Genomic DNA, 72,089 nt, shown 5'->3' with positions numbered 1-72,089 from the left:
AGAACTGGAACCAGCCAGGCTCACACGTGCCCCATCAGCACTTCTCCGCTAAGCTGCGTCGAGGTAGAACTTACAGCCGAACCTGAGTGACTACACACCCCATCAGAGACAGTGAGGGTGCTGCGGGGGCAGGACAGAGGCTCTAGCTGGGGCGCCAACGCCGGGAGCCAACGGGGTCCCGAGCTCCATTACCCTCTGTGGTCCTTGAAGTATCTGATCAGGTTTATAGAGTGCTCTGGGAAGCCTCGTATGCCCCCCACTTAGAGACGGGCGTATGATCAAGGTTCTCCAGAGAAAGAGACAGGACTCAAACTCAGGGGAGAGTGGATGCTGCAGTCCTGCATCTGCACTCCGCAGGGCAGCAGGCTGGACACTGAGACAGGGCTTCTAGGTTATAGCGCTTTTTTTTTTTTGGCTGCTGCACGTGGCTTGTGGGATCTTAGTTCCCCGACCAGGGATCGAACCCCAGCCCTCGGCAGTGAACACGCAGAGTCCTAACCACTGGACTGCCAGGGAATTCCCTCTATGTTGTAGTCTTGAGGCCAAATTCCTTCTTCTCAAGGAGGAAAAATTCCAGTCTTTGCTTTTGAGGCCTTGCATTGACTGGGTGAGGGCCACCCACACCATGGAGCTTGATCTGCTTTACTCAAAGTCCACTGCCGTAAACATTAGTCACACCTAAAATACCAGCAGTGCCGCGTCTAGTGTTTCACAGAACAACTGGGAACCACGGCCCAGGCAAGTTGAGTCAAGCACAGGCCGTTTCTAAAGCCTCAGGGTTTCCATCCATCGTCTCCTGCTTTCTGCTCTGTTTCTGTCTCTGCAGGCTGCTGGGACCACGCAGGTCTAACTGCTACCTGGACCTGGGTCCCAGCATCCCCTCTCTCACTCACCATCGCCTCCTGCATCAGCCCTGCCAGTGAGGCTTGGCTCCTACTTGGAAATACCCTCTACCGTCTGCTGATCAATCCTCTTTCTAATAATCCTGTCCTCTGTGAGCCCCACCCTGAGCCCCATGTTCTCTGTGAAAGAGACTGTAAATGGACTGGTTTGTGAGACCTCCCTAAGCCTGGACATCACCCCTCTTGTCTCCCATCCCCAGGCCTGCTACCCCTCCCCTCCCAGCGGCTCGTGATCCTGCCCCTTGGTGGTGGCTGAGACCTCAGGCCTACAGTGGAAATCCCCCCGACCTGGCACTCATTGCTCGGCTGCCCCCCATGATGCCCAGCCCTCCGCCTCCAGTGCCCTGGGTGACCACTGAGCATCTGCTGGCTGGCTCTGCCCCCCACCTGTCCGGCGGGACCCTGGTCTCTCTCCTCTTGCCACCCGCATGTGTCTCTATGTCGATCATTTGGGTTTTCCTCCTTCACCTGTAAGTGGAGTTGAGTCCTTCGGGTGTCCTGTAAAAAAGTATGGGAAGTGTGTCACTAAAAGCTTGTGTCCTATCCCCACATAACCAGACGCACGGACACCTCTGGGGACAGGAATCACCGGGTCCTGGATCAGCCTCTGGCCTCAGGGACCCCTAACTTCTCGGGATTCGGGGTCCAGCCTTATTTGTTTCTTTTTTTTTTTAATTATTATTTATTTATTTATTTAATTTATTTTTTTGGCTGTGTTGGGTCTTCGTTTCTGTGCGAGGGCTTCCTCTAGTTGCGGCAAGCGGGGGCCACTCTTCATCGCGGTGCGCGGGCCTCTCACTATCGCGGCCTCTCTTGTTGCGGAGCACAGGCTCCAGACGCGCAGGCTCAGTAGTTGTGGCTCACGGGCCTAGTTGCTCTGCGGCATGTGGGATCTTCCCAGACCAGGGCTCGAACCCGTGTCCCCTGCATTAGCAGGCAGATTCTCAACCATTGTGCCACCAGGGAAGCCCTTATTTGTTTCTTCTAAGAACTTTCCTTACTTTCTCATCTGTTCACTATGAATTTAAACATGAACAAAATTTTAAAAATATATATAAAACCCAGGCTTTAAAGGTCCATTGGAAAGGCAGGATTTTCAGATTTCTCACTTCTCCCACATTTTGTCAAGCAGAGAAGTGTGGGGTCTGGAATTAAAATCATTTCGCTTCTTGTGGTCCCAGCGACGCCCACATGGCGGCCGTCCCCGGACGGCCATGGATCTAAATGAGGCCGCCTGCATTGGCGCTGGTGGCAGCAAGCGTGTCACCGTGTCGAATCCCGGATCCTCTTCTTCCGTGAATTAGAGAGAAAGCCTCTCCGCCTCTATCTGTGTAACCCGGATCCAGGATTCCACAGTGGTGTTTGTCCAATTTCACCTAGCTTGCTTTAGCGAGCACTTCAGCCTGCTGACTTCGCCTGTGGGCCTTCAGTCCATGAAGTGTGGAATCACTTTCCCTCCTGACTCCGGCCTTCTGCAAATCTCATAAGCATTCCAGCCATAGCTCACCCCGGCCACCGGCCAAGATGCTGGCCAGGGGAGATACTTGCAGAGGTGATTCTCAGGGCATGGCTCGGCCCACCCCTCTGGTGTCCAGGGCTCATCCTGGCGTTGGGATGGAGAAAGGTTCCGGGACACGGGCATCTCAGCTGTGGACAGCTTGCGTCGGGTGGACGTCTCACCAGTGATCAACACTCTCGGGGGATGGTCGTCCAGTGGTTTGACTCTACGGGACGATGCTACTGCCCGCTCTGGATTCTGTAATTGTGCCCACGGGACACGGTGAGAGGCTTGGGAACGATGCCCCAGAACCAGATGTGCTGCGCTGGCCTCTGTTCTGCCCCGGACGCATGTCCCCTCGAGGAGAGGAGGCCGTGTTGCCCTGACACGTTGCTGGTCGACCGCACGGACCTTTGGGAGATCAGGCTCGACGGTGGCAGGGCTGGTTTCAGAACTGTGCTCTGGACCTGCAGGCAGCCGTTTGCAGAACGTAACTGGGGGACCTGAGGCAGGGTGCCCTCAGCTTCTCCCTTTCCGGGACGGCCTCTCCCGCTGCTCCTGATTCTGGGATGTTCCCTGAGCAGCACGGAGGCTCTTTGGAGACCCTCAGTCCCAGGGTGCTCCGGCAGTGTGAGGGTCCTGCTGGGAGGCCTAGGGTGGCGGGAGACCACGCTGGGCTCGGGGTGTGGGGGCCGTGGGGGAAATCGCAGCCCCCCTGAGCAAGAAGAAACTCAGCCTCTCCGCTGCTCTGCTCCCCAGACGCTGCCGAGGGCTCGGTTTCCTGTCTCCTGCCGACTTCCAGGGCTGGGGGTCTCCGGCGCTCCACCGAGGGCAGGCACCGCGCTGAGGGAAAGCAGGGCTGGTGCTAACTTCTGCTCCCTCGCCGGCACTCCGCTCCAAGCGTGATGAGTCAGACACGCCCCTGAGTCATCCACAGCCTCGTCTGAGAAGCACTTTCATCAGCCGCATTTGCTGGAAGCAGAGGCAGGGGACTTGTCACGAGTCCAGTTTCTAGTGGCGCCTACCTCCCTCTCCTGTGACCGCTTCCAGAGCGATCGGCTTCTGCTGGCGGGCCTCACATCTCCTTCTCTGACGCTGGCCCTCCTGCCTCCCTTTTATAAGGACCTGTGATGACACTGAACCCACCCAGATAGTCCAGGATCATCTCCCGTCTCCAGGTCCTTCACTGGATCACATCGGCAAAGTTGTTTTTGCCACGGAAGGGAGGTCACGCGGTCACAGGTCGAGGGGGTTAGGACGCCCATTCGATGTCTTCGGGGGCCATAGGTCTGCCAGCCACACTAGTTCAGGCCTAGGTTTTCACCACCTGGTGCTGGCTCTCCATCTGCGGGCAGGTCACGCCTGACACGTGGTGCAGGTGTGTCCTCTGCCAAGCTCCACCCCCTCCTGAGTGAGCCCAGCCCCCGCTCGTAAGCCATCTTGTCTGATTTGTCCTCATGGCTGAGTTCTGCTCCTGGGTCACCTGAAGGCAGTGCTCCTGGGTCAACGGGGCACTGAGACCTGTGGGCCCTAGGCCGGCCTGAGCCTTCAGTGTGGGATCTGAGGAGACACCCCCGGGTTGACCGCACGCCCTGAGAAGGGCACACAGAGAGGCGGGTGTGGGCGCCCTGGCTGGAGGCCTCCTGTCCGTATGCCCTGGTCCCACCCCGTCCCCGGCCTCCAGGTAAACCCGGCGTCTGCCCCTCGATTGGCCTGTTGTAACCACAGCACCTCAAATATCTTCATTTCTGCCCCCCCTGCTTGCTCACAGCGACTCTCTCTGACCATGCATTTCCTTTTTCATTCCTGCTTTCTCCTCTTTTTTCTAAGTAAAGATTATAGGAAATATATGGCTTTCCCTCCCTACCAAGATGGAAAAACAAAATGATAAAAAAAGAACCCACACAAATAGAAGGAAGCTTAGGAAGCTCGAGTGGGCAGTTTGGACCAATCTGTGCGAATTCTATGCCTTCTGGGCCCAAGCAGGCCACCCCCCAGCCCCCAGCCCGCCGAGGCCTCTTTGTTCTGATGGCCCCGCTGGGCCCACTGAAACGTGGGTCCTGGCCAGGCACTGGGGCAGGACAGGAATCTTTTATTGGTGCATCTCCTAGTTCCGTCCAACATTCAGAATTATGGGGAAGGGAAGGAAGTTCTTGCAAGAAAAAAATATAGTTCTCCCCATGACAGAGAAAGTAAATTATAGGGTGAACTCCAGACGGATATTTCTGTGCAGGTCCTGCCTGGGTTGCTGGTTGGTGTCCTATTTGTGGTTGAGAAATGCCAGTCTTCTGTTTCAGGCTTGGGATTGGAAGGGACAAGTCCTCCTGCAGGCTCATCTCACCAGCCGACCCCCGAATCCTTTGCAGCAAACTCGCCCCTACCCGGGGGCTCTGAGGGGGCCTGGTCTCCAGGACCATGGGTTCCAGTGGAAACCGTCAGAATCAGGTCCAACTAATCCCCGTAGAGAATCTCGTCTGAGTGCAGATTGATTATTTTGCACACCGCTTGGTGTCTCACTGAGTCCCAGCCTGGATGAGCTCTGGAAGGAAGAGGAATTACATCGCGCGGAACCCCCCACCCGTTTGAACCTGCCGTGCAGAAGCTGCCAGCCTGGAAAAGGGGGTGACGCTGAGCCTCTAGTCTCTGTTCCCCATGTTCCTCTAATTAAAACACTCTCTCTTTCTAGTTAAGCCGCCAGCAGACCTTACAGCCTCTGCTCTGCACCAGTCAGACGCAGCAGAATTGGGGCTGAACTGTTGCGGCTCAGGCTACAGGAACAACCAACAGGGGGAAATGTAGTGCTGGTGGTAACTCCCATACAGACTCGTTCGGGAGAAGTTTGAACCTCCAGCCAATGGAGAGAGCGGAGTGGGTGCCCAAGGTGACCAGGAGAAGCTGAGGGAAGGGCGGGGTGCTTCCTCTGTCAGCTCCAGGCAGAGCTGCTTCCCAGAGGGTGGTGGTGTTTCTTCACGGTTGTTGGTGATGAATTTACAGGGCTGGGGGTTCCCCTTCCTGGAGAAGATTTGCCTTTTTATCCCAAGACCAATCTTCCCTCTCTCTTTCTCATGCTCTGTGGTCCCGGAAGACGTCCGTCTGTTCTCAGCCGGGAGGGCGGAGGGCGATGAGTCAAGACTGCGGGGAGGCGTCTGCAGGACCGAATGGCAGGATGGGTGTGTCAGCTGGTGACTCAGCGCACAGCTCCCCGCAGGTGTTCATTATTCAGCGCTGATTTGAGAGAGGAAAATCCAGTTCAAGGGGAAAGGTGCAGTTTGCAAGTTGTGATTGCCTCTCCCAGAGGAGTCAGCACGGGGTTTCCTAATGAGATGCGCTGACCCGGAGTTGTCCTCTGTGGAGACCAAGCGTAACCATGGCGGCCTTCCTCTTGCTTTCTCCCCAAAGTCTCACTTGGAGAGGCAGCGGACCCCCTGTCCCTCCTGCTGCAGGGCCTTGGGTGCTCTGGCCTGCCAGCTCTGCCCCCGTCCCCTCCCCCTCCCCAGGCCCAGGATGCTGAGAAGAGGGACCCGAGAGCTCCGGCTTCCAGTGCCGAGTGTGGGCTGACGGAGGAGCAGGCTAGACGGTGCTCTCGGGAGAGGGAGATCCGCAGGCTCAGAGGAGGGAGGCTGTGCCCCAGAGTCAAGGGCAGACAGAGCTGGGATACGGCGTGCGTGTGAATTTCAACATCATGGGCAGGGAAGCCTGGAGCGGGTTGACTGGCAGCTCCCCGAAAGATATGTCCATGTCCTAACCCCTGGTACCTTATTTGGAAAAAGTGTCTTTGCAGGTGTAATTAAATTAAGGTTCTTGAGGTGAGGAGATCATCCTGGATTATCTGGGTGTGCCCCAAATCCAATGACTAGTGCCCAGATAAGAAAAGGCAGAGTGGAATCTGGCACAGATAGGGGCAGAGATTGGCAAAATGCAGCCACAAGCCAGGGAACGCCAGGAGCCACCAGAAGCTGGAAGAGGCAAGAAGGAGCCTCCCCAGAGCCTTCCGAGGGAGCGTGGTCCTGCCAGCACCATGACCTTGGACTTCTGGCCTCTAGAGCTATTAGAGAATACACTTCTGCTGTTTTAATCCACCTACTTTGTGGTGGTCTGTTATGGCAGCCCCAGGAAACGACGGTGATGCCCAAGGGCCCCAAAGAAAGCATCACTTAACATCTGGGCAAGTGCAGGCCTGCTGTCCTCTACCAGAACCTTCCCTTCACCACAGAGTTCAACGTCTCTCAATCGGGGAAGAGGAGGACAAAAACGTGAGGTTCGCCTGGTATATTAACTTTTTATTGCTGTTTTTATTGTAGGTGTTCGCCGTTAAAATAACATACGTCTGTCGTCTCAACGTTGTGCGGTGGTGCGGGGTCCAGGCAGAGCTGGGCTTAATCCTGTGCCCGGCGTCTCGCCAGTTTGCAATCAGGGGTCAGCCAGGCCGTGTTCCTTTCTGGAGCTGGGGGTCTTCCCCCAAGCCCAGGCCTTGCAGCTGTAGGACTGGGCCTCTTGTTTCTTGTAGGTGTCAGCTGGGGGCCGCTTCCAGCTCCTAGAGGCCCCTGCAGTCTCCCACCACGAGGCACCCTCACAACTTGGCAGTGGACTTTTTCAAGGCCAGCAGGAGAATCTCTGCTTTCAGGTAAAGACTAGACTCCACTGCTTCATTCTTGCCAGGAAACGGAACGTAATCAGGGGCTGTACCCCGTCACCTCTGCCATGTTCTGTCGGTCTGCCCCACCTCCACCGTGGGGGGGGGATTGTGCAAGAGTGCGACTCACTGGGGGGTCGCCTTCAGGGGTGGCTGACGCACCTGGAGCGTCTTCCTTCCTGGGTCTGCTCTTCGCAAGCTTTCCGTTTCTTTCCCGCTTGCTTCCTTCCCTACCTGCCACCCCGACACCATCACACCACTGTGATCTTTGCCCCCGAGGGAAGAGAGTGCCGATGTCGTGAATGTCTTGGCACTTACATTTTCGGAGATTTAAAGAGAGAAGCTCAAAGGGACGGCTTTTAGTAGGACAGCATCTAATAACCTGCCAACCCATGAAGTCCAAACCTGGGTTTGGTTCCTTCCGGAGGCTGTGAGGAAGAATCCCTCCTCCGCCTCCCTCCTGGCCTCTGGTGTTGCCGGGCACGCTTGGCATTACTTGGGTGGTAGACTCATCATTTCAATCGCAGCCTCCGTCTTCACATCACCCCGCCCCCCTCCCCGCCCCGTGTCTCAGTTTCTCAAATCTCCCTCTGCCTTTCTCTTATAAGGACACCTGCCATTGACTTTAGGGTCCAGCCTAAATCCAAGGTGATCTCATCCTGAGATCCTCAACTTAATTACATCTGCAAAGACTTCAGATAAGGTTGCATTCATAGGTCCTGGGGGTTAAGGCTTGGGCATATCTTTTGGGGGACCACTATTCAACTCACCACTACATATATATTTATATATATATATATTTTATATGTCTATAAGCATATATATATTTTTTTATGTTCCAAGACAATGCCTAGTTCTTAGATGCATCACATATATGTGCGAGTGTAGATATATTTTGCACATCTAAGACAATATGACCGGAATAGTAAGGCCCTCATCTCTGGTCCCAGCTTTACGATGTGTTGGACGAGGACCTTCACGATGCTCTGAATTTAACTTCCGGTGCCTTAAAAACACCCTTCTGAAAAGTGAGGTCCCTAGCTTACACTTCTTTTGTTGTAAAGAGTCCTTTCACTAGTCGAAGTCATTGGGACAGGCTAGTTTTAAAACCCCCTATGTGATCGGAGGGAAGTGTTTGAACGGGCTCTGAGCTGAGGACTCAGCCTGGGGCCGACTGAACCAAATTAAATGCCGGAATCATTCCCAGTGACTGCTGAGGTCCTTTCCAGTTCATTTATTAAATAAATGATTGGCATGAAGATTAGAATTCAGAGCCTTTGCTTTTATTTCCAACACTAACTTTCTAGAGTAAATATGAGCAAGCTCCAAGCTATCATTTACTAAAAACAGTTTCTATTCCCACCATTTGAATGTGGGAAAGTTGGACCCTGGATGCCACGAAGTCCAGGGCTCCGAGGACAGCAGACAGAGGACACAAGCCCCTCAGCAGGTGAGAACGGAGACCCCCAGAAGCTCCAGATTGCGGAAGAGAGGAGGTGGCGTGGCATGGAATTGTGTACTGTTTCAGAAATTAGCATGTTTTATGGAAAAGCAACACCATAAAATGGAGAAACTAGAGTAAAGGAAGAAGAAAACCTGTGAAACAATGAGAATAAGATTACATAAATCAGGTGTATGTGTGTGTGTGTGTGTAGACACACAGAATTTGGTAAAAATAAGTACTCTCTAATGCAAAATGATCTGTATCATTTAAAAGCAGTAAACTTTGGAAAGTTGTAGCTAGAAATATCCTTTGAAATTAGAGATTTAAGAGTTACTTCAGGATTAACTTAATGTAATGTTTAAGTGACACAGGAAAGTAATTGACCACGTTTAAGTAAAATCAGACTAGAAAAATCAATTAAGCTTTTCACCCCTGCTTCCTATCTGTAAGCCTGGCATAGTACTGCCTATAAATTTACCTCAAAGTGTTGCCTAAGGTGATGATATGAGAAGATAGTTCTAAAAGGTCTTTAAGAAATTAAAAACTTTGCAAATGTAGAAGAAGAGGAAGGAAAAAAAAAAAAAAGGAATAGTTCCCCATGGGAAAGTTTATTCATGTCGTTTAGAATTATTTGATTGGATTTAACCTTCAAAATTATTTATTAAAGAAACTTTTCATGACTCAAAAAATATTTTAAAAAATGCTATGGGATAAGTTTAAACAAAAAAGTTTTGCTTTCAAAACTCACCATATTCTGACCCTGTTGCTTCTATAAGGACCAGTCCTTGCAAGATTATACACAATCCCTACACCTGAAGGCTGACCAGACTAAACACGATTGATTTAAACTTCATTTTTGCCAACAGATTGTGTACACATCTACCTCAATATCTCTACCTTATCCTTGTGTTTAAGTAAAAGTAACTTGTTTCCATTAACATGTAACAGTTATTCTAGCATGGAAATAGAACTCAAGACAAACACCTAAGTGACAAACATAGCAGAGGTCAAGAGCACGCATTTTATGTAGTTTTGACCAGCCCCTATCCTACGGACACAGACCACACCTTGACGTCTTAGGGTGATGGGTCAGTTGCAATCCTTCTGGGTCTTTAACTTTTGCCTTAAGGAAACCGTGTCCCTGGACACAGGTTACCCAGGCCACCGCAGTCAGCTCCCCCACCAGCTGGGGTTGGATATGCTTCAGGGAATTGATGGAGGACCTTCCATGCCTTTGCCCAAAGGAAAGGGTGCACATTCACTTGGGATGAAGTGAACAACTTAAAGTAGATCCTAACAGCCAACTCAAGCTGTCAGCTCGACCGTACCAGATCAATCTCTTTGTTGTTTCCAAAAGAATGTATTGAGTGTCAGTTACCTGCCAGGCACAGGGCTTCAAGACTTGCTGCTTGTCTCATCACAGCAGCCTCAGCTGTAAAGAGTAGCTTCATAATTTTAGTTTAGAAAGTGGAAACAGTGTCTGAGTGGCCAAGTTCCTTATCTACACGTGATGAGAGGCAGACGGGATTCAAGGCTGTTTGATTCCAAAGCCCGTGCCTATTCAACACCAAAATAGTCATATTTTCAGATTTTAAAAGAAAAGTATGCTCTTGATTGGAAAACAGTTCCAAATATTGACACAGGGCTGAGAAGTTTCTCTGATAAACAGTATAAAATAAAAACTGAAAGCCAACTAGTGTGAAAAGTTGGCTGAAGTATCTTTTAAATAAATTGAACTTAGGTTATGTGAAAATTGTTGCTTTCTAGAATTACTACTCTATAAGAGTTTTCCAGAGAAGTATCTCTGTAATTCAGTATTAGTTTAGGCTACAGTATTGTGCTAAGCACACAATTTCAATTATGTTGAGAAACTTTAGTGGGAATCATCAGCAAACATGTTTACAAATCTTTTTAATGCATATGTCAGCTGAAGGAGAAATCTTCTAAATCACACGAATGCTTAATTAGATTTGGTTCAATTACATTTCATTGACTTTTTTTTTTTAAAGATTGATTGATTGATTGATTGATTGCTATGTTGGGTCTTTGTTTCTGTGCTAGGGCTTTCTCTAGTTGCGGCAAGCGGGGGCCACTCTTCATCGCGGTGCGCGGGCCTCTCACTATCGCGGCCTCTCTTGTTGCGGAGCACAGGCTCCAGACGTGCAGGCTCAGTAGTTGTGGCTCACGGGCCTAGTTGCTCCGCGGCATGTGGGATCTTCCCAGACCAGGGCTCGAACCCGTGTCCCCTGCATTAGCCAGCAGATTCTCAACCACTGCGCCACCAGGGAAGCCCTTCATTGAATTTTATAGAGAATACCTGTGACATGCTTCAAAGTTTTCATTGGGCAAACCACAAATAAATCAAAGCAAATCAGAGGGGACCATGTGACAGAGAGCTGCCCACAATGGACCACAGAGGATAACACATATGGAAACCCAGAGAAATTCTGACAAATCCTGAACACAGACTATGCAAGAACACAACCAACATTCCGTGGAAAGACATTTATTGGTTTTAAAGTCTTTTCAGCACCATTGTTTTCCCCACGAGGACAATGCCTCTAGATTATGTGACCCGTGCATTCACCTCCTTTCAATAGTCAATATTTCTTTCCTATTTATTTTACGGCACATGCAATTCCACACCTCGTTTTGAGCATCACAGACTAGGACAACTGTGGTGATAGTTTGAAAGTTTCCAGTAGCCTACGGCATGTAGACTAGCATCCTACCATGGTCAAAATGGCGACAACGTTCATGAAAAAAAGTCACTTCGGTAAAAGAGACAAGCAGGAAGTGAAACCAAGCATATCAGTTTACAATGGTTCTATTTTAGCTCAGTTAGTGTCATCACAAGTGATTGCCCAAGATCTAGAGATACAAAGTGATTGCATGTCTATAAAGCAGGACAGCCACTTAATTTACCTCCCATAGAAGAAATGGGGAAGCACCTCCTTGTTTTAACTCTGCAGGACAAACAGGGTGAATCTGCAGTGAGAAGGAGTACAGGTATTTATTTTCTCACCACATACTGCCTTCATGACCCAAGAGGATGACCTTGGTACCAGACTCCTCAAGGTCCACTCTACTATTTGTTTAGCACTATTATGACCTTGTGATAAAATCTGGGTTACTTTTGGATCTACACTCTTTTCAAATACTCTGCCTTGATTATGTCTCTTTGGCCAGCACACTTTGCGCCTGTGTTTCTTCTGGAACAGAGCTAACATTGCTTATTTCCTTCCCTATGACAACAGTGTTTGGCTCTCCCAGTTCGTTGGTCACATACTGCAGGTCAGATGGGCCCTGGGATTGAGTGATATTCAATACTATGTAAACTGGAGGCTGCAAAAATCAGACAGATAAGATAGAACATAGCATCATAGCATAAAGTTAAGGAATGAAGCTGTACATTATTTTAATGTCTTTGGAGGGAAAAAAAAGTATTGATCATGGCCACATGGACTGAGATCTAAGCCCCTCGCCATGGCTTCCCAAAACAGTAGGGAGTGGAAACTGCCCTTTGCACCAAGTTGCTTTCAACGCAGAGTGGATGACCTTGGGTGATTCCCAGCCAGCTTGGAAGACCTGTGGCTCTTCTGACCCAACAGTGGGCTAAAAGGTGTGCGCTTGGATGTGGTCCATGTGAATTGCCAAATGGTCCATAGGAAGCATCAGGGAGGACCAGAAAGCACCACCCAGACAGTGGGCTTATCTTCACCTCTCCAGTTGACTTTGGAAAAGCCACTCAACCTCTCTGGGTTTATGGCCTCCACTGTAGGGTGTATGAAGTTAGACTAAATGTCTCCTAGATTCAATGGGTCTGCCCTCACTGCAGTTGGGAAGCAGCCCTGCTTCTCTAGAAAGAAAATTCCATGAAAATTCTGCATGCTCTTAGGAGGGTTCAGATAAAACACGGAAAATCCAATTCTTAGGGAAGGGGCCAGCCCCGCGAGCCATGTTAGGCTGTGGGGTTGGACTCTGTCCTGCCTCCTGAAATCAGATCTGCAGACAGGGTCCCTGCAGGGGAGAAGTGACAAGTGGCTGCCCAGTTCCCCCCTCCAGGGCCAGTGTGGATGGAGACCGTGCCCGACCCCTGTCCTTCCCGCTCCCCCAGCCATAGCTCAAACCTGACTCACTCTGAAATCTTCCCTGGTTATCAGTCAGGGAGCCTCTGGCCTTGCACCACGTCGACAACTGCTGCAACGCAATTTAGCATTGAGCTGTCTGTGTGTTATTCTTGTCTTATGAGTTTCTCCAGGAAGGAGCCATGTCTTTAACTTCTACATTCCCTGTATCTGAGTGGGTAGAGAGATGCTCACTAAGTTTGGTTGATTGACTCAAAATAAGGGATTGGGGACGGAAAGCCAGTGTAGGGTTATAAGATAATTGTATTTGAACCATTGTAATTGCTCAATCTGAGTCTTTATCCAAGTGTGTTCTAGTGAAATCCTGTTGTTATTATAATTTCCCCATACTATAAAAATGACACATAAAGTTCATATGACAATTTTTGGTTCCCAAGCACTTTCCCTCATTGTTTAAGTCAATTCTCACGCCAACCTGGTAGGAGTTTACGGCCGAGGAAACTGAGGCTCAAGCAGGTGACGTGACTTGCCAGTATCACACAGACACTGTGGGCATTTGTCTTTCTATACCGGGTCTTTCTCACGAGGCCACGGATTTTCCTCTCATGAGATAAGGCTGAGTTGTGAAAAATGGAGTAAACTTGGGGGCTGAAAAATTGAGGCCTAGTTTGGTTCTGAGTAATGAATTTTAGATATTGTGAGTCTTCCAGGGACTCTGTGTGTGTGTGTGTGTGTGTGTGTGTGTGTGTGTGAGTGTGGAACCTTACTGCTCACGGAGAACTTCCTAAGCAGAAGTAATTCTTGATTTTTATGGAGCCGATGAGCCACGTGCAGTCCCACGCACATCCCTTGGCCCTCTGTGGAGGGGACACCCAGGAGCAAGGGCAGTCAGTCCAGGAAAACCGCTGAATGGAAAGGAGGCACCTGTGAGTTTGTACTTTTCCCTTCCCTTGGTTCTGTGGCCACTGGCTGGATTCAGGTTCCTGTCCATAAGCGGGCGTGTGGAGCTGGTGGGCCGTGGACATCTGCAGGCCCGTCCAATTACTCCCCTGCTCTTGGCCTGGAGAGGGATGGATTTCTTGGCCTGTGTGGGAATGTGAGCCCAGCAGGACCCACATGCGGGGTCATCGGGAAACTTCCATGGCCAGCGGGCTCTGCTATTTGGCCAACACTGCCATGTTTTTCTCCAGCCCCCAGAAAGGGAGTTGTTCCTGCTTCAGACTAAGAGTCAAAGCAGTAGTTGAATTTTAAATTATTCTCTGCTGCTTTTAAAATAAGAAAGTCTTACCAATTTCAGTGAAAAATAATATTTCTTTTACTAAAGAGTATTTTTTCTATAACTTCCAGTTTCTAAAAAACCTATTGGAAATGCCATGGAAAAAAAGTCAAGTTTAGGGTGTACAGAGAGGTTGGAATTGAGCCAACGGTCTCCCTCCCCCTTGCTGTTGGCAGTAATCTCTCCCACCTTTAGGTTATAAGTCACCTCCTGGCTACACCTGAACCAACTCTTGGCCAAGCTCTTCAATCAGCTAATCAGCAGCGCTGAAGTGACCCAGCTTTGGATATATAGACGTATGTCCAAATATATACATACATTGCTAAAAGACAGTTGTTTTTATTTTACAATTTGGAAGAGGAAACCATCTGGAAAGAAAGACACTCAGGTGCTCTGCCTAGCCGGTGTGTCTGCCCTAGATCTTCAACATCCACCGTGTAATTCCATGACAACCAGGAGCCCAGGGGCCCAAAGACCATGGGTTAAACGTCAGGTTTCCGGGATGGAGAATTCCGCTGTGGAGGATCAGGTGAATGGACAATTTAAGTTCATTGTCATCACATTTCATGACTATTACTACTCACAGGGAACTTGAGCAGGAGGTCAAGCATTTCGGCTGCACAGAACTGCATGTGTATCCGGGGCACATCAGAACGCTGTAAAAAAGAAATAGAAGTAGCAATGAAGGGTAGATTTAGGGGAATGACCAAACCTGCTGGAAGGAGCTGACCCCCCTCCTTCGAGGCGTGGTGTCTCAGATCTCTGATCACCTGGGTGAGTGAGCAGGTCTCTGAATACCCAAAACTGCCTGAAGAATTTAATATAATCAGCAAAGAAAATTCCCCTTCCTTCATAGTGGCAAAATACAATTGGCAACATCCGAGTTTGGCCAAATCATTCCCTTAATGCTTCCAGTTAGTTTCTAATTGTCTCTCTGGTTGCTTCTGGGGGAGATTTTAATCCACTGGATTTTTGCAAAGACCATGGGTTCCTAAGACTCTTTCCCTGCACCTTGTTGCAGAATGCTGTTGTGGTATTTGTAGTATTTGAAATATTAAATTTTGAAAATAGATTAAATATTTTAAATGGAAGGATAGCCCACAGTGACTGGATTCAGGTATGCATGATTTTATTTAAAATGTGTCCAATAAGATTTTTCCACTTGGAATGAACATTTTAACCTCTTTCCGCATATTATTATAAACAGTGTTTCCTCGTTTCATGGTGTTTCTTAGAAAGTTCTAAGTAACTTAACAGAAGAGAAAAATGAAATTGTGGGGAGTTAAATAACAGAAGTTTATATCCTAGCAAGGGTGCTCACGCATCCCAGCCTCGGGGACACACAAGTGACTACTGGGCCATGCAAATCATCGTACGGTCACTGGGTCTCCTTTGGCAGTTCTGGCATTCCCTGTCACGAGCACACAGAAGAAAATGAGTAAGGTGACTTCAGTGAATGGGACATTGTCTTTTGCTTTTGGTGGTGGGTTGACCAGCAGAGAGAAGACAGGAACACAAATGTCGTAGGAGCATCTCAGGATATCGGCAGAGACTGTCCGCATCTCACCACCGTTGCTCTGAGCCCCAGGGAGGGCGCCCCTGGCGTCTGCACCGTGTGTGCCCCATCATGGCCACAGCACGCCCGGCTTCACCCACGGGCACGGGCTGAGCTGTGGACAACACACACACACACACACACACACACACACACACACACACTGCAAAATCAGCGTTGGGAGCACGGTTTAACCAAGTGGGCAGTTGCTGTTTTAAATCACTAGAACCTGGCGATGTTAAATTTTTGTTTTCATGAGCCAAAGGTCATAGCACAAATGAGGTCTACATGTCATGACATAGGGCCACAGGAAGACAGGTCTTCAAGTTATGTTGACCTGCCAGGGAGAGAAACAGAGATAACAGAGCACAGCAAACAGGTACTGGTGATGCAGGGCGTCCCTGTTACATACGAACGGCGCCTTTTACATGTAAACGGGTCGAGCGTGGGGCACTGAGTCTCCTGCCTGCTCTTCGGAGGTGCTGTCATGGAAAGAAGCTAAGGGCCAAAGTGATGGGGCGGGCGGAGGGGCAGGCGGGCTGGGGAATGTCACCATCTTGACGCTTGTTCTAAAGTGACTTAGAGATGATCATTCATTTATAATCGAAACCTAATCCCGAACAGCGTTGGCTCCCTCTTTCTCTCTGTAAACACATCTGGTCATAAATAACTTAAACGTCTCCTTGGCATTCAGGATTCAGTTCCGGCTGGAGTGAAAAAGGATGAAGGATGCTCAGCGTGGAGGAGGAGATGTCGGGTATCCGTGTGTGTGCAGAGGCGGCTTAAGCGTCTAATGCACGTTGCAAACATCAGCCATCAGAGACGGGCGGGGTGACCCAGCCGTATTTTTCATGAGTCTTCACCAAACTCTTAAAGGTAGCTTCGGCTTCCTTGCGACTGAAGGACTTTTTTGATTTGCCCGCTTTTCTGCAGATCCGCCCCTGAATGAGAGGAAAAGATAAACCGGGTTAGGACCCGTCAGCAATCCCGATTCCCACCCGCGTTAAGAACACACAAAGTGGCGGGGATTTCTGATGTCTGAACCAGTGTGATGAAAGGAGAGATACGGAACATCACAGCTTTGTTACCAAATGGATGGAGGAGTCCAGTGGCGGGCAAGCTTTTTGGGGAGAGAGAGACATGCGGGCTGCTGGCGTGCTCAGAACGAGCTAATCCCAGGATGCTGGAAGGCGGCCACTGCTCCAGGTCCCGCGCCCAAGATGGGAGGACCAGCTTTATCAAAGGAGCATTGATGCAAAACGGAGCCCGTCATCCCGGAGGCAAAATGCTGTTCTAACTTCCCTTCCCTCCCACCACAGAATGCCTTTAATGATAACTTAGAGACACATGTTTATGTATAGATGTGTATATTTATAGATTCACGCACACACTTTAAAACTCCAACTTTTTATGTTCAAGCTCAGCAGCGATGAGTGACTTTCTTGTAATTCATGCCATGAGGGAACCAGTTCCTGAGAAGATGGTAGGGCCATTTACACGGAGGCGGAAGCCTGTCCTCGAGTCCCCAGTGAGGGGTCCAGGGGAGGCCAGTGCTTCCTCACACAATCGCCGGTGGTGGGGGGCTGGTGCCAGGAGAGGTCCACGCCCCTCGCAGTGACCACGGGTGCTCTGGTCTGAAGGACGGAGCCTTTGGGTCTGCAGTGACCAGAGGGTCTGCTTCAGCTCAGGATGGACGCAGGCTCTAGACCATGAGCGAGAAGGAACCAGCAGACACCGCCGAGGTGGCCGTGTCTCAGGCCATCACCACCCCTCCAGGGAGCCCTGGGGAATGAGGCTCACTTGGCCTCAGAGGGAATGGGCAGACAGAGGACCACGAGGAGGTGGGCGGGGCTGGACCCGCCATCAGATGAGTCGGCACCACTCTCACTGCTCCCGGCTCAGCCGCTCCCCACGACGCCCCCTCGCGGCCCATCAACGGACACGCTCTCTTAGCCTCTCAGCTACAATTCCTCGCACTTGACTCCCCTTCGCCCGTCCTGGAAGATCTGCTCGTCTTCCCGAGCATCCCACGCACGTGTTTTGTGGGTGGGATGGAAACACCCTGAGTTTCACCCACTAGCAAATGCGTGCACACCGTTCTCAGCAGTCTCCTGTTGTTTATGAACCTTCGCTAACGATGCTCTCCGGACAGGCCCTCGGCATGTAATATTTGTGTTACAGCACACTGCGGGCATGTGCATCTGTGTAAGGGGACCCGAACGGGACCTGGACCTCACCCCCAGGGCCTGGCTGGGCTACACCGCATACCTGTTCCCTTGCACAGGAACTGAGGGCAGCAGCCATCCCGGTGTGTGTGGCTTGGGGACCAAGGTCCTCCCATCTTAGGTCTCTCTGGTAACCCACCCATAACTCCCCTGGGAAGACGTCTTCATTCAGGGGGAAAATGGCACCGGATCCCTACAAACTGGGAATGCGAGGCTGTTTCACATATTTAAATTCAGAGCTATGGTTCCTTTCTAACATTTGTCTTTTCAACAGTGGAGACTCAGAGCAAAGCCCAGTTGGTGGGGGGGGGGGGCGACTCAGAAACCCAGAGCTACTGCTTTGCTTTGGCTGCTCTGGACATCCCTCTGGCTGAGCTTTTCCATCCGCCAATCAAGGGCAAGACCACCTCTTCTAATTAGCTGCTTGGTGCACAAGAAATGAGCTGCTAAAGGGTGAAGGAAAACTGGAAAAGAAGACAGGAAACCACCATTTATTGACTTACAGAAACTTCCCCCTGTCTCTCCTGCTTTGCTTATGTGGTGTAGTTACACTTATAAAAATGGACTATGAAAAGCTAATACATTTATAATCATCATCATGTGGGTCAAGATCAAAGTCCAACGTATTTCATTAAACATCGGCAAACGCATCTTTGCAGGAATGTCGGCATCCGTTTTTACATAAGTGGGAGCAAGTGTCAAGGGCTATTGTTCTGTATAAAATGCAAATTCTAACCATCTCTATCATTCTTTTCTATAATACTGAAAATTTATGGTATGACTTGAGAATTCTGAACTAAAAGCAGCCAGACAAATACAAGCTCACAATAATCTTGGAATATTCCAACGCTCTTGGCATGAACATATACTTTGCTAATTCTTTGTGAAAGTGTCAATTGTTACAAAAGACAACAGATAAACCCCCAAATGAACAGACCAGTCTTTGTTGCCTCTTCTTCCCGAGAAGAATTATGAACATAAAGCACCAGCACTCGGTCAATTCAGCAGCCAGGAGACAGAGACCGTGTGTGGCACTCGGAGGTCTTAACATCTTCACTGCACTCAGCTGGCCACAAAGCACTCCCCTCTCGCCCCCTGTCTTACGCCCTAGTTTGCAGCTAACAAATATCTTTCCATAGATCACCTGTCCTCCTCTGATGGGCTGTTTAAGCATCACCCAGCGACACACTGGGCTCGAAAACCGGGGCGGCTGAGCTATTCTTGCTGAAATGCCCTTGAGGTGCCCACTGCACCAAGAAGGGGAGGGTCACTCTCTCCACCCCGGGCCTCTGATGGGCCAGGGCCATTCTCACATTGAACCAACTCCCATTCTTTTTTTTCTTTTTCTTTTTTGTTTTTTTGGCCACGCCATGCAGCTTGCGGGATCTCAGTTCCCTGACCAGGGATTGAACCCTGGCCTCCGCAGTGAAAGTGCCGAATCCTAACCACTAGGTCACCAGGGAACTTCTTTATTTTTTTAATTGAAGTATAGTTGATTTACAATGTTGTGTTAGTTTCAGGTGTACAGCAAAGTGATTCAGTTATATATATATATATATATATATATATATATATATATATATATATTCCCAGAATATGTGTATTATATATATATTCTTTTCCATTATAGGTTATTACAAGATACTGAATATAGTTCCCTGTGCTGTACAGTAGGTCTTTGTTGATTATCTATTTTATGTATAGTAGTGTGTATTTGTTAATCCCATACTCTTTATTTATCCCTCCCCCGCCTTTCCCCTTTGGTAACCATAAGTTTGTTTTCTATGTCTGTGTGTCTGTTTCTGTTTTGGAAGTAAGTTCATTTGTATCATTATTTTAGATTCCACATATATAAGTGATATCAGATGATATTTGTCTTTCTCTGTCTGACTTACTTCACTTAGAATGATAATCTCTAGGTCCATCCATGTTGCTGCAAGTGGCAATATTTCATTCTTTTTATGGCTGAGTAATACTCCATTGCATATCTATATCTATATCTATCTATCTATCTATCTATCTATCATCTCACATCTTCTTTATACATTTGTCTGTCGATGGACACTTAGGTTGCTTCCATGTTTTGGTTTTTGTAAATAGTGCTGCTATGAACTTTGGGGTGCATGTACGTTTTTGAATTGGTGTTTTCTCTGCATATATGCCCAGGAGTGGGATTGCTGGATTATACAGTAGCTCTATTTTTAGCTTTTTAAGCAACCTCCATACTGTTCTCCATAGTGGCTGTACCAATTTACATTCCCACCAGCAGTGTAGGAGGGTTTCCTTTTCTCCACACCCTCTCCAGCATTTATGATTTGTAGACTTTTTGATGATGGAAATTCTGACTGGTGTGAGGTGATGCCTCATTGTACTTTTGATTTGCTTTTCTCTAATAATTAGTGATGTTGCAGCTCCCATTCTTCCTTCCAGGGTACAGTCTCCTAGAGTCTGGATTTCGGGGAAACATTCAGCCTAACTCCTCTGACCCTCTGTATTTTCCTCTATAAATCAGGGACAAAACCCACTTTACAGCATCATTATGAATGTCAGATAAGATATTGAATTTGAAAACATTTTGAGAATTTTAAGGTGCGTACAACCAACTAAGAACGGTTTTTCTTATTTTCCTAACATTGATATTTCTCTCATCTATTTCCATGTAACTAATAGAGAGTCTTTTCTGGAGATTTTCCTTCAAATAACTCTTGCTTTCCCTAAAATACCTCTACTTGTATTTAATGCCAAAGGACCTGATGTGACAGTTTACTTAGCCCACTGTGATAGCTCTGTGCAAGCATTAAGAGGTTAGAAAAGTAAACTCTCTCTCCTGATTACAATCAATCTGTCTTGTTCCGGATTGTAAACGTAGGGTTATGTGCAACCATAGGATTCTGACCTAACAAACCTTAAAAATCTCAAAATCTCTCAGTAATATTGATGCCAAGCAATTCTAATGATAACACAGTTCTCTGGGGCTGCATCTGTCAAACAAAACCATTAGCTGGTGCTTTGGTTTGACCTTTTTTTTTTTTTTTTGCTTATAGCTTTTTGGGGGGCCAATCACCATGAACAACATGAAAACATTTCCACACAGCTAACAAGCGACCCCAGACTCAGGTCCTCGGACAGGCCACCTGGTCTTACGTGGCTTTCATTACCCTGTTGTGCACATTGAATTTCAGTCTGGCTCTGTCACTTCTCCACCTCTTGTTCATTCATTTATTCATTCACTCACTCAGTATGTTGGGTGCTGGGTTTAGAAAGACAAAGTGATCCTGGCCCCTGCCTGTAGGGCCTTAGAATCATTATGGGGAGAGAATCGGGGGTGTTGTCGCTGCTGAGACAACAGGGGTACATCGGGGTTTCTCAGCCCCAGCACTGTTGACAGCGTGGGCTGGATAATTCTTTGTCGTGGGGTGTTCTGTGCACCACAGGATGTTCAGCAGTGTCCGTGGCCTCCGCCCACTAGATGCTAGCAGCACCTCCTGAGCTATGACATCCAAACTGTCTCCAGACATCGCCAAATGTCCCCTCAGAGACAAAATCACTCCTGAATGAGAGCCATTGGTGAATGGAATCAAGACGGCCCAGAGCAAGGAGGAGATAGTCCATCTCTGTTCACCGCTACAAGTCCTCCCCGGGTTAGGAACTGTGCTGGTTACTGGGACTGCAGGGCTTTCTAAACTGGAAACGAGTTGGGTCCTCATGGAACTTACAGCTCAGAGGGGAGGATGGATTCTACCTTGCGGGAGAGGAAAAGAGAAGGGGTAGTGTTTGCTGTCTGTGTGGTCAGAAAGATTTCCACATTTGAAGACACTTGAACTGAGCCTTGAAATACGGGTAGTAAATGTTTATCAGGTCATGGTGGGTGAAGATAAGTGGTCCAAAAGTGGTGGTTGAAATATGCAGCTGTATTCAGAGGAGGATGGGCAGACACTTGGTGAAGCTAGGGCACAGTGTGTGTGTGTGTGTGTGTGTGTGTGTGTCTGTGTGTTGGGTGAGTGTACAGAATTCAATAGACCCGACTTCAAATCCCTGCTCCAACACTTCCTGGCTGTGTGACCCTGGGTGAGTTACTTAACCTCTCTGAATCTCAACTTCCTCATCTGTAAAATAAGCATAGTCACAATATATATGACACTGAATTTTTATAGGGATTTAATATGTTAAAACGTATAAGATGCTTGGCACAGTGCCAGGCACAGGATGAACACAATAAATGTGGATTTTTATTTTTGAAACTATCACAGAGGATCTCATCCTTATTCTTTGGCAAAGTTAGTTTCATTCTGCCCTCTTGGGAAAAAAAACACACACAAAATTCTCTGTCTTTCGTGCGGATATTATGACTTGGCTTATTTGGTCACAAAAATCTTCAGGCAAATCTAGTACTTTGCATTTGTAGGGCTAATTTCTCAGCCTTTTTGATAATGTCATTTTAACTTGTTGACATAAACATATTCATTATTTGTCACTTGGTTAGATTGTCCTTCTCACTGTTTTTTTCCTTTGCAAACATACTTTCATGACATTTTTGTGTTTCACTTGCCCGTGAATTACAGGCTTCTGCTCCTTTAAAACTAGTTAGAATTTCCAGACTCCTCATGTAAAATTTTGATGCTCCTCACTCATTTCCTGGGCTGAATTATAGAGCTGCTGCTACTTGTTTTTAAAGTCTTGGAAAGTGTAATTTTTAGTGTAAAAGCACTCGCGCACCCTTACCCCTCCGACGCCGGTTTCAGGCCTGTGCTGTGCTCAGTGTGGACCCCCTCCAGGACGCTGCCTGTGGAGGGGAAGCTCAGCTGGGTCACACGCTCGGCTTGAGGAAAGCACAGGAACAAGCATCTCTGACAGGAGGTCCGCCCGGAGAGACAGCAGTGATTTCGCCTCTCTTTTAAGGTCTGCTGTTCAAAGTAGATCAACTTACAAGTTCTGAAGGACAGATAAAACTCCACAACGGATGAGACTACTTCACAGAAATGCTTTCCCAAATCAAAACAACGACTCTGAAGCCACTGACCAGTGAGGGAGGGACTCCTGCTGGACCTCTCCAATGGAGCATCAAAGAGAAGCAGTGGCGGGTGGAAATGCATTGATGTGACTCTGCAGCCCTTACCATGGGTCTGAGAATGTGTGTATGTGTGTATGTGCTTGCGTGCATGCACGTTCAGGTGTGCACATACCAGTGCGCATATGCATGTGTGTGTTTGTATGTACATGAGCATTCACATGTGCGTTTGGATGTGCACACGTGTGTGTGTGTTTGTGTGCGTGACTGTAGTGTTGGGAGAGATGTGAGGGTCCTTGTGGTGACTGGAACCCAAGAGTAACCTTCCCGAGGGAAGCCCCAGGCCTCCTACGTCGATTAGGAGGACGGTGAGTTTACAGGGGGGAGACCTGCTGCCCGTCAGGGGTCCCACCCAGCACCAGCCAAGGTGGGGAAGGAGAAGCAAAGGGTGTTGAAAGAGCAGGAAGGGGAGGGGGCAGAATGACACGGTGGGGACAGGCCGTCAGGCCAACTGAGCGGCTAATGAGCTGGTGTCAGGTTTCGACGTGAAACGCCCTGAATCCCCACGTGGCCTCTGTCCACAAGTGTGATGGCATCTGGTCCACATCCGGTCACGTCTGCTGATGTGCTGCAGTGGTGTGGCCACTTTCACACGTAGTATCTCATTAAACTCCCACAGGCAATGCTCTACTTGAGCTTGATCATCAGGGCTGGTCAGGAAAGTGGGCTTCCACTGATCAGCTTAATCCCCCCCAAGCACAGCTGCCTCCTCCAGACCACCGGGTGATGACCGGAGGCCCCTCGAGGTCGAAGGACCAGGGAGAGATGCGTCATGGCCTGTCTCGCAGGAGGCACAGAACCCGCCAGGGAAAGGGCTTTGCTAGTGGGGGTGGGAGGGGCTTGGCGGGCTCCCCCCAGGCAATCAGTGTGTCCAAAGACACAGAGGCTCAGCCCTTCCCTGTGTCTCATCCCTCTGCTGGGCATTCAGGTCCCTGTGCCCTCCTTGGGTTTTAAGCAGAAGCTCATGCTTCTATTTGCTTCCATTATTTCGACATCCTATAGCAAACTTATTTAACGCCATCCCCTCACCCCACCCTAGCTATTTGTAATTTAGTTCCAGATCTTGTTTTTTTTTTTTTAAGATTTTTTTTTTGATGTGCACAATTTTTAAAGTCTTTATTGCATTTGTTACAATATTGCTTCTGTGTTATGTTTTGGTTTTTTGGCCACGAGGCTTGTGGGATCTAGGCTTCCCGACCAGGGATCGAACCCGCACTCGCTGCATTGGAAGGTGAAGTCTTAACCACTGGACTGCCAGGGAAGTCCCCCAGATTTTGTTGATAAGATCTTTTGTGAGATACAAAAAACTAAAAATAGAACTACCATACGACCCAGCAAATCCACTCCTGGGTGTATATCTGAAAAAAACCCCAAAACTTTAATTCAAAAACATATATGCACCCCAAATGTTCATAGTAGCATTATTTACAATTGCTAAGATATGGAAGCAACCTAAGTGTCCATCAACAGATGAATGGATAAAGAAGATGTGGTATATTTATACAATGGAATACTACTTAGCCATTAAAAGGAATGAAATATTGCCATTTGCAGCAATGTGGATGTACTCAGAGAGCATTGTGCTAAATGAAATAAGTCAGACTGAGAAAGATAAACACTGTATGATCTAAAAAATAAAACAAACTAGTGAATATAACAAAAAAGGAACAGACACAGATATAGAGAACAAACTAGTGGTTATCACTGTGGGGGGGAAGGGCAAGAGAGGGGTAGGGGTTTAAGAGACACAAACTATTATGTATAAAATAAGCTACAAGGATATATTGTACAATGCAGGGAATATAGCCAGTATTTTATAATAACTATAAATGGAGTATAACCTTTAAAATTGTGAATCACTATAATGACCACCCGTAACATATAATATTGTACCTCAACTATACTTCAATTAAAAAAATCAAACTTCTATATCCTCGTTACAAAATGTTGTAAGGATTCTACTATATATTAAAGGTCTCATTTTTATAATATAAATCACAAAAAAAGACTGTAAGGCAGATTCTAGAAATCGTCAACTCAAAATATTCACCTCAGAAACAAAAAGCTAAGTTTATCTTTCTGGAAGTTACACCTTGAGGACACAATGTCTGTTTTATAATTCTGACATTGGGCACTAATTCATAGTCACACACATAAAGGCTATTAGAAAAGCAAGTTTCAAGACAGACCACTAGAGTATTCCATAGGAACAAAGGATGCTGGGGACAGGGCACTTGTGGTGAGGAGCACGAGGGGCCGCACTGCCAGGTAGACAGAATGGAGTCACTCTTGGCTGGTTTTAGGTGGAAAAGGCCAGGATCCTCCATTCAGGGACCAGGATGAAAGCTTTGTGCACATGTACACGTGGATATACCGTCTGCTGGAGAAAGGCACTGCACTTTCTCCCAAGCAGAAATGTTCTCACAGTGCATCGTGGGCTGCGTGCGTCCACCTGAGGCGGGCAGGGCACCAGCAGGCGATGCTGTGTTTTGGAAAGATGCCTGAGTGAACCCCTGGGGACACCCAGAAGGAAGCTGTGACTCTCTGCCCATCAGGACACAACCTTTCACTTCACACACAGCCAGGGGCGTCATGCTTGTGGTTGACCCATCCTTAAAGACACGCTTGGGTCTATCAAAGTCGTCGACATGGAAGGGACTGTACCCAAGAGGTTAAACGCTTACTTTCTCCCATGGATACCAACAAGACTGTCTGATGTTACGACCTGTAGCCCAGTTATGAGAAGGGAGGTGATGCGGCGGGCAGAACCATGGGTGATATGGTGCTCCCCACCAGGACTGGGGTAGACAAGCAGGGAAACATACAATACATCTCCGCAAAAGCGAGTGTTCTCTAGATCAGAGAGTCCCAGCCTGGGCACTACTGGCATCTGGGGATGGATCATTCTTGGTAGTGGGGCTGTCCTGTGCATTGCAGGAGGTTTAGCAGGATCTCTGGCCTCTAACCGCCGCATGCAATAGCAGCCCTGTGCCCGATGTAATAACCACAAATGCCTCCACATACCACCAAGTGTCCCCGGGGGTTGGGGCAGGATCGCCCCCTGTTGAGATAGCCTGCTCTAGTCTGTGCAAGGAGCATGCTGTGCGGGGTGCAGATGGAGCGCCAAACCCGGCCTGGGGGGCCAGGCAGGGGAGACTTCCTGGAGGAGGTGGTTCGGGAGCTGGACTCAAGGACAAGTGGAATGATCCATCCAGAACACAGGGAGGGAGACCAGGGGGAGCACGGGGAGTACGTGTCCAGGTGCTCCCGGGAGGATAGAGAGGGAGCAGGCAGGGACGGGAGGTGGGTTAGTTCCTGGGGCTGCCGTAACAGAGTGCCGTACTGGCTGCCTTGAAAGGACAGAATTTTCTCTCAGTTCTAGAGGGCAGAAGTCCAAAACCAAGGTGTGGGCAGGGCTGATCCGGGAGGCTCTAGGGGAGAATCTGTCCCATGCCTCCCCCTGGCTTCTGGTGGTCTGTTGTCAATCACAGGCGTCCGTGGGTTTGTGGACGCATCACCCCGATCTCTGCCTTCAGGTCATGCGACCTTCTCCCTATGCGTGTCTCTGTGTCACACTTCCTCTTCTTACCAGGACACTCACTGGTCATGGCATTAGGGCCCATCCTGACCCAGGATAATCTCTTCTTTACTTCTGCAAAGACCTTGTGTCCAAATAAGGACACGTTCACAGGTGGGGGGGGGGGAGGGAGGGGACGGACTTCAATATACCTTTGGGGCACAACTGTCCCCACTGTAGGAGGTAAGGCTGACAGAAAGGTCAGCACCTGCATCTCTCCTGGAGGGGACAGAGTGCAGGGTCCGGGTTTCCTCTGGGACGGGTCACTTGGGAGGTGGGTGGCCGTCAAGTACGGGGTGGGGGCCAGCTGCGTTACTGCCACCGCCCTGAGAAGATGGGCAAGGGCCTGGCCCAGGACAGAGGCAACTCGGGGGGAGGGAAAGGGGCTGAGAGCAGCCGGGTGGGCGACGCCTGCAGGACTGGGAGGGATCTGTCGTTGAGGGAAGGAAGCCAGGTTCTGACCCTGGAGGAAACAGGTTTCCAGGGTAAGATACGAGCCCTTGGGAGCGGGTGGGAGGTGAGGCAAGAGGAGAAGCAGGAAGCGGAGGGCTTAGCAGCTGGACCCAGCAAGGGGACCTCGGGGAGGGGGGCACAGACGGCGGCCCACGAAGGGTGCCGGCGAGCGTGAGAAGAGCATCTGTGGTCCAGCCCTCAGGAAGCAAGAGTCATCTTAGAAGTGTGATCCTTGCTTGATTCGTAATAAAACCAGAACTTTAAAAACTCTTCTCGACCTTATTTTTTAGCAATCACTGCGTGTTAAAAAAAAATCTGGTTCTTTGGAAAAGTGCAGCTTAGCTATGAGAAAGTCCCAAAAGAGCAACCTGTATTTCCCACAGATTAATAAGTGCCTGCCGCGGAACAGACCTCGTGAGGGTTGCTGGAGACACCCGGTGAGGCCAGGTGAGGTCCAGGGCTTGGCCCGGGCCTCGTGGGCGGCAGCCGTGGGAATGCATGAAGGAGTAAACACATGAGTGCCATGGGCCAGACTCGCGCTCCCCCCCCCCCCCCCCGGCAGGACCACAGGCCAGCTTTCCACGGCATTGACGCTCATCTGGGCGAAGGATGAGAATAATGCCCAGGATGCAAAGCCACTGCAGTCAGGAAGGAATGTTTCCTTGGTGGAACATTCTAGAATTGTCCATTAAGAAACCTTATGGAAGCACAGACTCTCTGTGAAAGTCTCTAAAATAGCTTCCCAATTATTAGGTGATAAATGTCCTCAGATATTTCCTTTTGATTTTTGTGAACCTCTCAGGATGACAAAGTCAGCATCAGTTTTATATAACCTGGATAATATTAATATTTAATAGAAATTCAAGTGAAACCACATTATTTAACCCAGTAGTCCCCCTTAGACACCGTTTCACCTTGTGTGATTTCAGCTACCCTCGGTTGACCATGGTCCAAAAATATTAAATGGAAAATTCCAGAAATAAACAATTCATGAGATTTAAATTGCACACTGTTCTGAATAGCGAGACGGAATCTCATGCTCAGGCAGATCTTGGATATATTTCAGGTTTGGTTCCAGACCATCGCAATAAAGCGAATATCGCAGTAAAGTGAATCACACAGATGTTCTGGTTTCCCAGTGCGTATAAAACTTATGTTTACACCACACTATATAATTAAGTGCGCAATAGCATTATGTCTAAAAAACAATTTAAACATTTAAAAACAGCATTAATTAAAAAATAATGTTGTTGAAAAATAATGGCACTGATAGACTTGCTTGATGCAGGGTTGCCACAAACCTTGAATTTGTAAAAGACACATCTATGAAGTGCAATAAAATGAAGTGTGCCTGTCCCGCTCCATCTCACCTGGGATGTAAGTCATCCCTTTGTCCAGCATCTCCACGTAGTATATGGGAAAAAACATAGTATATGGGTTCTGTACTACCCGCGGTTTCGGGCATCCAATGGGTGCCTTGGAATGTAATCCCCTGCATATACGAAGGGACAACTTCATTATCACTAAAATATCCCCAAGCCACCGGCAGCATCAAAGACATACCTCATGGATATTTTTGATTCTTGCAAAACATAAGCATCTCTTTCTTCTACACTTTAAAGAAAGTTCTAGCAATTATGGAATCTGTTTTAAGACAGATTATATTTTCTTGGAAGAAGCAAGCAGGGGAAAAGGAACTTTTTGCTAAAACTTTAAACTGTATCAGATAATCATTTCAAAATTATGTTTTCTGGAAATTCCGCTAATACTTCTGCTTAAGTGGCTGGGTCCCCGTGGGTTCCGCCAGCTGTGTGGGGACACAGGCAGTGGCAGCTGGACGTACTCTTTAAAGGCAGTCTCGGTGGTGGTGGCTCGTCCTTGCTGTGTGCTGGGCAGTGTTCTCAGGACTGGGCTTGAACAGACCCCTTAAACCCTCTCTGGAACCCCGCCAGCTGGGCTCCGCTACCGTCCACCCTGATTTATAGACGAGGAGACAGGCACAGACAAGCCAATCACGTGCTCGAAGCCACACAGGAGCCCCACGCAGGACCGGAGGCCACGCTCTGAACCCCAAGGCCAGGTCGTCTCTCAGAACACGGAGAAGGTTCGCAGGTGTCAGCGAGAGAACAAGATACCGACCCTCCGCTGCACGGAACGCTGCCCGGACTGGCCCTCCCTCACTGGAGGTGGGCCCCGGGGTCACCGAACCCCTCTACCCCTCTGCACCGCAGCCTCCTCTCAACGTGGAGCTCCGAGCCTCCATCCCCCGTGGAAACCCCGAGCCGTTCAGCACCGAATCTGCCTTCAGCACCAAAAGCCTGGCCCTCCGGCCACAGGCGTGTGGACCTCGGGCCCCTGCCCAACCCCGGGGGCCTCGCTCAGCGAGGCCTCCTTCAGCCGCGCGCCCTGTTCCCTGGGACGCCGGCCATCTGTGGTTTCCGTCTGCAGGACGCAGGGGGAGCTGCTGGCCACAGGCCGAGCCAAGGGTGGCGTGTCCCATTCTCAAGGCGGACGTGCCTGTTTACCACAACACAGCCGCCGCTTCCAGATTTCTACTTGCGAGCTGAGTCCAGCCGCCGGCGTGTGGCGTTCTGGACAAGCTCCTGAGTGCACCCGCTGGGCCTTGCCGGACGATCCCCGCGGTGGCGGCCCTTCAGCATGGACACGCTTCCCCACCTGGCTCCGCTGACAAGCACGCGGTCACCTAGCAGCCTTCTTACTGGGACAGCTCCAGGTCTGCCCTGCACCCGGCGAGCGAACAGGGATGGGTGGCGTTTTCCTACCCAACTGGACTTCTCAGGTCCGAATCCAACCCTCCGTCCTACACAGGCAACCTTCCAAGGGCACCATGTCTTCCCTTCTGGGAACGCATTTTGAGAAGGACGAGAATTGTGGTTCATCCCCCCAGCAACCCACTGGCTTTGGAGTCCGCCTGTCCACTCCCCGCAGCCCCCTGTTCTGGGCGTGGGACCCCACCAACTCCGACCTACGGCCACCCACCCACTGGGGCCCCGTGACACGCGAGGCTGCCCCTGTCCGGCCACGTAGCCTTGATTTAAGGGCCAGGCACTGGGGACGTGGATCCTTCCTGCTGCTGCCTGGGGGAGATGCAAGAAGGGGTGCACGGGCTGGGGTGGTGGTGGGGCTTTGTGGGAGAGGCCGGGTCTTCCTTTATCCCGCGGTGGCCAGAGCTCACGGCTGCCAGCGGGAGGAGACACCCGCTGCCCACGCCTCGTGCCCCCGTGCCCTCCCGAGAGAAAGCGGCCGTGCTGACAAGGGCCGCTCACCCCTGCAGCTTCACCCCACGTGCGCAGGGCTGGGGGGAGAGAATCTGCTTCCAGCCGATGCCCTTCTGGGGGGTCTGCTGTTGATTTTATGACGCTCAGTAAGCAGGTGACCTGGACACTCTCGTTACCCACTCCCGTCGACAGAAGCAATTCTGTGTGAGCACAGACAGTAGTTACGGCCATGCCAGCGGTGGGAAGTCCAGAGAAATAAAGGAGGCTGAGACTGTCACTAGGAAAGGTGACAGGAATCAGCTCAGGGAATTAACCTGTCAAAACAGAGGGCAGCTCCCTTCTGCCCTTGGCCCTGCCAGCAGAAGCTTCAAGAGTTTGATGAAAGAATCCCAAACTGTGTTTTTCTAGAAAAATTACATCAAGACGTAACCCAACACTTTCACAGGCAACCAAGGTAACATATGCTTTCACTCTCGGGATGGCTGGATGGTTTCTAGTTTCAGGAGGCACGTCTGTCTTTGCGATTTACGGTGACATCTCCCAGCATCAATGTTTCCCACGAGCAATGTGACATAGTGACAGAGAAAGTTCCCATCGCACGACACAGTTGGTGCAGGAACGTCAAAATGCTAAAGGAAATTCTGCAACATTAAAAAAATAAATGAGATTCTGGAATCACTGGAAGTCACAAGAGGTATTTTCCAGAAAAATTCAAAGGTGAAAATGTTATGATTTGAGCACAAATTGAGCACAAATTCTCTAATATATATTACTTTTGAGAAAAGTCTGTTTTTGCTGAAAAAGCACAGCAAGACAAAGACTCTGTGTGGATTACTTTATTCTTTGCTACTTTACTGATTTTCAGTAAAGCAGTGGTGTTCAGAAAGATGTGAAATTTCGGCTCTGCCCACTGCAGAGGCCTCATTCCTGCCCTTCACCTGGTTCTAGTAGGACGGGTACAAGAGGGCAGGGTCTGTGGTCAGCTTGGTTTTCTTTCTTGAAGCACTGGGTAAAGATGGAAACCACTGTGATGGGACGTGGATGAAGCCTCGGACAACAGCCCTGAATGCGCAGTTTGTCTCTAAAGAGCCACACAGACTGGTCTCCTGTCCACAGGTCACGGTTCACACATGCCCTGTGCGGGGTCTCTGGAGTCCACACCTCAGCCTCCCCTTCCCTCCAGGTGCCGGTCACTTCCTGCTGGACACGTGCCGCAGGCCAGCCACTGCTGCCTCTGCGTGGACACTGCTAGGATCCAACTCATTACCTTCCCGATTAAAGAATTTCTCTCTAACGTCCCTAGTTTTACTTTGACCTTTTATTTCTACATAAATTAAAAAAAAATTTTTATTGTTCATACCATTTTAAAGGTTATTTTCCATTTATAGTTATTACAAAATATTGGCTATATGCCCCGTGTTCTACAATACATCCCCTGAGTGTATCTTACACTGCATAGCTTGTACCTCACACTTCCCCAATTTGCACAAAACCTGCCAACTTTCTAGTCAACCGTTTCTCAAAGTCTGGAATGTCACCCAGAGCCCCTCCATCAGCCTAGGAGGATGTGACCTGAAACATTATTCCAAGCAACGAAAAGAGCCAGAAAAGTGTCACCAGGAACGTGTCACTCACGGGGCTCCTTTCCTTTCTCAGCATGTCCGCACACACTGGCATAGGTTTGGGGTGGGTTTTGCACACTTGTGAGATGCACCTGTGCCTCTTCAGGGGGCCCCCAAGTTTCCGTTCCATCCCATAATGAGTCAAAGCGGGGGCCTGCACCCCATCCTTCCTCAGGTCCCGCCTACACAGCAGCTCCCTGACCCCAGAGCACCCCCCCCATGGTCTTAAAATGGGGTTTTTCAAAATAGACCCACAGACATAGGAAACAAACTTACGGTTACCAAAGGGGAAGCGGGGGAGGGATACATTAGGAGGATGGGATGAACACACACACAAATACTATATATAAAAGAGATAACCAACAAGGACCTACTGTATAGCACAGGGAAGCCTACTCAGTATTTTGTAATAACCCATAAGGGAAAAGAATCAGAACAATAATATGTGTAACTGAATCACTTTGCGGTACACCTGAAACTAACACGACATTGTAAATCAACTATACTCCAATTAAAAAAATGGCGTGCTTTCCCCCCGTGGGAAAAGTGGTCAGCTACATGCTGGAAAGCATTTAATAAGCAAGCACTTTGTAGTAAACTTGAGCCACACCTGGTGTGTTTGCCCCGGAACGGACTCTGACCGTCCGTCTTGTGCACTGGCTGTCAATGCCGTGCTAATGAGGGGCGGGGCTGGGGGCAGAGCCAGTGCTCAGGGAGGCTGGACGGAGGGAAGCATGAGCGCCACCAACACTCCCCCACCCCCTGCCTCCGAGGTTGCAGATACTCCCCAGATAGCCGAGCAGGCAGTTCCCCACCAGCCACGTCAATGGGTGTGAAGACCTTATCCTAACACAGGAATCCTAGTGCACTTGATCTGAACAGCTACATGTGTTTCATCAGGCGTACTTTCTGGAGGGTCTTGGGGTGAAATGCAGCACCCATAACTGGGGCGGGTGCTGGAAGCCTGTGCATTTCTGCCCCGTGAGCATCCATCACAAGCCAGCATTTCACGTCCAAGGCTGGAGTCTACTGCTCCCTGCATCGTGCCCCTGCCTCCCCTGGCTTCCCCCACGCCACCTCCCTACACTGCCTTCCTTACATCATTTTCTTGTTAAATTAAGAAAGCACTAGGAGTAGGAAGAGCCCATTCAGCCATGTGCTATGAAGACCTGGATAGAAGTCAGGCATGCACACCATTTCAGGGCTACATACTGTCATCCGTATTTGCTGGTGTCATACAGGTGCTGGTTCCAGTGCAGAGGAAACCCAACACATGCTTTTTCTGTTTGCGAGAACAGGCAGGCCAACAATATGGCATGAAGTAGCTTGCTCTGTGTTGAGAAGCAAGGGGGTGGGGATCTTTCTGGAAAACGTGGTATTCTCTTCCCAGAAAATAGTCTCAAGATTGTAATCAAGAAAGGAAGTGGGTTCTAAATTCAAATTTCTGGTCTCTGTCGGAGAAGCTTAGAAAACTGAGGGGCTGATTTTGGTTGACCTAATAAAAATTAAAAAGTGATTTTCTACAAGCACCTGGGATGGCTATTATTACTTTTAGGTCATTACTTTAGGGATGTTCTGATTTCAGCTCTTGTATCTGTATAAGGGTGCTGCTACAGAATCTTTTCCTTTTGATGAAGTCAGAATCATAATGAGCAGAGAAAAGAATTCAGTCAGTGATTTTTATAAACATCACTGGGAATCTTCAAACAACACACACTCTGTAATACAATGTAGGTAAAACTTGTTCTGGTCACAGCTCTGAGGGATTTACACGTATAAACTCGCTCAATCCACACCACAGAGAGATCACTATACCCGCCATCATGATGAGGAAACTGAGGCTCGGAGGTAAACTGTCCAAGGTCACACAGCAAGTAGGTGATGGAGCTGGAATTTGAACTCGCACAGTTGGATTCCAGAGTCCCTGCCCCTCAGTGCTCTGCTGTACTAGAGAAAGCAGCCATCAGTGATGGGAACATAAATACTGGGTGGTTTACTGCAGTGGCTCACCTCCACATATGCCTAGATTATCAGCAGGTTTGCATGATACTGGTCCAATTTTTAATTGAGCATTTCACAATCGTATTTAAATGCTAAATAGAATTTTTAGGCAATATACCCAATTGTGCCAGTCCCTTTAAAAAAAAAGATCATTTTATTTATTTATATCGGACTGTTTATTTATAGCAGACCCTTAGGTCCTTTCCTAGCCCCACCACCTCCTCTCATCTCAATCAGGATTATATCTGTGTCATTTCATTGTTTCCCCACATTAATTTTCCTCTTTTGTACGAAGGCACTGAGCTTTGGAGCCAGAGGAAGAAGTCTTTCCCTCCCTCCAGTCCTTTTCCATGGCATACGAACCTGCTGTTGCCCGTGATGGGTCGGGGGGCTTGTCTTTTATCAAAACCTGTGTGAGTGCTGAGAACTGCAGCCACAGACCCGCAGGGATGCGTGTGCGACACATCCTGCTGAAGGAGCACGCCAAAGCACAAAGGGCGGGCGTTGTAATGGAGACAGAATTGCCAGGTTGACTTATGATCGACCTGCGGGTTACTTCTGCTTTACAATGCTGTGTAAACGAAACCCGTTTTACAAATTGAGGACAATCCCTACAAAGCTTGCTATGGTTTCTACATCATTTTCAACTGACCTTTCTCATTTGCATCTTCGCTCCTTGGTGTGGCAGAGAGAGCAACTATTACCTTCCGTGATAAAAAGGGTGGAAGTGGGTGCTGGCAGGTGGGGAATGGGGTCACCCCATCAAGAAATGCTGGAGTCAGGCCTGGAGCTGGGACCCCCATCGGATTCCTAAACATTCCTCCCACATTATCTAAGGCAGTAAGCAGCAGCTTCCTAGGTGCTACCAAACCCCACAGATTGGGGGAATTTTAGAAGTGAGACCAAAAGGAACCTCGGATTCATACATCATTAGCAACATAATCTCAAGGTCAAGACTACACCATGGCAAATCCAGTTACTTTAGTTTTCTTTATTAAGATCAAGTTGGGTAACTATTTGGTCAATATAATTGTACACAATAACAATTAATGTAGCCAGGAAAACTGATTTAGCCACAGAGAGCCCAATGGTGCCTCTATAAAGACACAGCATTTGAGAAAAAAATCCTAGAGATATGTTTGCACACACGATGCATAGAAACTGTGTTTTGCAGATACATGAACTCTTTTTAAATGACAGACTTTATATTAAGCCTAATAAAAACTATATAAATTGAGTACCAATATATTCTCAAGACATCTAAAATGTAATAAAATTAAATAATGCAGTTTTTATAAATTAGATTTCTAATTAAACAACAGCATACATCAAATATTTTGAAGATTCTTACTTTTAAGTTTTTGAAACCGAGCTGGACACTGCAGGGCCCTCTGGGGGACAGACTTCTCTCCCCCAGCCCCACCTCTTGTTTATAGAAAAGCTTTAGCCTTCTAGGCCCTCCCCGAGTCCCAAAGAACAAATCTAATCAGAGAAGTGAAAAATGCAGAAACAAAGGAAAACAGTCAAGCAAGACAAAATACTAATAGCTTAGCCATAAAACAAAGTCAAGGACCTTTAGTTCCTTCTCAAGAGCTATAGATAACATCCTGAGCCATATACCTGAGCTGTTTTGCAGATACTGAAGTCCCCACCAGGTAGAAGAAATTAACTGCATGCTGCCCACAAGCACGTAGACCCCAGACTGGTTGGAACCAGAAGGTTGATGATGTTGACTCCCGAAATACCACCTGGTTACCTCACTTCCAACCAATAAAAAAAAGTCCATGAGCTGATCAGGCACCCTTCAACCCTCACCCTTAACACTGTCTTTAAAAACGCTTCCCTGAAAGCCGTTGGGGACTTTGGGTCTTTTGAGCATGAGCTGCCCATTCTTCTTGCTCGGCCCCATGTTGGATGCCTTGGAAAAAACACGGTGCTTTCCTTCACCACAACCCAGTGTCAGTGGATTGGCTTTACTGCGTGTGGGTGAGCAGACCCAAGTTTGGTTCGGTAACATTGGTGGGAAGAATGAGAAAGCCATGCTGGCTGTCAGTTGCTAGCCTACTGTAAGTTAAGGGAATTATATTTCAATTTTGGATACTAAATTTTAACCATGGATATAACGTATGGATTTAGTCTCTAAGGCAAATTCAGGTCAGCTATGATTATGTATTTTATTCCCACAGTCACCTGTTTTCGTATGCCTGTGAACACAGGGCACAGGCTGGAGGTGAACAAAACCACTTCTCATTATGTGTTAGGATGAACATGTGAGGCTATGGCATCTCTACTCACTGTTTTGGGTACCCAATGCCTCAATGAAAGCATCACACAACTACATAACCGGCACCCAGCGTGTGCACCAGCACACTCCCTGAGGAGGGAATGAGGAATCTTACAGGATTATCAGCACTGATCTGAAGGCTCCTTTACGTCCCAGCCAGAATTCCAAAGAAAAGGTAGTACACGGGTTGCCATTTCCCCAAACCTGTCCCATGCGGTATTTCACACACTGGCTCATCTAATCCTCACCCGGGAGGTGGAAACACTCGTCCTCTGGCAAATGATCCAGTGGAGAATGAAAGGGCAAATCACTTCTTTGTGGCAGCAGAGGTAGTAAACGGCAGTGTGCCTCAGCAACTATTGCTGGAATTAGACTTGAAACCCACGATGCCAAATTTTGCATCGTAGAACCGCGTCTGAACTTTCCCAAGAAATATCACCATGTTATTGGCTCTAAGAAGTTTTAATGGCTCTGAGTAAGCCGGGATATCCCAACCTTATCTGACCACAGTATACCCCGTTCCCACCATACTGCCCCCTGCTTGCACTAGTCGTTAGTAACAGCCTAAGAACTAGCGTTCTGTGCTGGATGGGTGATCTCCATGGAGTCACAGATTGCGGTGGTGGATGGTACCAGCCAGATACTGTGAGCGCAGACCAACATCTGTATTAGCCCTGCAGACTCAAAACCAACCGGCGCGCCAGTTCTGATCAGAGCTTTCCGATAGGAATCTTTAACAAAGTCGACATTTTCAGAAGACAAATTTCAAAGTAAAATCTTTCACTTCTACTGAAAGTACCTCATAAAATGGGTTGACATGTTTACAGTCAATCATTTGGGGGAGGGTTTATTTTGGAGGCACTAATCACACGTCAAAGGGAGTGAAGGAGTAAATCAGCAAAACTGCCCTTTTCCCAGTAATGGGAAAGTTAATCCCAGGTATATTTTGCAGTGATATTTTAAATGGTACAAGGGCAATTTTTCAAAACTTCCTGGCTTTGTTATGTAATATTTACATTGGCTTGTGTTGAGATTCAAATATACAAAAATCAAGCTTATTCAATCTTTTTTTTTTTGATTGCATTGGGTCTTGGTTGCTGCGTGTGCGCTTCTCTTCTTTGTGGTGCGCGGGCTTCTCATTGCGGTGGCTTCTCTTGTTGCGGAGCACAGGCTCTAGGCACGCAGGCTTCAGTAGTTGTGGCTCACAGGCTCAGTAGTTGTGGCTCGCAGGCTCTAGAGCACAGGCTCAGTAGTTGTGGTGCATGGGCTTCATTGCTCCGCGGCATGTGGGATCTTCCTGGGCCAGGGCTCAAACCCGTGTCCCCTGCATTGGCAGGCAGACTCTCAACCACTGCACCACCAGGGAAGCCCAAGCTTATTCAATCTTGATATTTGAAGCGGCAAAAATAGTCGTTTCGTTCTGGCTTTGTTTGCTGCCTCTCATGGTATTAAGAGGTTTTCTGTGCCATGGGATTCTGTTGACCTCATTATTTGTAGATGATACAATTGCCTATGCAGAAAATCCTAACGGCTTAGCAATTTTTTTCAACCACTTTGAGGTATGATTGACATGCAAAGAGCTGTATGTATTTAAACATGTACAACTTGGTGAGTCTGAGACATGGCTATTTTTGAGGAACTTGATGTGGTAGAGAGCACTGGTTCTCCAGAAACAGCCACATGCTTCTCCTACATTCCCACCTCTCTGGCATCAGATTGTGGCCGTGTGGCTAGTTCTGGTCAGTGGGCGGTGAGAAGTGGGCATATCCGTTCTGAGTGTGGGCAGTAAGAGCTGCTGGGCTCACCCATCCTCAGCCTCCATTGCTGGGCATCTGTGAATCTGCTTCACGTGCTCCAGATGGAGATGCTACAAGACGGAGAGGGGCACCAGCCCACATCAGACTGTGTGCAGGAAATACACGTTCATTGTGTGGTACTGATGTGTGATGTGTGACGCTCTCTTGCAGAAATGAGAGCTCACTACTATGATAAAATTCTTGACAAACAATTGAAAACAATTCACATGGAGCATGAGTGATCCACAAAGAGCTGAGAAGAGCAAAGAGGAGGTCTTGCCCTACCCGATGTTAGACAGACTAGGAGGCCGTATTTCTAAGACAGAATAATATTCGTGCAGGAGCAGGGAGATAGATGAGTGGAACGGAAGAGAATGCCATCTGTATGGGACTTGTACACGATAAAAATGGCCAGGTGGTTCTTCAGTACATGAAGAAGCTGGGCTCCTACCTGATGGCACACAGAGCAAACGGATTACACTTAAAATGCAGAAGGTAAAGTTATAAAGCCAGTGGAAGATCATATAGGGGTGTATCTTGTGATAGAGGGTGAGGAAAGGGGTCTTAACAGTTCTTGCCGTGAAAAGATGGATGAATGAAACAACTTCAAAATTAGCGATCATTTCTTCAGTAAAAGACGAGAGAGAGAAAGACTGGTGGGTCATGATTAACCTAATTCTCTCTGCACCTGAGGCAAAAAGAAAAAGTCACAGTAAAAATGAGGTGTAAACTGATACATATCTATGTAAGTACATTATGTGTATATGAAAATTTGATAGTTTTCCTATATATCAATAATAAATGTTTAGAAAATGTAATCAAAAAAAGGCCATATTGACAAAACCAGCAAGTACCGCCCATCCTGTGATGGGCAGCTTCTAAGTTGGGCCCAATGATCCCCTTCCTGGTGTTCATGCCCCTGTGATTTGAGTGTGGGTAGGACCTGTCACTTGCTTCTAATGAACAGACTATGGTAGAACAGATGGGATGCCCCTTCTGAGATGACGCCTCTGTGTTTTGGGCTCTCTCTCGTTCTCTCCCCAGTTCCCTCTGAGGGAAGCCAGCTGCCCCAGAGAGAAGCCCAGGTGCAGGGAACAGGGGAGGCCACAGCCAGCAGACACCAGGCCCCTGGACGCTGCCAACACCATGTGAGTGATCTTGGAAGCAGGTCCTCACCCCGTCAGGCCCTCAGATTCCTCAGCTGATCTAGGCCCTAATCTCTAAGTGAATCTACTTGGAGATAGGGCCTTTGAAGTGGTAATTAAGGTTAATGAGGTCACTAGAGCGAGCCCTAATCCTATAGATCTGGTGTGCTTATAAGAAGAGGAGATTAGGACACAGACACACACAGAGGGATGACCATGTGGGGACACGGAGGAAACACATCTACAAACCCAGGAGAGAGGCCTCAGAAGAAGCCAACCCTGCCCACACCTTGATCTTGGACTTCCAGCCTCCAGAACTGTGGGAAAATAAATGTCTGTTGTCTAAGTCACCCAGTCTGTGGTATTTTGTTATTGTGGCCCTAGCAAACGAATACAGATGCCATACCTCAATAAAATAAGAAATACATAAGTTTAAAAATAAGATCTGTTTTTGCAGAAACATGGATGGACGTAGAGATTATCATACTAAGTGAAGTAAGCCAGACAGAGGAATATCATATGACATCACTTACATGTGGAATCTAAAAAAAAAATACAAATGAACTTATTTACAAAAACAGAAATAGACCCACAGACATAGAAAACAAACTTATGGTTACCAAAGGGGAAAGGCGGGGAGGGCTAAATTAGGAGTTTGGGATTAACATATACACACTTCTATATACCTACTGTATAGCACACGGAACCATACTCAATATTTTGTAAGAACCCAGAAGGGAAAAGAATCTGAAAAAGAATATATATATATATATATATATATATATATATATATATATATATATATAACTGAACCACTGTGTTGTACACCTGAAACTAACACAACATTGTAAATCAACTATATTCCAATTAAAAAAACACAAATACACAGATTAAATAAATAAATAAGTAAATAAATAGGGAGGCAGTTAAGTGTAGAGTTTAAGAAAATAAAAGATCTGTTTTGTCAATGAGATTAGGAAGCACGATTGGAATAATAGTTACTGGGGTGTGGGGAGGCTTCTAGTTCATGCTGTTGATGGGATGTAACCTGGCATAACCTTGCTGACAGGCAATTTGACAACCTTCTCCCATCAATATGTGAGTGTCCACACCCTGTGATCCAGTGACCCACTTCTGGGAGTGTCTTTCATGGCAACAGAAGCGCAAGTGAGTGACTGTGACGTACAGGAAAGATAAGAGGGAAGGCTGCCCAGAGGACGGATCAGGAATGCACGACTCCACACCCAGGGTGCTCGGTGGCCTTTTATTTATTTATTTATTATAAAGTTATTTATTTTGAGTTGCATTGGGTCTTTGTTGCTGCGCATGGGCTTTCTCTAGTTGCAGCGAGCGGGGGTTACTCTTTGTTGCAGTGCACGGGCTTCTCATTGCAGTGGCTTCTCTTGTTGTGGAGCACAGGGTCTAGGCACTCAGGCTTCAGTAGTTGTGGCACGTTGGCTCAGTAGTTGTGGCGCACGGGCTTAGTTGCTCCGTGGCATGTAGGATCTTCCCGGACCAGGTATCGAACCCGTGTCCCCTGCATTGGCAGGTGGATTCTTAACCACTGCGCCACCAGGGAAGTCCTCTGTGGCCTTTTAGAGTGACCTCGATCTAGATCAGCTGACCTAATATTCAGACATCCACAGTGCACTGGCGAGAAAAGATGTGCAAACTTCAGACCATCACGCAGAGCATAATTCCATTACTGTTTAAGTTGTTACACTGGTGTAATTGTGTGTGTGGTGTGTGTGTGTGAAAAATTATTATTTCTGGCAGGTGGAATTCCTGATCTCGTCATTCTCTATTTTGTACTTTCTGGTACTGCATGAATTTTGTACAATAAGCATGTACTACTTTCTATAATCAGAAAAAACTTAAGAGTTTTACACATTAAACAGAATAACATACAACATTAACATTTTGTACATTATCACAAAATCTATGCATTTCGTGGCCCCTTCAGGAAATCCTGCGCCCCTGACAGTCATGGTAGGAATTGAAAAAATTAATGATGATGATGATGATAAAGCTGTAATAGCATCTGATAACCATCTCATCACAATCCCTGCCTCGAGTGGACACAGGCCATTCCCGGACTGCCCTCTGGGAAGGACAGTCTTCTGAGGGACCATCTTGCATTTAGGGGACAAAGGCATTACACCACGTGCTTCCTTCTAAGGACCTTCGAGTCTCTGGACTCAGCGCTGGTGCACAGAAACACACCTGCACCTCGGCTCCCCTTGGCGTTGCTGGCCTGTGATGGCCATGGACCAATGCGGGCTCTTACCTGAGTCTCTATCATAAAATGTCTCCTGGAGAAAGGAACCCTCCTACACTGTTGGTGGGAATGCAAATTGGTGCAGCCACTATGGAGAACAGTATGGAGCTTCCTCAAAAAAACTAGAAATAGAGCTACCATATGACCTGGCAATCCCACTCCTGGGCATATATCTGGAAAAGATGAAAATTCTAATTTGAAAAGATACATGCACCCCTATGTTTATGGAAGCACTATTTATAATAGCCAAGATATGGAAGCAACCTAAGTGTTCATTGAGAAATGAATGGATAAAGAAAATGTGGTATATACACAATGGAATATTACTCAGCCATTGAAAATAATGCAATAATGCCATTTGCAGCAACATGGATGAACCTAGAGATGATCACACTAAGTGAAGTAAGTCAGACAGAGAAAGACAAATAGCATATGATATCATTCATATGTGGGATCTAAAATACGACACAAATAAACTTATGTACAAAACAGAAACAGACTCTCAGACATAGAGAACAGACTTGTGGTTGCCAAAGGGGAGGGGGGTGGGGAAGGGATAGAGTGGGAGTTTGGGATTAGCAGGTGCAAACTATTATATATAGGATGGATAAACAACAGGGTCTTACTGTAGAGCACAAGGAACTGTATTCAATATCCTATGATAAACCATAATGGAAAAGAATATAAAAAAGAATATATATACATATATATATACATATATATGTATATATATACATATATAGAACTGAATCACTTTGCTGTACAGCAGAAACTAACACAGCACTGTAAATCAACTATATTTCAATAAATTCAATTAAAAATAAAATAAAATAAAGGTAAAAAAATAAAACATCTCCTGGTCTAACTTTCATCGCAGAAGGGCATTTGATTCCAACTCAATAACTGTTGTTAAGTTGAACCGAATTAGAGCCATCTACTTCTCTAATAAATCATTATCATCATGGGGGAAGATCAAAGTCAGCAGCAACAGAGAAAACCCATTTGTTATTTCTCATTTAATTGGCTTTTTTTGTGGTTAAATGCATTTAGTGGAAGAAAAAAACCCCACAGATCATTTTAATTATGATCCTGTGAAAGTCAGCGATATCATCCTGAAATTAAAATGTAAACCTCTAAGTGTATGCTGTTTGAATAAGAAAATTACCTTAATACTTTAAACATGCATTTTTATTTTATAAGAAACCTTGGATTATATGTATTAAGGGCTCAGTCTTATGATATTTTGTTAGACTCTGATATTTGTGAAGTTTATGTAAAAATCCCTCCACTCAAGTAACATCTGGGGTCAGTTGGCCTTGGCAATCAATCGTGGCAAAGATGCTGAGTGTCATCTGCAAAGCATTTCGTCTGGACCCACAGAAATAACATAATTGTGACAGAAGAGATGCAGGAAGGGCTCAAACAGTGTTACTGTCCTCTGTCAAGGCTTGTGATAAAACCAAGCATGTCTTGCTCTACAGAATTCCAGGTTCCAAGAGGACCAGAGAGATAGGAAGGATCGTTTAGGTGGACCGGAGCTGAACAAGAGGAGTTCAAGGACGCTGGAAGGAGACGAGGATGGCTGTGTGTATAAATCACGTTCGCCTCTGCCGGGAATCATCATGAAGGGCTGTCCTAGCCTGTTCTCAGGCTGGTGGATATACTGTGGGATATTTTAATGAATTCCTCTACTTTTCAATAAAACAAGAATGCATGCACAGTGCAAATGGCTGAATAAAACTGTTCTCCCTGATAAACCTTGCGATCTGATGTATCCCTCAAACTCTTAAGTGCTTGTTTCAGATATGATCAATAAATTTACCAGTGAAGAATTGTTTTCTCACGTAACTAAATTGAATGAATAAAATTACCTTAAGAATGGAAATGAGGGCTTTCAGAAAGCCTCCTACATCTAAAGACATCTAAAATGATAAAAATCACTTTTGATTAGAAAAATGCATCAGCTTGGGTGTATCAGCATAAAAATCAATTGGATTAAAGCACATTCACTATAATTTTGACCTCAACTGGTCCATTAGTGCAGCCTTCCAGGATCACTGAATCCCAAGCCATTGTTTGAAATAACCGTCAACCAAACAGCATCTCTCCCTTTTGGTCCACCCGGCATGTCTACACTGCCTGCCTGACACCATCCCCTCTGCAACGTGGCTTCGCCCAGAGTCCTCTTTTTGTCTGCAGGCCCCCAGGAAAATGCACAGAGCAGAGCATCCCTTTTCTCAGCCACCTGCCCCCAGGGCTGCGATGACTGGGGGGAGGAGAAGGCACAGAACCCCGGTGAAGCAGAGGAGAGGAAACACTGAACCAGAGAGAGGCGAAAGGATGGGCGGCTGGTCCAGTGTGGACGGGGATACTGGAGACAGTGACGGCTGCAAAGAACGGAGAGAAAAGAACACTCCGGTCAACCGTGGACAAACGGGAGGAGCAGCGTGGGGGCAGGAGTGGGGAGATTTATAGGAGCTGTGACATGGAAAAGTGGAGCAAAAAATCACAAGGCATGCAGGAATAAAGGGGGAGCTGGGGGAGAGCGCCAGAGAAGACGGGGGGCCCCTGATCACTGGCTTTAATAAAAGTAGGGGGAGAAGCCCACAGCAAACAAAGCCAGAAGAAATCCTTCAGGTGGAGAAGAAAAGGAAAGCGTGAAAAAGCAAAGGCAATTGCCGTCTTTGGGGAAAAGTAGAAAAGAAAGATTCTGAAAATGCCAGGAAAAACAAAGAAACGTGGGAAACCTAACATTGATGGGGAGGAACGTGTGGATGCGGCAGGAGGGAAAGGGGCTGCTTAGATGAGAAATGTCTGGTCACTCAGTCAAGGGGCCTGGAGGTAGCCAGATCCCGGGACAATGACGGGAAGATGGGAAATCGGAGATCAATGTCAGGAGAGGAAAACAAATGGCTAAAACTCACACGCTTTGAAAGGAAGAATCTGTTATGGGTTTCATTGTGCCCCCCAATATTTGTATGTTGAAGCCCTAACCCCTCAGAATGTGACTGTTTGGAGACAGGGTCTATACAGCGGTAATTAAGGTAAAATGAGGTCAGTAGAGGGGGCCCTGATCCAGTCTGACTGGTGTCCTTGTAAGAAGAGGAGATTAGGACACAGACACACACAGAGGGATGACCACATGAGGACACAGGGAAGAAACGGCCATCCACACAACAAGGAGAGGCCTCAGAGGAAACCCACCCTGCTGACACCTTGATCTTAGACTTCCAGTCTCCAGGCCTGTGAGAAATAAATGTCTGTTGTTGAGCCACCCTGACTAGGTGTGAGCCCTCCAATAATAATATAGGCCATTGCAGGCTCCGGTAAGCTGAACGGAAGGAGGGAGAGAGGAAGGGAGAGAGGAGAGAATGAATTTACATGGCAACACGGAAACCTCCAATCAGGATAAGACCACAGAGAAACAAAATAGATGGTTACAGGGAAGCTCTTTCATATTAAAATTACTTGACAAAATAATCATGGAACCCTGCGTGTGGACTGATCATCTGAGGGCAGCGGGCAGGACCCCTCACCCACTATCTCTTGGACCCTAAATACCAGCCTCCATCCAGTGTCCACCTGGTGTTATTTTCTGGTAAATAGAATGATGACATTTCAAGGGCACATGATCAAAAACAACACCTCATAAAACGAATTCTCACTTACTAAGACACCAGGATCAATCAATTCAGTGTTTAGAGAAAAACAAAAAAATTAAATCACATGGGATGGACACAGTGCAGAGGGTAAAATTATTTTGTTACTTAGCATCAACCAGAAAACACCATCTTGACTGAGTGTCTGTTGCTAAAAATGTCCATTTTCCCGACACTGCAATTACAGCGCACTCATCACTCTTAATCTTTCTTTGATGATTCATGGCCTTGCGGTACCTGAGGGTCATCAACTCAACTTCATTCTACAACAGCTGTGGACTGCCTACTAGGGTCCAGGGCTGGGCTAGTCCCCTTGGATCCCACACGCCCCACCAAATTGCTCTCCCCCCCGCCCTAGGAGAGGTGCACCATCTACAGGGAACTGCTGCCCCCATGGGGAGTTGCTCCCCCTGTGGGGAGATGCTTCTCTTGGGGAGGTGCTAGCATCCCACCGGCTGTGACCGGAGGCTTGTGTGTGCACTCGGGGCAGGGCTGTGCAGCCCAGCAGTGAGGCCTGCAAAGGCGGCCTTCCCAGACCCCAGACCCTCTGAGCCCCAGGGAGGGCTGGTAGGAGTTTGTTTTCTCTCTGACCTCCACATAACCAGTCCAGTCCAGCTGTAGCTGAGAAAAGCAGCCAGAAGTGGACAAGGGCCCTCACACATGAGAGAGTGAAATCAGCTACTTCTGATAAAGGACTTCAGAACCTTACAAATGAACAAACAAACGGAGAATCTGTGTGCTCAACAGTTCTCCTGGAACTGACCGGGGCTATTTCCCATTTCTTTTTCACTGATGAGACAACTCACCACCTTGACTTTGGAATTTTGTGTGGTGCAGGATTTCAAATCTCTTGTAGCTTCGGTGTTCCTAGCACAGGATTTTAAACCATGCTATACGGGGGACAGAATTTGCTTTGCATGGCAAGGAAATGCCAATGTTGTCACAGCTCAATAAGCATCACTGAAATCTGGGTTTATGTGTTTCTCTAGCTCTGCTTAATCCCAAGATTCCACAAATTCATTTAAAAAAAAAAAAACCTTAGCATATTCTGGAACGAAAATTCAGTATAAAATCATAGCACAAATGCTAAGCCTAACTGGGTTTGGGGAGATCTTTGGATCAAGGCCTGGCACCTGGTCTCTATGGCCTGACCATGGCCAGGTAATGGCCACACTGCAGGTAATGGCCACACTGCAGGCCTACAATTTTGCAGTCTACACCAGTGCAGAGAAATGGAGGGGCACCCCACCCAAGGCCCAGCACGGAGGAAACACTACCTTCCTCTTCATTGATGGCTTTCTTTTCCCTTCCAGTCACTACTAAACCCATATTCTTTCCCCAGACTCTCTGCTGCACATGGCTCTGGTTTGTGCGATAGTAAAAGTCTTATTGTTTAAGTAAAAAAAATACTGGAATCACTATATTATAAATTTAACACAAGGTACATGCTCAAGGTTTGCAAGAAATACATTTTAAAGGGTTCACTCACTCAACCTCAGAGTAAAACCTTCTAGAACATTCTGAAAAATTTTCTAAAATGCTACCGATCTGTAAATATTGTGACTTACTAACTTCGAAGAGTAGCAGAAAGTAGTGGGATAAATGAGACTGGCAAGAAATGAAGAAAATGAAGATTGGGTACAATGCACCAATATTCACTGTAATTATGTAAAGAAAATAACATGAAAAGGAAAGGAAAATACTAAGTAGCAAATAAATGGATGATTTAGACATTCATGTGTCTGAAAGGTAAGATTACTTATGAAAAACTCTCCCTTCTTTTTATCACTCACTCAAACTATGCTTGACTTATAAGACTTGTTAGTATCACTGCATTGTTCTAAAGACCAAACAAATTACAAAATTCACTATAGGTTTCGAAGGCAGACGTGTCAGAAGCATTTCCTTGCAGCAGAAATCTAAACATTTCCCTCAGCCTTTTGGGGCAACTTAATTTGATGGCACAGTATGTAAGTTTTCTTTGACTCTATGGGGACTGTCCCCAGGAATTTTGGATGAGGCTCGTTCTGTCCTGAACGCACACTAGCAAGGGCATTCTTTTACCTCCCCGAGTTCTGTAACAAGCTCATTCTGTCCAGTCCTTCAGGGTGGACTGTCTTCTTTCTAGTTAGTGGTCCTTCAGACTTGAATATTTGACAACTTCTACTTAATGATGCTACAAAATGAGACAATAGGGAGAGAAGATGCCCCTTGGAAATTCTCACTAAGCCCCTAGTTCCTACTTGAGGAATAATGGTCTGGTTCATTCACGTTGCCCTTGGGAGCTCAAGAAAACAGGCACTTGCTGTACCCTCTGGGCTGCCAGCCTGCCCTGCTCCCCAGCTGGACTGCCCCCCCGTCTCGGACCTCCAGGAAACCACACAAGTAAAGTGCTTTGTAAGCAGCAACAGTGGATGCAAGTATTGCTCCAGGATGGGGGTCTGTTTTGCCCACCTCAATCACAGACCCCCATTCAGCACCTGCTGGCAGCACCCTCACTCCTTCCTCCATACAGACCCATGCCTCTTACGTCCTGCCATTGGCTGCATCCTTCATACATCTCCTCCCACACTTGGGTTTAGAGTTCTGGGCCATGGGTGTCTTTCTGGGTTGGGCACTGACCAAGACCCAGTTCTGAAGTCTCCGGGGGTCTTCTGGCCACAGAGATGGCGTGAGACCATCTATCCTTTCTTCAAATGGCCTGAAAGGGTTAAACAAGGGTCACCTGTTCTTGTGCAGCATCCTGGCCCCAGAGGCAATCAAATCAGGTGTGGTCCAACAGCTGCTGGACGCATCCTTATCTGAATGGGGCGACCAGCCAGCCTCTGAGACTCTAAGTGGTACATGGTCAGGGCCAAGCTGCAGGTTGAGGGCCTTGGATGTTTCTCTTAGGGTAGGGCGACTGAAATGACCTCAATCAAAAGATTTGATGACAGCCAAGTAATTAGTTTACAGGTGGGAAAAAGAGACATACATAAATGTGAAGAAAACAACCTGAGCAGTGCTGGGTAGAACGTTTCTATTTGCTGACTATGACGCTGAAAACTTTACCAAGCTAACGTGGTAGTTATGGCAACACCGCCCAGACCCATGCACTGATTTAGATATTGTTACAGACTCCACTTCCACGAAGAAGATAACACCGCTTCTCAGCATGATACACACTGCGGGCTGAGAACCCCGGGGGACAGGAGGATGCCTCATGTCTCTAGTGATCTCAGAGGTCGAATTTCAGACTTCAATATTGCTAAACTATGGGGAAATCAGTGAGCGTACAACAAAAACAGCACAAATATCCTGGAGGACCAATGAACTGTATACTGTTCCCGCTCCTTGTGAGAATGCTGGCTCCATTCATCTAAGTCTTAAGAGTTGGAAAGAACCCTGAAGACATCTAGTCACTTTCTTACCAAATGCAGGAAGCCTTACCCTAGATGCTCAGGGCCTTAACTGCTAAGCAATAAGAGAAGACTGGTGTTCTTTGCTGATTAGCCTCCAATTGTCATAATATCATATATACGTATGTAGGTCGAACATCTCAACTAGATTTCTCTTGAACTTCATTACAGAAAAAAGCCTTTCCTAAGGGTTATCAGTCAGGCAAAGGATCACTGACTCAGTGAAATTCTCTTTCAGTTGTACTGAGGCAATTTGTGTTCATTCTGTGTGACCTGTGATAACTGATGGAATCCACAGCATTTGAAAAAAATTTTATGTTTGATTTCTGAACCGGCTTTTCATCTTGAAACAGAATGGTAGCTCAAAAGTTTTCAAGTGGCCATCGTGTTCTGTAAAACAGAAAGAATCTCAACAATATGGAACAGTATCAATGTGTGCGTTGAGAGGTGATAAAGGTAAATGTTTGAAATAATTATATTCTTCTATGTAATTTTCTAACTTAGCAGCAGCAAAAAATTAAGCTAATTTAAAGATACTGCTAACAAATAGGATTCTAAGAGAGCAAGGCTGTAGAGGTGAAAAAACAGCTCTCAAATCTGTGCTTGGTCAATAACATGATCGTGGTTATTATCTGAAATTGACACCTGATGGTGCAAAATGACTTGACGATGGAGAGTCAACAGAGGTGATGACAAGAGTCCACAAGGAGAGGTGGCAGTTCTGAGAGGACAAAGAGGAGACTACCCTGTGATTTTTGTGAATATTTATAAAATTCTGGTCAAGTATAAAAAAATTTTGAGCCAAATGGATGTCAATATTGCTCTGAAATACTAATAGTTATGAAAGCAGAACGCTTCATGTAATGAATGTTGAATGTAAACCCAATTCTGGGTCTTTGGTCATACTTTTCTTATGTATTTATTTCAATACAATTCTACTTTTAGAAAAAGAAGGAACACCTATTGATCACCTTCTCTATGCAATGCACCTGCACACATCATTTCCTTTGAGCATCACGACACATCCGTGAAGTGGGTTTATGCTCCTCATCTTCAGATGAGGCACCTGAGGCTCAGGGAGGCGGCTACCTGCCCAGCAGGGAAGCAGGCTTGGGAGGAGGGGTGGTACTGGAGCCCTACACCTGCTCGAGGTCCATGGCTTTATCCTAACCCCACCCAACAAGATCACGGTAGGACTGAGCTATATGTTGGGCTCCTAAACCTCGTTCCCAGAGGTTCTGGCCATGAGGTGCATGATAAACTTTAAGTTCTTTCCCAAGACAGCTGTCAACACTTAGAGCTATGTACCACCTTGGGGTTCTTGGGGCCATGCATCCCCAGGGAACACAAACTTGGATGGAAAAAAATGTCTTTATTTTCATTAACTCTAACTGTAGTCCAGCACTTCATTTAACTGTGATTGGAAGTAACAAAGCAGAGATTTAGCATTGTCTTGATTTTGTCACCAACAGAAACCCCAGACATTTAAAAAATCATATGACAGTTGTTGTAGACAACTTGAAATGTCATCAGTTCTCCTTCCTATGTCCAGTTAGGGCAGTAACTAGACCTTGATATTAAATGTGTTAATAAAGACATGCTTTTTAATTTCATATTTTAGTTCATCACTTTTTAAAAATAGCAATAACTATTTCTAAGTATGACTGTTTTCCTTTGAAAGTCTATGAATTTTATTTTGTACGTTTAAAAGCATTATTCTGAGGGGGGGGTCTTCAGATGTCCCCAGATGCTGAGGGTGGCCTTTGGGGTCAGAGGTGGCAGGAAGGGGCCTCTGGTTCTTCTCGGATCTGTGAGAATAACCAAGAGGCGTCCATCTCTCTTGTCTATGAAAAGGCAGATGCCAGGATCCCCTTTTACATAAAATTACTAAAACAAAAATCACTGTAATTCAATCCAGCAGAATTCAAAGTCCCTTTTTATTAGATTAGTTTTAGTTATGAATTAAACCAACCTCCTTTAAGCTTTATGTAATTTTACTGGTTGATCCTACAGTCAGAGAAACTTTGTCTTTCATGAGCTCTCTAAGATGATGATCCTTCATCGGATACATTATAAAGGTGATCAAAGGAAAAACAAGCCGTTCTGTGAGGGGAGGGATCACAGTGGCCCCTGTGGGCACCTAGCTCATCTGTGTCAGTTTCAGGCATTCACTGGAGGAAGGGGCTTCCCGGAGACCCTAACCCGCAGATTTGCAGGGCTCTGCCTTCCCCAGGCTAAGCGAGCCTTGGTTTCCTCCTCTGTAAAATGGGAATAACAACAGCACTCACCCCATAGGCTGCTGAAAGCATTTAATCACATGACCCACTAAAGTGTTTTGCACAGCAGCTGGCCCACGGTAAGCACCTGCTAAGTTCACAATCTTACCGTATTCCAAATAGGGACAAGAGGAGGGGATGGGGTGTGTGTGCAGTTGAGCAAGTTGCACAGTGGACACATTTATTCAGCACATACAATGTACTGGGCATCGGGCGAGGGGAAGGGGAACCAGAGCTGTAAATAGGTAAATGCAGTCTAGCAGGATGAGCGTGAAATGAACAGCTTCCAGACAACGCAGAGGTGTTTAGAGGAGGGAGCCACTGCCCCTACTGGAGGAGTGATTGTGGGGCCTTCTGCAGGAGTTAAGACGGCTCGGCAGGGTTCTGAGGGATGGCAGGGCTCGACTGATGCATGAGGGGGTGCTTTCCCGATGGGGGCCGACCTGTGAGCTCAGCAAACGTGGAGACCTGCTGGTGTGCCCTGGCTGGAGGGGCTGGTGGGAGAAGAGGCTTCCTGGGGGCTGTGGAAGGTGGAAGAGCCGCAGCCAGGCTGGGCAGCGATTGGGCGCTTGGATGCATTCCGTCACCGTCATAACCAAGGGTGTGAGAAAGCCAGGTGTGCGTCTAGAGGACCCAGGAAGGTGGCAGCAGGGAGGATGGAAAGGGACAGAGAGGTTGGACGGGGGCATCACAGGGGTCCAAGCAGGGGATGACAAGCCTCTAAGGAGGCAGGAGGGCAGGGAGGAGAGGAAAAGCCAGGCTTGGGAACGTGAACGAGGAGGCCCGGTTAGTCCTGCTCCGTGACCACACCTAGGCCTGCCGGGTGGGGAAGGGCACCTTCCGGCCACTCCCCCCGGCGCCTTGCTCCCGCCCCGCCCTCCTCTCCCGAGCCTTTGCCACCTGGTTGGTCCCAATTCTGCTTCCTCCCTAGAGGTTCTCGATCTGGGGGCCTTGGTCCTCCCACTCGGCTTGCTTCCTCCTGCCCTTAGCGGAGAGGACCAGGAGGAGGACCAGGGGTGACACACAGAATAGGGAAAGGTCGCCATGGGAATGCTGAAGACCATGTGTCTTCAGTGCCCAAGTCATGGTAGACCCTCAGCAAACAGGTCCTGAATGAAGGAGGGAAAGAAGGAATGAAGTGTGTGAATGATGGGGAATTAAACAATTAAACCTGGGCTTCCCTGGCGGCGCAGTGGTTGAGAATCTGCCTGCTAATGTAGGGGACACAGGTTCGAGCCCTGGTCTGGGAAGATCCCACATGCCGCAGAGCAACTAGGCCCGTGAGCCACAACTACTGAGCCTGCGCATCTGGAGCCTGTGCTCCGCAACAAGAGAGGCCGAGATAGTGAGAGGCCCGCGCACTGCGATGAAGAGTGGCCCCCGCTTGCCGCAACTGGAGAAAGCCCTCGCACAGAAACGAAGACCCAACACAGCCAAAAATAAATAAATAAATAAATAAAATAATTTTTAAAAAAAACAATTAAACCTCATCTTAGGTTGCTGACTCCTTGGGTAGGAAAGCGTAGATGTTATTGGAAATATTTCTGCCATTACAATGACTTCTTTGTCTGTTTTGGGAAATGCCAGATCCTCCCATTTATTAGCAGTGAAACTATGTTCAGAAAAACAGGCTAACCCTCAGTGTTACAATCACGTAACAGTGAGCATTCCTGCAATGAGCATTCCTTCTGGGAACGTCACCCAGAAGTTTTGAAGACCCTGCTGACCCCAGGACCCCACCTCGCTCAAGTCCCTGGAGCACAGGCAGGCCACTGCCTGGTGTGCAGTCCGCTCGCACCAGTGAACGGGCACTCACCCAAATACTAAGCAAGCGACAACTGCGGAGCTGCCTGCCACATCACAGACAAACGTGAGTGGGTTTCACTTTATCCCCACTAGACAGTCAGTTCTCCGTGGCTGGCACTTTCCGTGAATCTGATTCACCAACGTGTGCCCACTGTGTGCCCGATACAGCGTGGACACTCAGTACCTGTGCTGTGTGAACTAGCTAATTATCCACAGTTCTGGGTGGTCCGTGCCCCTAAGTCCTCACAAGTGTGTCCGATCCGGGGGTGAGGAACTCTCTTGAGCACATTTCCTTTTTCAGGGTTTACACTCCCTCTTGGTCCAGGGGGTAAGGACTGGGTTGTATGATGACCTCCTCTACAAAAGTAGGGCTTCCAGAGGGCTAGTCGGGGTGAACACAGGACAGTGAGTGCAACCAAGGTGGGAGGGGGGAAGGTAAGGGGTTCATTACACCCACCATCACCTGAAGCTCCCTCTTCTGGCTGTTGGTGGGAGGATGTACCGAAAATGGTAGACGTGATGAGTAATTCTGGTCCAGGGTGGTTTTTCCAGCCCTGGTTTGTCCGCTAGAATCAACGTAGGAGATTTTCCAACAGGCCTCTACCAGGGCCTCATCTTAGCCTCAAGAAGTATGAATCTTCGAGGATAAGGGCCTGGCACTGGAATAATTTAAAGGTTCCCCGAAGCATCTAATTAACCTGGGGCTGAGGACCACCGGCAGAGAGGAAAGGAGTTACCCCCTCCCCATCCTCCGCCCCATCTCCCCACGACCCTATCAACACAGCAAAAATCTAGGATTCAGGAGATTTGAAATGTGGCTCAAAGAACCCACTACTAGTGGCTGCTTAAAACAAAAACCATGAAAGCCATTTGGCTGGTTCCTTAGCTGTCCCCAGAGTGGTACCACTGAGGCTGCCTTCCTTCTAAACCTGGACTCATACACACCTGTTCGTGAGGATGAGAAAGGGCAGGATTCTGGGTTAAAACAAACTTCCACTTAGTGTTCATGTTGGCACTTTCCATTAAACAAACAAACAACCTCCCCAAACTCTCCTGACCCCTAAAAAGGAAAACAATCCTCTCACACCCTTTACTATAAATCAGAAAAGTAAACAGAAATGCATTTGCATCCTCTTTTTGCAAGTTTACATTCTCAAAGGTTTACAACTCTGGGTAAAGTAAGCCACTACTATTATTAACTGCACCGTCAGTCATGGGATGAGCAGAGTCGCCAGGGAGCGGGCGTGTGGGAGCTTTTGCCAAGTTGGCGTGGGACTATTTTTAGGATGCAGAGTCCTGTCTGCGTCCTCCTGCCCGTCCTACTTGATACCAGAACAAGCTATTTTTTTCTCCGAACAGTCGAGCACATGGAGACCTCAAGCTGCAGACTCATCCTGGGTGGTAATGACCTCCGTCACGTACACACGGGCATAGGACACAACGAGTCACCTACACACGGGCACAGGACACAACGACACGGTGACTCATAAGACTCCTCCACAAATCCACTCTCCTCGGTGAGTCACATGGCAGGACCCACCCCCTGGCTGTCACTGTTCACACGCTAGGTTCTCCCAGCTTCCCTTTAAAGCGGCCACCATCTCTCTATTCCAAGTAGGCCCTCCTGGGGTCTCATCAGTGTGGTCCTGTGTTCACACGGATGGACATCATTTATGTTACTCTGCAAACCAGCAATAGCCTCGAGAGAAATGAGAGGTTGAACTGGTTAAGAAATTCCTGTTTGGGCTTGTTATAGGCTACACTGTGATCCCTCAAAATTGATATGTTGGAGTCCTACTCCCAAGCACCTCAGAAGGTGACTGTATTTGGAGACAGGGTCTTTACAGAGGTGATCATGTTAAACTGAGGTCATTAGGATGGAGCCCTGATCCAATACGACCGGTGTCCTCACCAGCAGGGGAGATTAGGACACAGACAGGCACAGAGGGAAGACCAGGTGAGGACACAGGGAGAAGATGGCCGTCTGCAAGCCAAGGACAGAGGCCTGGAGCTCATCCTTCTGCACACCCTCGGAAGGACCCAACCCTGCTCTCACCTTGAGCTCAGACTTCTGGCCTCCGGACCTGTGAGAGGTAAATGTCTGTTGTTGAAGCCCCCCCAGTCTGTGGGACTCTGTGACAGCGGCCCTAGCACACTCACACAGGGCTTTCAGAAATGTTGTGTGAATTCTAATAGTTCAGAAGCCAATAAACTTTAGGAACCCACAGGGCTGTTTATCTTCATTACTTTTTTCTGATAAGACCTGGAGATTGTGTAGCCATAAGGAAAAAGCTATTTCCAGGCCTAGTATTTTGGAAGGGGTTCTGAAGACAGGCTCTGTGTGTGTGTGTGTGTGTGTGTGTGTGTGTGCGCCCGTGTGCAATATTTTCAGTGACACCCATGGCGCAGAACACTTTAAGCCCTAAAGTCAACCTCAGAGATGCACTTTATCATCAAACAGAGCTGATCTGCAGAGCCTGTTACTTCTTCATCACACACTGACACGTGGCAACATCCGCCAGTGTTCTGTGCTCAAAAATTCCAGAAACTAGTGCTGTCAGGAAACATAACTGTTCTGGAATCGCTTGGCAATTTTTAATTCAAACACTAAGACCTGAAGGTGTTTTAGTCCTGTTGTTTTCATTCTTCTGCTGACAGCTGACTGTGTACCTGTGCTCTGTGGACACAAATGATGATCACACCAGTCACCGCCACCCACTGGCTGGAGACGGCCAGGGGCTCAGGTGGCCCGGGCGTGACTCTGCCATCGCTGACTTTTACTAATGTGCACTGGTATTCAAAGCCTCGCACTCATTGCTAGTGTTAGAACACGAGGCTGCATCAATCTCACCTGACCGTGTGGAGCTGAGGTTTCCTCACCTGTACGGTGACCACTGAAACAGTAGAACCAGGTAAGGTTCACACCCTAAGTGCCTCGCTGGCCCAGAGCTTGGCATGGAGCAAACAGTAAATGCCGCTGCTATTATTGCCACATCGTCCTCATGCCGGGTTGAGGCGCATGGCTGGCACTGAGGGGACAGAGGAGGAGTAAGGAACTGTCTTCCAAGTGTCATCTGGTTCCCTGCCCCTGGCGATGTCTAACTAATTAAAAAGGGGACACTCAGGAGGCGAACTGATGTGAAAGTAGAACCCTGGGTTAGTGCGCCCTCAAGCCACTTTTGGGCATCTTCTGCTCACACAGCTGCAAGGAGAGGGTCTCTGTCGCATCATCTATCATCCCAGGTGCGAGACCTGGTACACATGCCAGTGAACGCTGAGGCCCGGCCTGGGCAGGACCCGCCCAGGTACGGGGATTTTTCATTTAATTGCAGGAACCAAGAGTTACCTAAAATGTCTCTTTGTAGTCAAAAGAGGATTCGGTAATAAACAAATAGGCAAGGTATATATGTCATTATCTCTACAAAGAATACATCATACAAGAAATTTTTAAGTTAATTTAAAACCACCACAATCCATAAGGTAGCACACGAGAGATTTTGATAACATGGGCCCCAAGAGTCAGGTAAAGGTCTCGTGAAATGACTGAATCTGTCACACCGTGAGATGAACGCCAACATTAATACTATCCACAAAATGGTTAAGCAGATCTTTTCTTAATATTACCAATGAAACCCTTAAAAGTATTTTATGATTTCTCTAAAGGTAGAGAAACAAAATCAACTTAGGATATCCCCAATTCAGAAAGTTAAGCTTAGTAGTTGATGAAAGAGGACAACGAGCCTTTTCTAATCTCATTGCTTAAGAAAAACGAAAGCGTCAACAGATGGAGGAATGCAACTAGAATGGAACGGTTCTGCCTTTTAAAGTAATTATTGGTTTGGTAGCACTCTTGGTTCTCTCTGAATACATAATCAGGTATTTTGATTGCTTTCCCAAAGTCCTTTAACTACCTTTAACTACGGAAATAATTCGGTAACTACAGTAAGTGCAATGAACAACCTGTAGGTAGGAAATTCACAAAAGCAGGAAAGGCACCATAACGCTGAGGGCCCTGAGACACTATTAGGACCCTTTCCTGCACAGAATCCTGAAACACTGATGAACATTCATTTCTCCTGTTCTTACACTGCATTTCGAGTTGTTTGTGTATATCCTACACGACTCTCTTTTGGATGTTGAAGTCAGCATGAAAAGTGCAAAGAAACTGAATTGGTATTTTTATAAATTGCTGAGTGCTCACCTTCCTTTCAGATATTTCATAACTAGACTTTAGAATAGGTGATACAACACAATATGCTAGGTGGAGGGCCCTGAGTTCAACTAAGTAAGATTTTGAAATTAATAAAAAAATATATTGATAATTACTTTCAACAATAAGGTCTCTGACTTGCTGACTGTATGAAGACTCTCAATTTGGATTACAAAGAAAAGAAATGTATACACAGGACCTGCCTAATTTAATAGAAATGCAGGGGCACCAAGAGAATTATCATTCACAGCATTAATGTGAACGTGGAAAACATTTAACTTACTAAGATATATCTCTTCTAAAAAAAAAAAAGTCCTTATTTCTCATTTGAAATCTTTACTTTCCTACATCTTTCAAAATGCAGGCTGTGGTTGAGGTGACCTCTAGGATCTCTTCCAAATCTAAATGCTATGATTCTGTGATTATAAGGCAAAATGATATTCCTCTGCCCCTCATCCCCAAAGTCATCTCTGTGAAGAATGAAAGAAGGTAAGAGAGTGTTCCAGAAAGTTCTGATTAGCAGTGCTTTCAGAAAAAACAACAGAAGCATTTCTGCAAAATATTTTTCCCCATCACTTGTATAAATCCTGATAATAACATAAACCGGGACCCTCTCCCACCCCCGTGGCTTGTATCGAATCACAGCTTCTTCCCATCAAAGCCAGCGCTGAACCACAGGCTTCAGAGTGAATTTCTGATGTTAAAGCATTAAACCTCACCTTTCTAGAGCCGCCAGGTCCCTCCTATTTCGAACGCGAGAAATAAGCGGAAGCTAAACCCCAGAAAAGATGGACTAGCAAGATAGTCCTTGGTAACAACAGCCCTCAGTCAAGACTTAAGTGCCTTTCTCCACTGGAGTCACAATGCGATTTGCTTGGAATCCCAGGGGCTCCACCTCTAGTGAAATTGGCAGAACAAGCATTATTTGATTAGTGTGAAAGATCCTGCCGTGAAAGGGACAGAGGCAGGTGACAGGGGACTGATGGCTTCTGAAATGCTAGCTGTAGAAAGATCAAATCGAGGTCATTCCGGGTCTCCTAAACAAAACAGGGATTCTTCATAAATCTAAAAGACACCCATATAAAATTATAATTGTATTAAGTAATGTTCAATAGCGATTTGGGAAAACATCAACCAACTTGAACGTGATCAGGAGCATATAACATGGGAAGATAACACCATCATGCCTCTGCCTGCAGCTGGCGGGGGAACAAATTTCAGAAGATTCATTCATTCTCTGCTCTCAAGTTCTCTGGGGTTTCTTTTGGTAAAGCTGCCGTCTGGTGCAATAGGTGAGAAGATTCAGGCACCAAGCCTGCCCCTGATTTCAGTATTTAGTTAAAAATCTTTAGTTCTGATAATGGATTTAACCCCCCGGGGCAGGGGGAACCCGAAGGAAGAAACAGGTCTGAGAGAGACCGAGACCTTCAACAACTACCCAGGAGGTGATGGTCCTGGAAAGAGTCAGGTACCACGCATTTCCTTGAGGGCATCTGGCCTTGTCACACTCACACCACACCTCTGCCTCCCCAGTGAAATTTCTCAAGAGCAAAATTTTCACCTTTGCGCTAGATGCTGGTCAGAAGGGAGCAGAGCAGGGGGGCAGGTTCACCAGCAGGCAGCAGGCCCTCTGCAGAGCCCCCCACCTGCAGAGTACCCCTGAGTTGTTGTTGGGGGGGAACTTTGTGTGTGTGGCGGGGAAGGGGGCAATAAACCGGGCTGGATACTCAGATTCCTAAGTCCACGTGAAGTTCCACCCTCAGGGAGATTATGGGGTCAGGAGATGGGGAGAAGCCAAGGAAAAGGAGAAGGGGGGAAACGGGAGGGGGGGGGAGAGAGCGGAAGCCTGGGGCGGGGGCGGAGAAGGAGGAAAGGGAGAGAGGGAGATGGGGGAAAGGGAGGAGCACACGGGGACAGTGGGTTAGGAGACAAGGGCAGAGGATAGAGGGGCAGAGCCAGAAGGGAGAAGGAACAGAGGAGAAAAGAGTGGGTGTGCGGAGAGGGAGAGAGCGAATTCTAGAGAGATGGGGACCGACCGGGAACAAGCGGGAGACCCGCAGAGACGGGATGGAAAAGTAGGGAAAGAAGAGAACGCTCAGGGAAGAGGAGCGGAGGCGCCCGGGAACGTCTCCCCTCGGCAGGCAGGGGCAGAGACACAGCCCCGCGCGCACCGGGAGCGAGAGGGCCGAGGGGCCAGCCCCGCGCGCCCCCGGCCTCCTCCCCGCTTACCTGGCCCTTGACCAGGCTGGCGGCGAACTGGCGCATGACGGCCTCCACGGTGTAGGCGCTGGACCAGCCGCGCGGCGTGAGCAGCTCCATGCAGATGGCGCCGCCGTCCAGCACGTAGCCGTTCTCCAGGCGCGGGCTGAGCACCCGCATGAAGGGCGGCGAGAAGGGGAAGTTGTCGGGGAAGGTGAGGTTAAGCAGGATGAACTCGGTGTTGGTCTCCTTCATGTCCTGCCACAGCACCGAGTCCTTGTCCACCTGGTGCAGCTTCACGTTCCAGTCGAAGAGGCTCTCGTCCACCAGCTCCACGGAGATGAAGCGGTCGCTGAGGCGCGCGATGTCCTGCAGCTCCTTCATGAGCCGCCGGCTGCGCACCTGCGTGCAGTGCTGCTGGCGCGCCGCGGGCACCAGGCTGCCGCCCGCCGCCGCCGCCGCCGCCGCCGCCGCCGGGCCCGGCCCCGCCCTGGCGCCCGCCGCGCGCTCCCGGGGGCCCCCGCCGCTCGCCGCCCCCGCCGCCCCCGCTGCCGGCTGCGGCGGTTTGTCGCGCTGGGCCAGCTCCGCCGCGCGCTTGCCCTTGCCCTTGCCGGGCCCGGGGCTGGCGTCGCCCGCGCCCCCGGAGGGATGCTGCTGCTGCTGCGGCTTGTGGCCGCCGCTCTTGGCGCCGCCCTTGCCGCGCAGCGACGCGCTCTGCTGGCCGCCGCCGCCGCCGCGGTGGTTGTGGTGATGCTTGGGGTCCTCGGTGTCCCGGTTGTGCAGGCGGATGAGCCCGATTTTGCGGAGCAGCGTGGCCATTTTAGGCTCGGCGCCGGCGCGGGGCTCCCCTCGGCTCCTGCCCCCGGAGCCCGAGAGCCGGGGCGCGGGGGGCGCGGGGCGGCGGCGACCGGCGACCACTCAGCGGGGCGCGGCGCGGGCCACCCCTGGCGCCGGCGGCCGTGGCGCAGCCGAGCGGGCAGCACGCGCGCTCGCCGGCCGCTGGGTCGCCGCCGTCATATGACGGGGCCCGCTCTGGCTCGGGCTCCAGCCGCCCGGGGAGGGGAAGCGTGGAGGGGACGCGCCGCGGCGGGCCGTCCCCCGGCCGGTCCCTGCGCGCAGCCCCCCGGAGCCTGGTGTCCGCGGTCCTTTGTGAGCGGCCGCAGCCGGGCTGGCTTCGAGTCCGAGCGCCGCCTCGGGGCGCGCCGAGCCGTCCGCAGCGCCCCGAAGGCAGCGAGGCGGCCGCGGGCTCGCGCCGTGCGCGCCCGCCGGGCCGTGCTGCGCTGGCCGCTACCGCGGGGCCCCGACCGCCGCCGCCGCCGCCGCGGCTGCTGACATTGCAAAGGCGGCTGCTCAGTCTGAGCCGAGCGCGGCGCGGAGGGGGCGGTCCTGCCGGCCGGGGAGGGGGGCGCGGGGCGGAGCCGCGGGACTGCCTGCGCCGCGCCGCTCCCCCGCCGCCCGCCAGCCGCCCGGCTCCCGCGGCGACACGCGCACGGCCGCTGGGGGGAGACATCGGCGCGCGCCGGGCTGCGGGGTAGCGGCGCGCGGAGCCGACCGGCCGGCCGGAGCGGAGCGAGGGTGGGGAGCAGGGCGAGAAGGGGCATGTGTGTGCGCGCGCTGATGAGGGTCTCAGAGGCTCTGGGTCCTTCTGCCCGGGAGCCAGGCTCGGCGGCCCCCGGCCCGAGCCTCCGACCTCACTTAACCTAGTTGGAGCAATCCGGAGGGGAAGGGGCGTCGGAGAAGGATGGAAAGCAAGCTGTTTATTGATTCCCGTGTGTACCAGGTGGAGCCTGGTGTCCACACCGCAATCCTGGAGCGGGGTCTACGGAGCCAGTGCTCTCCTAAGGACTGATCAAAGAATCAGGGCCTGGGGAGGAGGATGCGGGAAGCGTGCCCTCCGCAACCCCCTAAAGAACCCCTCGAGTCCCGACTTTAAAGGATGACCGTTCCGCCAATTCACCCCTGCGACCGGGCCCGGCTCCTCTCCTCCTCGCCACGCCAGGGGGTCCCTGCGTTCCGAAAGGGGACGGAAGGGACCATGGAGCACTGGCTTTCGAATCGTTTCCAAGAGGTTGCGGGGAAACGCATCCGACTCTGGCGCCAGCGGGTGCTCAGGACGCGGGGCGGGCCCTCTGCGGCCCCGGAGTCCCCGGTACCCGCGGGTGACCTCGGGATTGGCCGCGGAAGGGGTGGGGATCCTCCTTCAACTTGGACGCTTTCATCCCTCCCCTCCCTTTCTGCCTTTAACTCATTGAAACTTATTTTTATCTGGTGAAATTTCAAGCAAAAAGCACTTTCAGAGCCCCAGAAGCTGGAACAACCAGGGAAGCCGTGAAGAGTCAACGTTGGCAGGAATCGCGCTGCCGCGCATGGTCTAGTGTGTGAGGCCCAGCTGCGCAACTGGGAGGGGCGGTGATGATCCCCGCAATATAGGAGGAATCACCCCGAAAACCCAAATGGCCAAGGACTTACTCCAAACTTCACCGCTGTTCCTGGTTTGGCTTTCATCTTGAGGAGCCTCTAAATTCATCAGCAGAGCGCGTTCATTCTGATGTCACCGTGACGATCGTTTATAAACGTCTTTACCATTTTCACTTTTTATAAATTATTAAAAATTTTCCCTGTGAAAAATAACTCTTCAGATCACCGCGGAAGTAAGTTCAGACGTAATGGGCCTGTGGTTCGGTTTTCTAGAGTTGCTTCCCGGTAGAGTGAGGTGCCCGCCAATCCTCACCGGTTTGTGGCAAGTGCATGCAACCCTGGGACGTGGTCCCGTGGATCGGTGACTATATATAAAGGTGCCTTTGCCAGGAGGCTGTTTTCCAGTGGGTGGGAGTGGGCAGCGCAGCAGCCCAGGCAAGACCAGTGGCTGGTGACCAAATCTCGGCTGCAACTGACTGAGATCTAGTTGTCCTGGTCTCATGGGCTTTTTTGTGATCCGTTCTGTCCAGCTCTGATTTTTAAAGAGAGGCTGAGCAGGAAGATGACAACGTCTGTCTGTAAAGTACCCTGAGTTCATTTAACCTATGGGAAGAGGGGATGTGAGAAGATCGGGAGGTGACACTGGTGGGGACAGGCAGGCATTACATGTTTTATCATTTCACGGCCACAGAAGCCATCTCGGGTTTTATCTGACCCATTTTACTGGTGAAGAAACTGTGTTTCAAAGAAGCTCAGCAGCTAGCCCAGCTCAGCTGTGTGCTGGGACCTACATCCCGGTCCCTGTGCCCCCAAGCCCTGTGATGAGGTTGACCAGCTGCCCCAGACAGTACACTGCACTGCAGGGTTTCTGCTGGGGTTGGTTTTCAGTCCCAATCCCGGAGGTGGAGGTGAGAAAGTGTCCGCAGGTGTGATTGCCATCCCCACAGGCCAGCTGACCTAGGGGGAGGCCTTGGAGAAACGTTTCCTTCCTGAAGCAGGGGTGTCATCCAGTGTGGTTTGGGAATGGTTTAACTGAAATCCCAGGCAGCCATCTGTAAGGGCTTTAATTCTGATTGGAAGTATTATTAGGGTGATCATATAATTTATTCTTGGAATGCAGGGCTTTTTTTTTTTTTGAAAGTGAAAGGATCACAGTTAATACTGATGCTGGGACAAGAGGCCAAAACAGGACAGACTGACAGGTGAGATGAAGGTCATCTTAATTATTATCTACCTGTCACACTTTCAGCATCTCTGATCCACTCTTTAAAGGGCTAAAGGCAAATGTTAGTTAAAAATTGGAAACAACCTAAATTTACAACAATAGGGTAAGTGGAAGGTAAATCATACCTAATCCACTTGAGAGAATATTACGCAGCAATAACATTACAGTTATGAAGATTATATAGAAAAATGAAAATATTTATGATGTACATAATAGTTTTAAGTAAGAAAGCAGAGTGCAAAATTGTATACACACTATAGCTACAACTGCATAAAACTATGTGTAGGAAAAAACACTAGAAGGAGGAAAACTGAAATGGTAACAATTATTACGTTGGTACAGGTAGGTATTCTCAACATACCCCCTCCTCAACTCTCCAGTCCATGGACTCAAACATTTGCTTCAGTGACAGGATGCTAGCAGCAGCAGTGGGAAGAAGGGCCCCCTCCTTTTCCTGTCCCAGGAGATTCTAGAAATTTCCACGTCACCAGAGGAATGAACGGGCACCTACCCAGCTTAGCAATGTGTAGAGGTTGCATTTTGTTTTTAAAATTAGTCTCTTTTATTTGATTTTCAAACACTCTGAAAAAGAATATATTGCAGTTAACAATGAAAAACATTGTTAGCAAGTTTTTAAAAATTAGCTTATTGGCGATTAAGTTTACAACATTAAGACAGTTGAATTGAGAGCGTTTAGCAAAATAAAATAATCTCTAAGGAAAGCTGTGGGTCTCTATCTCCTCCTCCCTTCGCAAGTAGTGATGGGGCGGGGAGGGGAACGGCTAGGGGATCTCTGCAGAGAGAGCTGAGGCCAATCTGCCATGAAGGGGAGAAAGGCAGGGAGGGAGGGAGGGAGGGAGGGCAGCTGGTTATCACAGCCGTCTGTCTGTCTGTCGTCTGGGAATTGTGTTGTACCTGCCAGTGATGCTCCCATGAGCATTTGAATCAATGGTGCTAGGGGCCAGCTGTCTCCAGTGGCAGTTTTTATAAAGAGATGCAGAACTGGGTTTGCCCATTTATTCTTTGTCTCAAAGGACTGTATCCCACTTTTTTCCAGTTGGTCCTATTTCTTTAGGAGCCCCAGTCTCATAAAGGCATCACCCAGACTAGCTTAAAATATCAGCCCCCAATTCATACACATTGTTTATTCCCTTGAACGAAGGTGTTAAGATCACTATCAAAATTCAAAAACATTTTCTGCTAGAATTCACTGCCAGGCAGCATAGTGTTGATCTCTGATGTCACCAGGTCACCTGACCTATTACGGCATTCGTTCATCGATCATCAAAGCCACTGCTTAGGTGGCACTTCATATCTCAAGTGTCATCCCAAGCACTATATATATATTCTATAAATATAGATATTCACTTACTCTTCATAACAACTTCTAAGTAGGTACCACCATGTTTAGCCTTACTTTATAGAGAAATTAAGTAACCAGTCCAAAATAATACAGTGAATGGTCAGTGAAGCCAGGATTCAAGCCCAGGCAGTTTCATATGGTGCTGCACTATTGCTCTGTGGGCACTTACTGCATGCAGTCATCACTGCAGAGACAGCAGCGGAGAAACCCTGCCCTCCTGGAGCTGGGGTTCTGGGGAGGATGTCTTTATCACCCTCTGAGCACTCTATAGAAAATTGCTCTAGCAGGCTCTAAAGGAAAGAGCTTGAGGATGTCAAGGAATGTTCCATACTCACCTCTGCATTTGCTCAAGACCCACGATGGATGCAGATGTATTTTGTTACTTAATTGAAAACTCAGCCTTTCATTTTACAGCACAGACGTCTGAAGTCACAGCAGTGAGGATCTTACCCAGAGTCACAGGAGGTGATGAAGAGGGAACCCGGAGCCCCAGGCCTGATGCCTCATCTAGAGCTATCCCAATGCAGTCTTCAAATTCCATAGGTTGTGCTATAAGAGGACAGGGCTCTGGCTGCTTTCTGGCAGGATGCTCGCCTTGGGAACCCAGCCGCCATGTTTTGAGGAAGCCCAACCTTCATTAAAGAGGCCACACGTGTGGGTGTCCAGCCATCAACCCAGCTAAGGTCTCTGCAGACAGCCAGCAGCAGGCACCAGATGTGAGTGAACTTGTCTTCAGACGGTTCTGGCCCCCAGCCTTTGAGCCTTCCAGCTGAGGCCCCAGACACTGAGGAGCAGAAGCCAGCCATCCCCACTGTGCCCTGACTGATTTTCCCGCCCAAAGAAACCACGAGGGATGAGAAGGAACACTGTTGATGTAGACCATCATGTTTTGGGCAACTTGTTACACAATAATAGATAACCAATACAGTACAAGTCTTTCTGATTCTTACTTCCTCAAAGCCAGAAACGTACTTTCCCAGATTCCTTGCAGCCGGGCACAGACATGGGACCTGGTCTCAGCCAATCTGACGCATCAGAGCAGAACTTCAGGTTAGAAGATGGAGGCCCCATAGGGGTTGGTCCTGGTGAGTGGACCTAGTGACCCAGCTTTCAGGCAGGAGCAATGACGCCTCATGGGGCTTCCGAGCTCAGGGGTCATGGTGCCGTTTATAGTGCTTGTACCCCTGGGGTGGAGCAGGAGGGTCTTGCTTGGGGTGGCTCAGTGGTATAATTTGATATGTCATTCAGGTTGTGAGGCCTCCAGATCAAATTTCTTTATTTTTTGAGTTTTATTGGAGTCTGGTTGACTTACAATGTTGCGTTAGTTCCAGCTGCACAGCAAAGTGACTCAGGTCTACAGATACATACATCCCATCTTTTTCAGATTCTTTTCCCATATAGGCCATTACAGAGTATTGAGTGGAGTTCCCTGTGCTCTACAGTAGGTCCTTATGAGTTATCTATTTTTCAAATCAAATTTCTGATCATCCTGGAGATTCTTCAAGTGACGTCTACTCGTTCCTTTTTGGTTGATGAACTTTGTTGTTTGTTACCAAGAACTCTGACTTATACAACTTCTCTCCAATGTCGACGCCCCTGCCAGAAGTCACGTCTACACAGAGCATGTGCTCTGTGAGTGCTTGTCCTGACTTACCGTCCATCACTCCCCGACTCATGGGACCCTCATGCTGCTCTTGCTTATCAAAGCCTTCACTTCAGTGACCACCCGAGCCTGAGGTTTCCATCCAAACCTTACTCAGATACGCCAATGGGTTTTATCTCCTCACTAACTTGGATCAATGAGTAGGAGTTGCCAGAGGTGCTGCGTTGAGAAGGATTGATTGATGTTGGGCTTAGAGGAGAATGTGGTCATCAATTAAGGACGTCTGCTATAGGGGCTGGGTGTCATCCCACATAGCAGGCTGTCTTGGACTTAACTTCAAGGATTCTGGAAGAAAAACACTTCGGTCAAACTAATTCACATGAAAATTTAAGTAATATATAGCAGTGTTTTTATTTTGAAATAATATGTTTTGTATTAGGTAGAGCACTGGTTAGATTGCTTTAACAAAAAGTAATCTAGGGGCTTGAATAAGAAGTTTATTTCTCTTGTATGTAATAGGACAAGACAGTTGCCACATGGCCTCCCTGGTGGCTTCACCTGCTGCCTTTTGCTCATTCTGGATGTAGCTGTAATTAAATGTCCTGGGAATTCCATATACCGCTCATAGCCAATTCCACACCCATCTCCAAGGCGGCACGGGCGATGTCGTTTTTCACTGGGTAGCATGTGCCAGGTTAAACTCACTAGAAAGAAACAGGGAGGTATGGATTCTGGGGGTCAGGTAGAAGTCTTTACCAGCTGTACTTAATAGCTAAGTTAGGAGAGTAAACCAAAGTGAAGAAGTTCAGATCATGTGTGCACATGATCTTTATCGGGCATTTTCTCTAGCCTGCACCTGACCAGTTCTTCACTCTGCCTTTCAGATTGGGTGTAAGCTCACACTGTGTTGCAATTCCTTTGGAGTACAAGCTCTCTCCTCTTGGGTCAGACATGGCCTTTGTCCCCTTGGGGTGAGCTGGGCTCTGGTTTGGTGGCAGTGAGGGATGGTGGTTGAGTGTTGGGGAGAACAGGCCTTCTCTTGCAAGGCAACTCCCTTGGGCAAGATTAGTATGGGGTCTTCAGGCAAAGGAGCTAGTATTTTCACTCAGGTGTGGAGAGACTACTTTCACAGGCAAGGAGTGTCAGGGTTGCAGGTTCTCAAAGCTTTCTGAGTCACCCAAATGGGCCCGTTTCAGTTCTCAGGGTGCTATTTCTTCCCAATCGATGCTCACAGTCTCACATCAGAGTGTTGGCAAGGCTGTGAATTCAATGCACTTCCTAATTCTGCATCCTCAAGAATAAAATTTGGGGACTGGTCCTGCGCTGTACCAGTCCTGCCGCTCTAAGGGTTACGACAGTCTCATGGGGCCATCGTGGAGTGTCCTGCCTGCTCTGACTCTTCTTGGACCGAGTGTTCTGATCTCTGAGCTTGTTGTTTTCCTTCTGCCAGCTCTCTCTCCACTGCTCAGAGGAGCTCATCTTCCGCCTTTCCACTGTCATCAGCATTTCTACCGTCATGGTCAAGTGCAGCAGCTACTTGCTCTCCCCAAACCTTCCTTTCAAGTATGTCCCACATCTCAGGCAACCACAGGTGGTGATCATTACGGAACTGTGATGCTGCTTTACACTAACTACCAATTTTCCATTTTCCACCAGCATCGATTCCATCATTGTGCTCGAGGTCAAAGCCATTAGCTGGTCATCTCAATCTTTGGACCCACTCCTGGCCCTAAGCCCTGTATTAGTAGGGTCTAATCAGGAACACAGAGCTATGCTAAGTGTTTTCAACAGGAGATATTTAATCCAGAGAATTGGTTACAAAGCCACTGAAGTGTTTGAGAAACAAAAGAAGAAACAGGGGTGCTGAGGAAGCCAAAAGAAAGAAGGGTATTGCCTTTAGGTTTTAGCTGCTCACCTCCCAGAACTGCCATCAGTGCCAGAAATGGCTGTAGAGGTGCTGTGTGCTGTCCCTATGTGCTGCCTCGGCCTGCTGCTGCTTCCCCTCTGCAGCGACTTTCAGGAGCTATCAGAACATCCTGACCCCTTTGTTCATTCATGACTTCCAAAAGTCAGGTGGTCCAGTCCAAACGCGGGTCAGCGTACGGACTGCCTGGAGGACCCGTGTGAACTATCGTCATGACGATCTCTGAAGGCTTCCTCCTGGGCTCTACTTAGCTTTTTGAGTGGAGAAGATGGCTTTTGTAATAACGGAATTTAGATTTTCCCTGGCAGTTGAAGGCATGCTTGACCGAGTCATGCATTCTTTTCTGAAGAAGAAACTGCTTGGTCCTGGAGAGATTTCCAGAGATAATCATCTCTGTCTTCCTGTCCTTTTCATCTTTGCTTGAGGCAAAGACAGTTACTTTCTGGTTGTGTGGAAGTGTGAAATGACAGCTGATATTGTGTGTCAAGGTGGTGTCTCTACTCACTGTTACCTTAAATATTAGGTCTAAATATAGGTCCAAATATAGTATTCTAAGAAAGAAAAGTCAGTTCTGCTTCCTGGCAAGCTGAGGGGTGGTGAGTGAAATATTGTAATTAGCTGAAACTGAGAACATGTATTATATTTATCTCATGCATTTTCAAAGCGTTAGAGTATAATGGAATCTTCTGAACCTCTTTTGCTATTTGTCTTAACAGCAGTGTATGACAATAAATGTCATTGCTTTCATGTCAGCTTTGAAAAATATAATTAAAAATGAACTCTGCAAATTTGGTACTCAAATAGTATCTTATTTTCAAAAATTTTTAAATAGAGGATTCATTTACATACAGTGTAGTGCACAGATCTTAATTGCACAACTCAGTGGGTTTTGAAAAATGTATGCACTTGTGTAGCTTACACCTCAATCAAGATATGGAGTATTTCCATCACTCCAGAAAGTTCCCCTATGTTCTTTGAGGTCAAGCCTACCCTAACCCTCCACCAAAGGCACCCTTTGTTCTGATTTCTATCACCATAAAGTAGTTTTGCTTTTTTTTTTGAACTTTATATTAATAGAGTTATACAATATGTACTCTTTTATATCTGGCTTCTGTCAATGATATATAATCAGTATATGATTTCATGGTGAGATTCGTCCATGTCGTGTATTTGTCAGTAGTTGTTTTTATTGATCAGTACTATTCATTGCATGAATATACCACAATATGTTTATCCATTTTCCTGTCGAAGGACATTTGGGTTGTTACCAGTTTTGAATATTGTGTATATAACTTCTATGCTCACCGAGGTGCAAGTCTTTTTGGATATATGTTTTCACTTCTCTCAGGTTATAACAAGGAGTGGAATGGCTGTGTCAAAGGCTAGGCATATGTTTAACTCTGCAAGAAACTTCTAAACTCTTTTCCATGTTGATTGAACTGTTTTACACTCCCACCAGCATTACTGCTAGAAAACAAGAAAGAGGATCATTAGTGGACATGAAACTTGGAGGCATCCTTGAAAGACAATAGCAGATTGAAGCAGATTGTCAGAGAAAAGTAGTTCAGTGAACACACACGTGAAACTTCTGCCACAGAGGCTGGAACTATTTCAGACTGAATGAAGATAAAGGACAGGATGGGGACTCCAGACAGTCACTGAGGTAACCCAGGCTGTGCCACAACAGGCAACACTGGAAGATGCACCCAAAGTTAGGAGAAAGCATGGGTGCAGCTGGAGATCCCAGGATGAATTGGAAGCTGCTTCCCTGGATGACCAGTACCAGTTCACTCCTGGAAGCGTGCCCCTCACCCTCAATCATGGAAAACAAATTCAGAATCAGCCTTCCCCAGGGGGTGAGCAGGGATTCCTGAGCAATCCCACATGCACAGAGAATAAAACACCACCAAATGTTTGAGGAAAAGCAACCCTAACCAAAGAACTAACATCCAAGGAAACAAAGCTCAAAGAACAACAGAAGAGATTTTAAGATATATAACGAATATCTTCAAAAGCAATGTGAGATAAAATTTATTCTATCTTTCAGTGGATGGCATTTTTTTTTAAATTTTAAATTTTATTTATTTTATTTTATTTATTTATTTTTATTTTTGGCTGTGTTGGGTCTTCGTTTCCGTGCAAGGGCTTTCTCTAGTTGCGGCGAGCGGGGGCCACTCTTCATCGCGGTGCGCGGGCCTCTCACTATCGCGGCCTCTCTTGTTGCGGAGCGCAGGCTCCAGACGCGCAGGCTCAGTAGTTGTGGCTCACGGGCCTAGTTGCTCCGCGGCGTGTGTGATCTTCCCAGACCAGGGCTCGAACCCGTGTCCCCTGCATTGGCAGGCAGATTCTCAACCACTGCGCCACCAGGGAAGCCCAGGATGGCATTTTTGAACGTATTTTTACTGAATGATCGAATATGTGCATAAATGAATTAATCCAGTAGTGAATATTTAAATAGAAAAGCCTGTGTTTTGATCAAAGCAATCCCACCGGTGAGACTGCCTGGCTGGAAATGTGTTTGTGCAGTGGTCCTTGTGTAGAAATCCAGGCACTGCAGCATTTCTACTGTCATGGTCCTCTGTGACCCTGGGGGTAATCAACACTGGATTACTCCTAAAATGCCTGGAACTCCCCCACCCCCTTCCTGGGGTCTGGATGAGCCTGGAGGCCACCCCCATCCCAAGCTGCCCAATGTGTCTGAGCCCGAGCGGCTGAAGAGCCTAAACCTTCATTGCTGTTCTTTGCATTCACAAGTAGCTGGGGAGCAAACACTCATAAGACCCCCCCTCTGAATCTATCACTCTGCAACCTCATCTTTTCTGAGAAAATATTCTATATTTTCAATGCTGCTTTTTCATCTAGGCAGCAATATTTTTAAAAGAGATTTTATTCTGAGTGAGACTCTGCAGAATAAAAAATTAGGCAATTTAAGAAGATTAGATATTACTTCCCCCAAACAGATAGCTTAAGCAGATAAGCCACGAGTTGTGCACATATATATATATTTTAAAAGCAATTACCATCTACCTGATAGAGAAGAATAACTCTGTTGGAATTGGGGTTTATTGTGTAGCTTCCTAGTTAGGATGCCTCCAAAAAGAATAACATCCTTATCAGAATTCATGAAGAACGTCTTCTAACATTTCTCTTTTATTTTCAGACTCATTATATAAACAATGTTTGGGGTTTGGGATAGAGGAATTTGAATGTAGAGTCTTGTCTTGCAGGGCAGAACATTTTTGCGAATATATCTTTCAAGAGGTAGAGGAACCACTCAGGTTGAGGTGTGGATCCTTTTTGGTGGCTATCGGTCATTTCACTCATGTCAGATGTGTATGTTGAACTACCAGCTTCATCCAAGCAGCAGGGCCAGTTCTGAGCTAACGAGAAGCAGGTGGGATCCAGCCCTTATTTCCACCCTGCCGCCCCGTTGTCCCCTCCCTCCTGCAGAGTTCCTCCCTGCACTGGGTTTGGCCTGTCCCTCACCCCACCCCGATTATGTTCTCTGTGCCTGAAAATGATCCCCCCAGCCCCAGAGGCTCACAGCTCCCGGAGACCCCTCAGCTCACCTCCCCCGGCTACCTGTGACCCCCTGGGGCACCAGTTATTTGAAGTAGTCAACTTGAGCATGGGTTGGGGGTGAGGAGAGGTCTATGAATGCCTCAAGACAACCATTCACAATTTTCCCCTGTTATGGACTGAATTGGGTCCCTTACCCCCGCTTCACATGTCAAAGTTCTAACCCCTAATACCTCAGAATGTGACTATGTTTGGAGACAGGGCCTTTATAGAGGTAATAAAAGTAAAGTGAGGTTATTAGGGTGGACCCCTATCCAATATGACTGGTGTCCTCGTAAGAAGAGGAGATTAAGATACAGATCCCAGGCACAGAGGGACGACCACGTGAAGACGCTGGGAGAACGTGGCCATCTATAAGCCAAGGAGAGAGCCTCAGAAGAAATCAACTCTGCCAACACCTTGATCTTGGATTTCTAGCCACCAGGACTGTGAAAACATGGTACTTTGTTACGGCCGCCCTAGGAAACGAATACACCCACGCCCGCACCCTTGAAGAAGACTGTTGTCCCAATGAGTCCCCATCGTGCCCTGCACGGAGCGGGTGGGATTCTTCAGCACAGAGTCCTGTCCTGCTCTGCATGGCCGTGGCTTCTCATTCCAAACTTCTTCTCCAGCTAGTCTGGGAAGCACTGTGTCACCAAGGCTCACTTTTAAGTCTGCTGGAGCACACATTTTATTTGTCCCTAAAACACTATCATGTTCAGTGAGCATGTGCCCAGACCGCCGTACAGTGGTCCTCGAAACCTTACATGTGGAATTCCTCCCTGGCCATTCATTCTGCGCCTTTCCTCACAACCCTCAGGCAGACACACACACTTAACCCCCAGCCCTGGAGAGCTCACCCTTTGTGTTCTGCTGGGACCCCTGTAGCTTCCCCTGGGCTCATCCCAGGAGGTGGTGCTGGGGCTCTGGGTGCGACCCAGGTGGGACCTGGGACAGAGCGGCAGAGCGGTGGGGAGCTGAGTACTGCAGCACTGCCTTCACCCTGCTGTTTAGAAGCACATCACTTTAACTGATGGCTCTGCTTGTTCTTTTCCCCAAGCGGGTTATGAACTGACTGCCTGTGAGTCGCGACCTCACCTTCTCCTCCGCAGCCCTCAATGCCCAGCAGAGCACCCGGTGCCCATAGGTGCGCACCCGGCACCCAGGGATTGTGCTGATGGAGGCTGTGACCTCAGTGGGGGGTGTGGAAGCGGAGGGGACCTTCCGGCCTCTTCTCCCCTAACGTGGGCAACTGTGCCCAGAGAGAGAACATTTCTTCTCTCCCCTGTCCCCCCGCACTATTGTTGAAGAGAGGAAGGGCCAGGCCTTAAGGGCTCCGAAGGGAAGGAAGGCAGGGAGAGGG

At 48.2% G+C, this 72,089-nt stretch overlaps 1 protein-coding gene across 1 annotated transcript; it reads right to left on the bottom strand.

Moving 5' to 3' along the window:
* Window positions 1-14,953: 14,953 nt before the first annotated feature.
* Window positions 14,954-59,992, bottom strand: UBE2QL1 (ubiquitin conjugating enzyme E2 Q family like 1). The gene is made up of 2 exons (XM_007191648.2): window positions 58,663-59,992; window positions 14,954-16,337 (listed from the first exon to the last, which is right to left on the bottom strand). Exons 1-2 carry the CDS (start codon window positions 59,449-59,451, stop codon window positions 16,206-16,208), a joined length of 921 nt encoding a protein of 306 aa, XP_007191710.2. The 5' UTR covers window positions 59,452-59,992; the 3' UTR covers window positions 14,954-16,205.
* Window positions 59,993-72,089: the final 12,097 nt, after the last annotated feature.

Source organism: Balaenoptera acutorostrata, chromosome 2 (genome assembly GCF_949987535.1).
Source record: "Balaenoptera acutorostrata chromosome 2, mBalAcu1.1, whole genome shotgun sequence".
Lineage (NCBI taxonomy): Eukaryota > Metazoa > Chordata > Mammalia > Artiodactyla > Balaenopteridae > Balaenoptera > Balaenoptera acutorostrata.
Note: the sequence above shows the minus strand (reverse complement) of the source record. Positions and strands in the feature narration are given on the sequence as shown.

Bases quoted from the DNA above. Each gene is read 5' to 3' on its own strand.
- UBE2QL1 (XM_007191648.2), bottom strand. From the start codon at position 59,451: ATGGCCACGCTGCTCCGCAAAATCGGGCTCATCCGCCTGCACAACCGG. The intron at 16,338-58,662 runs GTAAGCGGGGAG...CCTCTCATTCAG, and splicing joins CCAGCCTGGTCAAGGGCCAG to GGGCGGATCTGCAGAAAAGC.